The 72089-nt window shown below is 41.9% G+C and overlaps 2 protein-coding genes across 2 annotated transcripts; both read left to right on the plus strand.

The window, feature by feature from the left end:
• Positions 1-10563: 10563 nt before the first annotated feature.
• On the plus strand, positions 10564-17310 carry LOC141113772 (keratin, type I cytoskeletal 19-like). The gene is made up of 8 exons (XM_073607052.1): positions 10564-11412; positions 13037-13119; positions 13200-13356; positions 13707-13868; positions 14429-14554; positions 14706-14926; positions 15248-15282; positions 17210-17310. The coding sequence occupies exons 1-8, from the start codon at positions 10564-10566 to the stop codon at positions 17308-17310; spliced, it is 1734 nt and encodes a 577-aa protein (XP_073463153.1).
• A 21572-nt stretch (positions 17311-38882) lies between these two features.
• Positions 38883-43792, plus strand: LOC141113773 (keratin, type I cytoskeletal 19-like). The gene is made up of 7 exons (XM_073607054.1): positions 38883-39404; positions 39520-39602; positions 40496-40652; positions 41765-41926; positions 42004-42129; positions 42352-42572; positions 43612-43792. The coding sequence occupies exons 1-7, from the start codon at positions 38883-38885 to the stop codon at positions 43790-43792; spliced, it is 1452 nt and encodes a 483-aa protein (XP_073463155.1).
• The last annotated feature ends 28297 nt before the right edge of the window (positions 43793-72089 follow it).

Here is a 72089-nt window from a genome sequence, read left to right on the forward strand (position 1 = left end):
ATGTGGAAGGACTCCCATTTGTGTTAGTTGCTGATGAAGCATTTGCGCTGGGGGACCACCTGATGCGGCCATTCCCGATGAGGACCCTCACCCCAGAACAGAGGGTTTTTAATTACCGGCTGGCCAGAGCCCAAAGAGTGGTGGAGAACACATTTGGAATCCTGGCCAGCCGGTTCCGCCTATTTCTGACACCTATCCATATGGCAGAGTATAAACTGAACCATATAATACTTGCGTGCTGTGTTCTCCATAACTTTTTACAGAAACATTCGGGCCAATTATGCTGGCTCAGTTGGGCCTGAGGCCGGAATCCTACATCAAACGACACTGACGGCGCTTGAAAGTGGCCGTCCTGGCTTGCCCTCCCTCAGTGCCCGTGATGTCCGGTTACGCTACCTGGAGTTCTTTGTGGGTAGGGGGGCTATCAATATGCCAGACAATATGTGAAGCCTTTTTAAAATAAAAAAAAAAGAAAATCTTTGTGGACATTTACTGCTTGTGTTTGTTTTAGCTGACCCTGACAGAATTGTTTTGAGTGCAGAAAATGTCGTGATTGGGTAACCTTATACAAAGCACTGTTGGCTGTTATTTCCTAAATGCAAAAACACATTTCACTACAAGTGCACTTGCAACTGCACTGAAACTGCACTTGTAGTGCAAAGAGGATTTGCCCTTAGGAAATAACCCCCACTTTTGCATAAAACAGCTATTACATCACCCCAAAAGTGTTGTAGTGTTGAGACAATAATCCACACATTCTTGAGTAAGCCACTTTTTTATACCTGCACAATCACATGTGCATTTACCAAAGGTTTTTAAAACAAACCAACATGTTTGTTGTATAACAATTTTTGCAGTAGCATTATCAAAAATTGAAATGTCCATTTCAGATAAAACAGGCCTGTGTAAAACCAACAAGAAAGCCAAAAAACTTGAACTTACAAAGTTCACATTAGGTAAAATCTGAAGGCTATATCAGACATCAGTATTTAGGAACTGGGTTTGATATAGCGTTCAGATGGGGGGAAATCACCCCTGGAAAAGCCAAATTTGGAAGATGCACACCAATTTCCCAATGTCAACATGTGCTATCTGCCATCAGGGGGGATCAAGGGACGTGTTTTGGGGGAGCAAGCCCTTCCTCAACGCGACTTTATAATTGAGGAAGGGGTTGCACCCCCAAAACGCGTCCATTGATCTCCCGTGATGGCAGATAGCACATGTTAACATACTGTGTGCATCCTCCAAATTTGGCTTTTCAAAACATTGCAAAAAAATTTAAAAGATTGAACCACAATACAAAAAGTGATTTTGTGGGGTTTTAAATTCGCCCCAAAACATCAATGATGTTATTATTTTTTTTTTTTTAATAACATCATGGATTTTTTGCTGGATGTTTTGCAGTTCGGCATTACACCCCATGATCTCCCCGATCAGGATCTGGGCACTTTCTGAAGTAAAGCGTTCTCTATCCCTCACATCACGATCACCTAAAAAGAGATAATGAAAAAAAAAACAGGTCTCAAAAATCTGCCACCATCCATCTCTTTTACCTGAGCCTGTGGTCGCAGACACTCACCTGTTGTGGTGCCAATCTCCACCACATCTTCTTCATCCTCCTGCTCAGCTTGTGTTGGTGTAAGTTCCCCTTCTTCCAGAGGTGGGGGGTCTCTGGTCTCCTCGGATGAGGGGTGTCCTCTGAGTCTTTTCTCCCCTATGTAAAACAAAAATGGTATAATTAGCACACAGATATTTGATGGCAGAACTAGAAATAGGAAACATTGCTTGGAAGTGGGGTACAATTGTCTATTTTAGCCGAGTTCCAAGATGTATTTTTTTTATTGCCCTTTGTCAAGCTGCAATACTTTACCTGTTTAGTACAAGCTTCACAGATGGAGACCCCCCTATAGTATACACTGGAGCACCTGTGTGGCCCCCTAATAAAAATGGTGTTCTTGTGTCCCACACTAGTGCTCCAGTGTCCAGATGTGAAAACAGCTGCTCAGTATCCTCTCCTTACACACAATCTAGTTTGCATTTCATTCTAGTAACAAACCCATCTACACAAACAAATATTTGGCATCCAAGTAGGTCCAAAAAAAATGTGGGAAAATGCATATGGCCTAAACAATGGTGTTTAGAAAAATGTTTGATACGAACGAATAATGGGCCCATGAACATTAAAGTTGCCCTTTTAAACGTTACAATTAATAAAAGCATATGGAGCAGAACGAACGGAATAAAGACAGAAAGAATAGGAACACAGCACAACTACTTACTTTTTTGCAGCACTCTCCGGATCTTTCGGTACTGCTCTGGCTCTCTCAACTTCAGGTCCGACCACCGCTTCCTGAGCTGATCTTTAGATCTTCATACCCCGAAATTCCTGTGAAGGCTTTTGACCTCTTTCGCCATGATCTTGGCCTTTCTGATGTTGGGGTTGGGGTAAGGCCCATACTTTCCGTCATAGTCGGACTTCTTCATGATGTCGACCATCTCCAACATCTCCCCAAAGGACATATTTGTGGCCTTAAAACGTCTCCTTCTGGATCGGGACGTGTCCGGATCCGGGCTTTCCTCCTCCTCCTCCTCGTTGCTAGAATTAGCATGCACTTGTTCTAACTCCGCCATGTGCTCTTCACCCACTGCGCCAAATGAAAAGGGGCGGGGAATAGACTAGAAAGAACGTCAAGGGCGGGCGGTGTTACACGCATGCGCAGTGTGTATAAAGCGTAACACACGTGCATATTACGTACGATCTGTGAGCGGAGGAAGGAGCATTGGACGCGCCGATCGTAAGAACGAAGGTAAGAGACAAACTTGTGCCTATACTGCTTCTAGATTGAGGCCTATATTGTAACAAGATTAGGAGAGTTTTGTCTGACATTAGGCTTTGTCTTGTGTTGTGTCTTGCAGTGAACATGGATATGCTACTCAAAGATAATGACTTCATGTCAGTATTCATAGATATGTTACGGGAGCTGCCCTGTCTGTGGGAGATTAACCACCCCCATTTCAAGAACCAAACAAAGAGGAAGGCAGCACTGGTGCAATTGTGTGAAATTGTGAAGCAGGTGATCCCTACGGCAGACATCACCTATTTAAAGATATTAATTGGTTGCCTGAGGAGCACATATCTAAGGGAGCGCAAGAAAGTCCTGGATTCACAGAGATTCGGAGCAGCAGATGACATCTATGTCCCCAGGAAGTTGTACTACGACAGGCTGCATTTTCTGGCAGGCCAGACTGAACCCAGGCCATCCCTCTCCAGTCTTCCTTCCACGCTTCCTTCCCCCCCGGCTGAGGCTTCTGACGCCCAACCTGGGCCTTCCAGGCCACATGTGGAGGAGCCCAGATTGAGCCAGGTATAGCATTACTCGAAATATTTCTGCTTGTCCAATCAATGATGTTAACTAGATGTTAGTTGGGAGTACAAATTTAGGATTGGGATTGATGAAGCAAAACATTACAACCATGTCCCTTTTTCATACACAGGGATGTCTCAGCCAGGAGGTGGCCGGGCCGAGCCGGCTGGCTGATCTGCAGGTCCCTCCACCCCCCCGAAAAGAGAAAGTGGCAGTAGGAGGAGTGCCCTAGAGGAGGCTGCTATAGGATTATTTTGGAGGGCTACAGAGGTCCTGGGAGCACCCCACACCATGGAGGAGAACATTGCTGCCTTCATTGCATATAAAATGCAGAGAATGGAGGAGGGCCAACAAGTCATGTGTGAGGCCCTCATATTGGAGGCTCTTGAGAAAGGTATGAGGGGCCAAATGACACCTCAGACACACCTTTGTGATGGTCCTCCTCCTCCTCCTGCAGGTCCTCCTCCTCCCTCTCCTCCAGGTCCCCCCAGTCCTCCTCCAGGTCCTCCCAGTCCTCCTCCAGGTCCTACTCCTCCTCCTGCCACATCTCCAACTGCACAGCCACAGCCCGGAAGGAAGCGTGAAAGGAAGACCAGACAGTGATTGCCCTGGGTTCAGTCTGGTCGGCCAAAAGATGCAGCCTCTTGTGGTACCACAGCCTGGGGACACAGATGTCATCTGCTGCTATCCAGATCTCTGCGAATTCTGGACCAGACTGCCCTCCCTTACATATGGACTCCTCAGGCCACCAATTTTGATGTTGAAGAATTGATGTCTGCCGTGGGGGTCCCAGGCTTCGCTAATTTCTCCTGTTGATCCAGTGTTGCCTTCCTCTTTGTTTGGTTCTGATCCCTTAATAAAGGATTTTTGTTTTGAATTATACTCTCCTATGTGTTTTACTTCAAAAAGGACAGTTTGTTTGTGAGCATTCAGGTACATTTCAAATATACAATGTGAAATGAACAAGGGACACCAACACCAAACAATCTCCTGGAGATTAAATAATACAAAATATCAATGGTGTTGGGGTAACTTGACACACAAAATGCACCCAAAAATATTCTGGAGTAAAAATAAAAATAACATTGAACAAAGATCAGCCTTGGAAAAAATCAAAACATTAAAGAAAAAAAAAGGCTGAAAATCCAAAAAAAAAAAAAAAAATAATATAAAACTGTCAGATGTGACAACTAATAACAATATATTCAGGGAATCCCACTAAAAAAACACAAATAAAAGTTTGTGAGAAGTGTGTGTGAATATGAGCAGCAAAACTACTTAATTCTTGTCACATTATAAAGAAGAAGAGAGTGCGCTGTATTAAACCATTTTTAACATTGCAGCGTGACGAAAGTGCTGTATCCATTGCGAACGCTAAGTTTACCAGAACAAGCTGTCCCATCTCGGAATTTCTTCTGAGCATGCGTGGCACTTTGTGCGTCGGAACAGGCCACACACGGTCGGAATTGACACGATCGGATTTTGTTGTCGGAAAATTTTATCTCCTGCTGTCCAACTTTGTGTGTCGGAAAATCCGATGGAAAATGTCCGATGGAGCCCACACACGGTCGGAATTTCCGATAACACGCTCCGATCGGACATTTTCCATCGGAAAATCCGACCGTGTGTACGGGGCATAAGACTTATCCAGTGTTTTTAGGGACCTATGTATTCAACTAAGAACAAAGTGATGACAGCTGTCAGCATTGCTTTTACTTTTACTGAAGTATCAGAAGCCTAAGGCTTTAGCTCAAAAAACACAATCTCAAACCTAACTGTCATTAACCCATGCTTGGCTTTCATGCCAAGTACAGTTAGAAGAAAAAAAATGTGGCTAAAAAGGGAAATGTTAGTTAAGGTGATCAACAAAATCCTTAAAGATTTTCTGGGAATATTTCGCATACAGTATATCCAAAGCAAATCAGCCAATAATTTTTGAAAAAAGTACATTTAAGCCCCTAATTATTTCCTGAATCATTGGTCATGGTATCCTCTGACTTGCAGAGTGGAAGGTTTCTTCTTTGGGTGTCCACGTTGTTACCTGTATGATGTGAACACTTCTCATTGACTGTCCAGTGGCAGAGTCCCCTTGGGCTGTAGAAGACTGCAGTAGCATATTGCTGTCAGGGAAAGAGACAGCAACAAAACTGCTAATGGCAATCCCAAATTAATTATAAAAGTATCCAATAAACAGTTTGATTTTCATGTGGTTTTGAAATGGTCCATCCAACTAAAGTATAGATTTAGATGAACATTACAGCTGAAATTATTATTAATTAGAAGTAACTCCAAAAAAGATTTATGTTTCAGATTATAGTTCCCATATCTGGGGTAAAAAGGTCCTTTCATTCCAATATGTTTCCATTGGGATGGACCAGATTTTGAGCTTTGATGCCAAAAGGTTGGCATCGGAGGCTTTAAACATTACTGATATTTATGCTAAAGGTTTCATTGTAATTTTTATATTGTTAAGTCTCCAAGGGCAGAGTTTCTCAACCTTTTACGGTAATGTACCCCTGCAGGTCTAAAAAAATGCCCTAAGTACCCCTGTTCCTTGAAAGTAATTTCTATTGTTTGGGTGTCATGGTTCTGTGTGTGTGTAATTTCAGTATGTATTTGTGATGATAGAGGGCACTGATGAGGATGCACTGATAGGGGGCACTGATCAGGCTGCACTGATAGGAGGCACTGATGAAGCTGCACTGATAAGGGGCACTGATGAGGCTGCACTGATGAGGCTGCACTGATAGGAGGCACTGATAGGAGGCACTGATAGGGGGCACTGATGAAGCTGCACTGTTAGGCGGCACTGATAGAAGGCACTGATGGGAGGCACTGATTGGAATCAATGATAGGCATTGATAGGTGGCACCGATGAGGCTGCACTGGTAGAAGGCACTGATGAGGCTGCACTGATAGAGGGCACTGATGAGGCTGCACTGATAGGCAGCACTGATAGGAGGCACTAATGAGGCGGCACTGATAGACAGCACTGATGGGCACTGATGAGGCTGCACTGATGGGCACTGATGAGGTTGCACTGATGGACAGTTGAGCACTGATAGATGGCACTGATTGGCACTGATGAGGCTGTATAGGTGAATGGGTGATTTTGGGCAAATTACTGTAAATATATACACTGGATAAATAATGCATAAAATAAAATATATAAATAAATAAACATGTCTATAAACATCTAAATAAAGTGACAATGTTCAATATGTAATATTGCATACATAAACCATATAATGGGTGATGATGAATCATGCAGTGAAAGCTAACAGGGTGTCCTAATTAAAACCCTGTGAAAAAATGTCAATGCAAATGGCGAATGACACCGTACGTGAAAAATAGGTCAAAACTATAAAATAAAAAGTATTGGAAAATATTGAAAAATCAAAATATTAATAAATGTTCAATTCCTCTTTAAATGAGCAAATACGTAAATATAGTCCTGTTGCTATCAGGGTTGATAGATATGAGTGTCCATAAGTTGTCCTAATGTGGTTTCTTCAGTATTATAGTCTCCCAAAATTCTCACCTCAATAGTATGAATAACAAGCAGTCACCATCTGAGATCTCCACAGTCCTCCATGGGTGGGCAGATCCTTCGGTGTTCCTCCTATGGGCGCATCGATTCACTCCAAAGTAGCAATATGTAAAGGGGGTACCTCAGTGTGAGATGGGGGACAAAATACAGAAACCTCCAATAGTGCAATATGTCGGGGTAAAATAATATATTTATTGAAATAGAGCAGAGTGGACTCTTACATAGAAACATTAAAAACAACAAAAGGTACAAATTTGGTGTTGTTCCACGCCTTCTCACATCACTTCCGGTATCCCAGCCAATCCCTACGCGTTATGTTGCACCTCGCAACTTCATCTGGGAACAGATGGAACAAGGCCAAATTTGTTCCCTGTGCTGTTTTTAAATAAAGTTGTTCTAAATAAAGTCACACGACTTTATTTAGATGTTTATAGACATGTTTATTTATTTATTTATTTATTTTATGCATTATTTATCCAGTGTATATATTTACAGTAATTTGCGCAAAATCACCCATTCACCTATACTGTTTTAGTGCCATGTGATACACTAAGAGATTTTGCTGCGCTTTGATTGCACTTTGTATTCTGCATTAGTTTTGTTTACTGTTCCTTGTTAGCGCGAGAGATTTTATTGAACACTGATGAGGCTGTGCTGATGGGCACTGATGAGGCTGCACTGATAGGGGGCTCTGATAGGTGGCACTGATGAAGCTGCGCTGATAGGAGGCACTGATGAGGTTGCACTGATAGGAGGCACTGATGGGCACTGACAGGAGGCAGTGATGATGCTGCAATGATATGCTGCACTGATAAGGCTGCACTGATAGGTGGCACTGAGGAGGCTGCACTGATGGGGCAGCACTGATGAGGCTGCACTGATAGGGAGCACTGATAGGATGCACTGATGAGGCTGCACAGATAGGGGACACTGATGAGGCAGCACTGATAGGCGTCACTGATGAGGCTGCACTGATATGCGGCACTGATGAGGCTGCACTGATAGGGGGCACTGATAGGGGCACTGATGAGGCTGCACTGATAGGCGGCACTGATGAGGCTGCACTGATAGGCGGCACTGATCAGGCTGCACTGATAGGGGGCTCTGATAGGTGGCACTGATGAAGCTGCGCTGATAGGAGGCACTGATGAGGTTGCACTGATAGGAGGCACTGATGGGCACTGACAGGAGGCAGTGATGATGCTGCAATGATATGCTGCACTGATAAGGCTGCACTGATAGGTGGCACTGAGGAGGCTGCACTGATGGGGCAGCACTGATGAGGCTGCACTGATAGGGAGCACTGATAGGATGCACTGATGAGGCTGCACAGATAGGGGACACTGATGAGGCAGCACTGATAGGCGTCACTGATGAGGCTGCACTGATATGCGGCACTGATGAGGCTGCACTGATAGGGGGCACTGATAGGGGCACTGATGAGGCTGCACTGATAGGCGGCACTGATGAGGCTGCACTGATAGGCGGCACTGATCAGGCTGCACTGATAGGCGGCACTGATCAGGCATTTTATTCTGAGAGAATAGGTGCAGGAACTCCTTCTTCCAGGAAACCCCACTGTCTTTGCCCCTACCCACCTCCGAGTGCTAGCCCTTTTAGAAAATACAGAACCAAGTATAATTTTTTGGTGCTAATAATAAGTCATTTATTTGGAATGTGTTAATGATAACTAGAAAAGCATTAATCCCAATAGATCCTCTGCAGCCAGCAACAACAGATCCCCCCCCCCAGCAACAACAGATCCCCCCAGCAAACATAGATTACCCAATAACAATAAATACCTCCAGCAACTATAGATCCCTACAGCAAAATACCCCCCCCCCAGCAACAATAGATCTATCCCAGCAACAACAGACCCCCATCAGCAACAATAGATCACCCAGCAGCCAGCATCAAAAGACCCCTCCCTTAACAGTAGATCTCCCTCAGCAACAATAGACCTCCCCAGCATAAATAAACCCCCAACAATGCAATGCAACAATGGATCACCCCCAGTGACAATAGATTTCCCAGCAGCCAGCAACAATATACCCGTCAGCACACTGCAGCACTCCTTTCTATGACATACATTCAGTGCTGGAGGTGCCAGAACTGCATTCCCCTGTGTTCCCACTGAAAAAAATCCTGTGTATGGTATATCTGCCAAGTTGCATCTGTATCTTCAAACAACCTTAGCTTGCAGTACTTATTTCAAAGGACCAAAATCTGTAATTCAAGGTGCTCTTGGACAGATAGGTTTTTCATTTTTCTTTTGTAGAATAAGCCCTGAAATTCTGTGGAGAACATTGTTTCCACTGTTTGTAACCAAACCTTGCTCTCATTCTTAATAAACTTACTGTAGATTATGGCCCTGCATTGGTACAGGGGCTTTAAATGGTCAACTCTAGCTTTTCTGCTAGAAATTAAAAACTGTAGATTCTGATCTATTCTGCTTATTAACTTTTTTTTTTACAGCCTTCTAAAAAAAAGAATACTAAGCACATTTAGAAACATCTTCAACCTGCTTCTTTCACTGCTCAGCTGTTTGACAGCGGTCAGCAATTCCTTATTCTTGCTCAGCACAACCTGAAAGCAGGTCCTCTGTCCTCTACCTAATTTCTGAACAATTTGTGAGAACTTCCTCTGAGCCACAAGTTCTTGAAAATGGCCTTTTCAAACTATACCATGTCTGAGTGTTTGCTTCTGCAGATTTACTTGCTACCACCTTCTTCATTTAGCACGATTGGCCATAGTTTTTTAAAGGTGTAAAGTCTTAGATGTGAACCATTTGGAGACAATAGCGTAAAGACAACATAAAGAGGCCTGTCGGTCAATATTATAATATATATTTTAGTGTGCCTTTAGTTCTATTTACCATATTTTAAATGCTAAAGCAGGTTGATGATTTAGGGCCAATGCCGGCAACTTTACTAATGACACTGGGTAAGCTTTATCAGAGAGTTTCTCTCGGGTCTAACTGCACTCCCAATAGGAATCAATTTACGGGCTGTGCCTATCTGCCTAAACAGTGTACAAAACACAGGTCCTCAAGTAAAATAATACAGTAAGAAATATTTTGAAACCTTGACTCTTTATTGTACAGAATAGAGAAATGCTATTATAACAAAGAAACAACATTTGCCAGCTGATAAGTGCACAGGCTACCTAAATAGATATAAATGGAATATGCGATACATTGTTGGGTAGTACCTGACACTTTACCACTATAGTTATATATTTCAGACAAGCTTGATCAAATTGAAAATACATCTGATGCTTTGTGTCCAGCTTTAGACCAACTGCATACTGTGATTAAACGTTTTATTCGTTTATCATTGCAATATTGCATTTTTGAGTGTTTTATTTGAGGTGTGTTCAGCCAAGTCAGTTGGCTTTTTCTTTATTGTTATTTCTTTAGGGAGGAGTGAGCAAAAGTTTCTAATGAGCTGGACAGCAATAAATTAATTATTTTGAAGTTGTTTTACAATTGTCTAACGTTTTCCAAGCAGATTACTAAATGTTTAATGTTAAATTCTAATATCAAGCATGTAAAGCAGTGGATAGATGAGCAGTCAGATACTTGTAAACATTAATATTAGTAATTGATGTTTTGTGGCACTCCCAGTCTTCCATATATAAGGGAGCAGAATGAACGGTGAACGCATTGGGAAGGACATCCATTTAGAAACACACACTTTTAGGTCATCTGTACCACACAAATCCATCATCATGAATTACGGTGGTCACTCCTCTGCTAGATCATACCATGGAAGCTGCCATGTTGGTAGTCATCTGTCTAAGATCCCAAGCCAAACATATGGTGTTCCTCATGGAGGATCTTCAATTAGCCATCATGGAGGATCCCTCTCTTCTCACCACCATGGGGGATCTCATGCTTCTTATCATGGAGGATCCCACTCTTCTCATCACCATGGTGGTTCTTATGCTTCTCATCATCGAGGATCCCATAATTTACATCATGGAGCTTCCCATACTTCTCATCACCATGGGGGTTCTAATGCTTCTCAACATGGAGGATCCCATAATTTACATCATGGAGGTTCCCATACTTCTCATCTTGGAGGCTCCCATAGATTCCATTCTACAGATTCTCTTAGTTCTCATCATAGAGGATCCCATTCCACCCACTATGAAAGTTTCCATAAAGTCCATCATAGCAATCACTATAGAGCCTCCAGTGTACATGGAGGATCAGGAGGCAAAGGAATCTCCATATGCAACCATGTTCATGGAAGTTCTCACAGCGGGAGCCATAAAAGCATTATTAGTCATCATGTTTTGTTCAATGTCAATGGGAAGGAAACAATGCAGCATTTGAATGATCGCTTGGCTTCCTACTTGGACAAAGTCCACTCCCTAGAGCAACAGAACGCCCAGCTTGAAAGAAATATCCAGGAGTGGTATCAGAGGAATCAGCCCAGCACTTTGCCTGACTACAGCGGCTTATTCAGAATAATTCAAGAGCTTCAAGGTCAGGTAAATAAATGACCTTGTCTGCATACATGGTATAATAATTAAGAAATTATTTTGACACAAATTCTTTTTTTTTTTTTTGATGAACACTAAATCTACACAAATATTGTAGTGGTTAAATATTTATATTTTTTAAACTTCCCCTGACACAACACCTAAAAACAGGTTAGGCATATTAGGCATCTAAAGGGATATCTGATGACATATTTTATACAGAATCTCGAAATGGGTCTCAGTGCATTTCGTTCATGCTTTCGGGCACTCTGATGAAGACATGTACTAGAAAAAAATCATGATTTTAGGACTGTATGTGTCAAAGATATTGAATGTACTATGACTCTGCATTTCTAAGATGAACAAGTATTTTCTGTACTTGCTGAAACTGCTGTCAGACTGAAAATGTTAAACTAACCACACATTTAAGGGTTGATAAGCAGTAATATATTCCATTTTGTTATTAGGTTCAGATATGCTTTAATATAGCAGCCATTTTAGAGAATACGCTATAAAGAATTTGACAATAGTTTCCCTCAACAGGATTATTGGACTGTGCACGGTAAAACATGATTAAATTCATGATTAAAGTGATACTAAACATTATCCCTTCCCTTTATGTATATGGATGATGGCACTGTGCAATATGCAGCAGGCAGTAGGTTCACTCAATGGGACTTACAGCAGGAGGAATTCTAATTTCTAATTCTAATCAATGTCAATGATTCGGCGGGGCACAGCCCGTCTTTCATAAGACTTGGCAACAGCTGTTCTACACAATCTCAGATTGTAGCAAGGACACAGGATAGGAAGGAGAACAGCAGGATCAACCAGGTTTTTTTTTTTTACAGTATACAGAAATCAGATCCCATAGTGACTTAACATGACATGAACAGCATGTAATACAGCATGTACTGATAGGTTTTTTTATGATGTGGGTTTGATGACACTTTAATTAGAGGGTTAGTCCAGATAGTGCTGGTTATATTAGTGTTTGGTAAGTCCTGGAGAGTTAAACCATCTGATAATTTGTAATATCTCTCAGAGGCCCTATTTGTGAAATACCCTCACTTGATTTACTGAGTCTGCACACCTCCAGTGGCCACTGTGAAGGTTCTCTGCTCTCCCTGTTGGAACACACACAGGTGGGCAGGAAGCCCTAAAAATCTTTCGTGTGAGAACAGAAATCCCAGGATACATAGAAAATAATTGTGCCCCATTCACACCGCAACGCTGGGGTTATGTGTGTTACAGAAAAATGCAAACACGCTCCATTTTTCTGCAGCACACTAGATGGCACTGGGGGACACTGCAGTGCAGGGCTGTGCAGAGAACTGAATGGAGTGTACACTTTGTACACGGTCAATAAAGTTAAAAACAAGGTAAACAGTGCCTTGCATTGTAAAACTCATGGCACCGCTCATCACCATAGCCACATCACAGATATCAGTTGGATGCTAAAAGGGAATGTTTTAGCATGTAGCTAGTGTAAATGTACCCTTAAGTCATATTACAGTGCAAGCCATAATAGATATGCAGTAAGCTACCTTAATCGATACAGAACAAAGCTTAGCTAAATAAAATCTATGAATTTATCCTTTGCAATAAAAAAATGAACACCTATATTTTCCAGATTTCCTCAACTTCTGTGGAAAATGCCAGGATTGTGTTACAAATAGACAACGCTCGTCTAGCAGCAGATGACTTCAGAAACAAGTAAGCCTGTCTATATTTCATGTCTTTCATGATTATTATCATTATCAGCATTAATTGCTTTGTCTTCCTCTTGTCACCAGATATGAAATGGAACGCCAACTGGCAAGCATTGTTGAGGCTGATGTGAATGGACTTCGTATACTCCTAGAAGAAATTAACAGGGAAATATGTCATCTACAGCCACAAGTAGAAAACCTTCAGGAGGAACTGCAGCTAATAAAGAGGATCCATGGTGAGGTGGGATAGCTGTTATCCTTTTTCAAACTAAATCAGACGTTTATTTTAAGAAAAATGTTTTGTTACAAAACAAGTGAAAAAAAGTGTTGAAATTACTTTTGCTTTAGAGGTATGCTGCCATTCTGGGCCATCTGTGGAAAATTGACAACTTTGACTTTAATCTTTTTATCTTTTTTACTTGTCAATGAACTTAAATGGTCTCAGAAATTTCTCAAACTAGTCTCAAATGCATTTAAAAGCCCACTACATTTGCCCATTGACGTAAGCCTGAAAGCCAAGTCAGCACACATTATGAAGATCTGCAGAAATGTACCCATCACACGACTAGTTTCTAACATTTTTACTTACAGGAAGTCAACGATTTGCAAGCTCAGTTGGGTGCCAGGGTCAATGTGGAAATGGATGCTGCTCCATCAGCTGATCTGAATAGAACCTTGTTTGAGATCAGAGAGCAGTATGAGAATCTGATGGAACGGAATCTGAGAGAGGTGGAAAATATTTTTCGACAATGGGTAAGTCTTTTTGTAGACTAAAAAAGCTTGTTGAACCTGTTAGAAAAATAGTGGGATAGCAATCTATTACATTTTGATCATTAGGCCCTACTACTTCATGGTTATATTCCAATAAACAATAAATATTGATAAGAACATGATCAGCTTTAATGCTTAGTTGTACTGTACCATCCCAATCTTCCAGTTACACTGAAGATCAGGACCACTGCTCTTATACAGACAGCCCTTGCACAGTCACAACTACTCTGGCCAAGCGGCCACGCTCATGCTTCCTGATCAGACAATTGAGTGTTTAGTGGGGCACTGGTGCAACTGGGCTTTAAGGATGTTGCCTAAGTACACAAACGACAAAATGCAGTGGCATAACTTAAAATATATTAAAACTAATATAAAAGTGCAAATCAACTTAATCCTAGCTACTGTATATTAAAAATTAGTAACATGTTTCTTCACAGAAGTTCAGTAATAAACTTCCTTAGACTTTATATATAAAACTATATGGAAAGCAGCCACCATATATTAAGGGGTACATTACTCTAACAAACCTTCTATTTATATAGACTGAGGAACTGAATCGTGAAGTTGCTTCTGGTTCTGAACAACTCCAGTCTGTACAAACTGAAGTCATTGACTTGAGACATACCATCCAAACCTTGGAGATTGAACTGCAAAGCCAGCTCAGCTTGGTAAGTGTTATTGCCAGCCAATTAAAAAAAGTTTGTGTCAACAGCTGCTAGTTTAAGTCTATGAACATCTTCAGTTCATTCTGCAAAGACTAACAGTATGTACTGTAATTACTTGTGTTTTTGTATACAATTTTTTGCTATATTTTCCCAGACATCAGCTCTAGAAAACACCTTGGCAGAAATAGAAGCCACATTTGGGGCTCAACTTGCCCAATTACAATGTTTGATCAACAATGTAGAGTTCCAGCTGGTCCGGATGCGATCTGACCTGGAACGTCAGAATCAGGAATACAGGATCCTGATGGACCAAAAGACTCATCTGGAGATGGAGATCGCCACCTATAAGCGCCTTTTGGAGGGTCATGATATCCAGTATGTATTTCACATAGGACAAGTAACTGAACTAATATTCCTTAAAACATGCAGGCCTCAATTTATAGAAATACCTTTCACATTGAATCTTTTAGGAGGAAAGAAATAATTTTTATATTTAATATAATTTTTATATAATATGTTTGCTACAATATTCAATCAGCTACCAGATTAGAACAATTCAATGTTTAATTCTAAAACCAGACAGTTCATAAAATGTTTCCATTTTGTTTATCAATATATTAGTTAATCAAGCCATACAGAATAGTCAGAATACCATATATTTCTTCATTAATCTTTACCGTGTGTTTTACATTTCAGCACTTCAAGTCAAAGTTTTCTAGGAGGCAGCCATGGTATGTAAACATATATTGTCTTAAAGTGATTGCAAACCTATATTTAAAAAAGAAAAAACAAACATGTCATACTTACCTGCTATGTGCAATGGTTTTGCACAAAACAGGCCAGATCCACCTCTTCTGTCTACTCTCTTGGCCCCTACCCCACCGACTGCCCTCCATAGCAGCTTGCTATGGGGGCACTCGTGGGGACTTGCTCCCAAGCCGGCTCTGTGTGTCTATAGACACATGCAGTGTGGCTTGGCCCCACCTCTGATCCCTCCTCACTAACTGTGATTGACAGCAGCAGGAGCCAATGGCTCCTGCTGTTGTCTCGGTATCCATGAGAAGGGAGATAGCCAAGAGAGGCCACTGCTCTCGTGCACAGGGCTGGATCGAGATCAGACTCATGTAAGTATAAGTGAAGACTTGGGGCTACACAGAGAAGGGTTTTTACCTTAATGCAGAGAAAGGCAAAAAAAACAAAACCTTTAGGCTTTAGAACCACTGGTAAAAATGTGTAGAATGTAAAAAATGGGAAACATTTTACCTAGTACCTGGACATTAGTGGCGTTTAGACACCATCCCATAGGGTTTGGACCTCATTGCAGATCCTTTAAAAGACCACCCCATACCATGACCTGGGGGCTAGGCACCAGGATGGGTTAGGCCACCCGATTCCATCCTCCCTCCCTCTGTATCTCACCCCACCCAACCCCCGTTGTCCTCCTATGCCCCCCTACCTCCCTTATCTGCTTTTGTCCCCTAACAACCCCATTAACAAACTCTGACACAGAGCAAGTCTCCCCGCATCCAATTTGCATGTGAGGGGATTGTGACCGACTCTCTATGAAGCTGGTTCACACATCTCTGGAGAGGCTCCCATGCGAATAGCACAGGAGTCATGTGCATCTTCTGGTCTGCTTTAGGTCCGAATTCAGCCAAATATTTAGACTGAAATCGGACCTGACACGGTGAACAGGGACACACCAGACCCCTGCTGTGAGTCGTCAGTGTAAACCCAGACTCCTATTGGTCTATATTGACTTTTGTCAGATAATACAAATACTATTGCAATCACTTTTGTCTCATTCAACTGTAACGTTATTTTGGCCACTTGGCCTGCATTTTCTGTATAACTGTCGATCCTTGTTTTGTATTGTATTACGAAAACTTTTCAATAAAGTTCCTGTTAATTAAAAGGCCACCCCATCTATATGATCTCCATCTTAATGGCATTCATTTACTGAAACCCAATTCCAATCACTTTAATCAGCAGTCATACTCTATAAACATTTATTTTAGCCAAATATATTTCCAAAATGCTTTCTGAAATTCACATTGCATAAATCACTATGTAGCCAGATATTTCCATGCCCTTTTTGCTAATGAGTTCCATGGCAGTCACATTATCTGCTGTGAATTTTGATATGCCCAGCTTGTATATGGGACAAACAGCATTCAAAGTGGCAATATTATGAATGATTAGACAGCAACCTGCTTCCCTTCCTACCATCTGCCAATGGTGGGCTTTGGTCCAGAAATTACCCACAGTAGTTTTCAGCTGTGAAAATGTGGAATAGTCTTGCTCAGGAACTGAGTCTAGCTGTAGACAGTTTCTACAAAAGTTGTGTGCATTCATGATACTGCAAAACATAAAGGAATAACTACATTTTCAAATACACAGTTGAATGTTTGTCCAAGGCAACCTTTCTCAACTTTTTTACTAAATAAATGCATTTCAGGTTTTGGGGTACCCTTGCTAAAATCAATATATCCATAACTCATGGTACATAAGCAGGTTTCTCAACTTGACTAACTATGTAACAATAACAATGATAATTGGAATATGGTGGATTGATATGAGAAACATAGACAATTTGCATCCCATTATAATGTGACATAGATCTTTATTAATTTGAACTATTGTATCTTTTACTTTCAGGATCTCACCACACAGTGAAAGTTCACCATGTGACTAGCCCCACTCATTATAGACATCATCAAAGTCATCATCAACATCATAATCACCATAATGTTTGCTAATTTTTTTTCTGATTCTTCTGGAGAACCCTGTGGATAATAGTAGTAATAGTAGTAACCTATCTCTAGAAAGTATTTTGATATCTTCCTCTGTCTTCTTCTTATGTGGAATCTGCTTCACCTAGGCAAAACTTGGCATGAGACATGAACTAGATCCACCAAGATACACAGTAGAAACAACTGAAATTATGCAAGGTTTAGGATTAGTTAGATACAGTATGTGTTCATCTTTAGAGGTTGGTGGTAAACTATTCACATTTACCTAAATTCTAGGTTATTTCAAGATGTTGACCCACCTATTACAAACGCTATAGAGTTCAGGCCTTTGAACACTTTAAATATCCAAAATGAAAGAAGATATTTCAGTGCACCCAACATTTTTTTAGGGATTACATTGTGATAGAGCATAAGATATGACTTTTCATTCACTTTCTTCTTGGAGCACTTTAATACTTTTAGGGCCCATTCATCTTGTTACAATAAAGCATTTTAATACACAGCTGTCGTGCTATGAGTTGCAGTGCCATTTATTGTGCAACAGCATTGAATGGCACCTCACAGCATGAACACAATGCATCTATGCTATAGTATGATGCAGTACACCACATGGTATGATATGGGTTACGTTGTAGTGCGTTGGAGAAAACTATAGAGCACAAGCATTTTTACCTGCTTTGGGACCCATTCAAAACAAATACCCTGTGGTAATAAGGTACCCTAAAAGTGAGTTGTGGTGCATGTGTTACTGCAACACTTTCAAGCGTAAACAGGCACTTAAGGTACATACAGTTGCAAGGCAGTTTGCTTCGCTTAGAAGAAGTGAGCTGCACCATAATCAGTAATTTTGATTTACAATGATCATATGCAAAATGAGTTAGAATATGAACCAGTCTGATCAGTATAGGATAGAATTTGAATTTTTGCTGAATTCTACTTTGCAATGTAGTTTCCTAATAAACCAAAAAACAGCACCTTGAAATTCGCTTATAGTACAACAATGCACAAATACAGTCAGGTCCATAAATATTGGGATATCGACACAATTCTAATCTTTTTGGCTCTATACACCACCACAGTGGATTTGAAATAAAATGAACAAGATGTGCTTTAACTGCAGACTTTCAGCTTTAATCTGAGGGCATTTACATCCAAATCAGGTGAACAGTGTAGGAATTACAACAGTTTGTATATGTGCCTCCCACTTTTTAAGAGACCAAAAGTAATGGGACAGATTAACATCAAACATTCACTTTTTAATACTTGGTTGCAAATCCTTTGCAGTCAATTACAGCCTGAAGTCTGGAATGCATAGACATCACCAGATGCTGGGTTTCATCCCTGGTGATGCTCTGCCAGGCCTCTACTGCAACTATCTTCAGTTCCTGCTTGTTCTTGGGGCATTTTCCCTTCAGTTTTGTCTTCAGCAAGTGAAATGCATGCTCAATCTGATTCAGGTCAGATGATTGACTTGGCCATTGCATAACATTACACTTCTTTCCCTTAAAAAACTCTTTGGTTGTATGCTTCGGGTCATTGTCCATCTGCACTGTGAAGCGCCGTCCAATGAGTTCTGAAGCATTTTGCTGAATATGAGCAGATAATATTGCCCGAAACACTTCAGAATTCATCCTGCTGCTTTTGTCAGCAGTCACATCATCAATAAATATAAGAGAACTAGTTCCATTGGCAGCCATACATGCCCACGCCATGACACTTCCAACACCATGCTTCACTGATGAGGTGGTATGCTTTGGATCATGAGCAGTTCCTTTCCTTCTCCATACTCTTCTCTTCCCATCACCCTGGTACAAGTTGATTTTGGTCTCATCTGTCCATAGCATGTTGTTCCAGAACTGTGAAGGCTTTTTTAGATGTTGTTTGGCAAACTCTAATCTGACCTTCTTGTGTTTGAGGCTCACCAATGGTTTACATCTTGTGGTAAACCCTCTGTATTCACTCTAGTGAAGTCTTCTCTTGATTGTTGACTTTGACAAACATACACCTACCTCCTGGAGAGTGTTCCTGATCTGGTCAACTGTTGTGAAGGGTGTTTTCTTCACCAGGGAAAGAATTCTTCAGTCATCCACCACAGTTGTTTTCCGTGGTCTTCTGGGTCTTGCTGGTGTTGCTGAGCTCACTGGTGCGTTCTTTCTTTTTAAGGATGTTTCAAACAGTTGATTTGGCCACACTTAATGTTTTTGCTATCTCTCTGATGGGTTTGTTTTGTTTTTTCAGCCTAATGATGGCTTGATTCACTGATAGTGACAACTCTTTGGGACTCATATTGAGAGTTGACAGCAACAGATTCCAAATGCAAATAGCACACTTGAAATTAACTCTGGACCTTTTATCTGCTCCTTGTAAATGGGATAATGAGGGAATAACACACACCTGGCCATGGAACAGCTGAGCAGCCAATTGTCCCATTACTTTTGGTCCCTTAAAAAGTGGGAGGCACAATATACAAACTGTTGTAATTCCTACACTGTTCACCTGATTTGGATGTAAATACCCTCAAATTAAAGCTGAAAGTCTGCCGTTAAAGCACATCTTGTTCATTACCTTTTAAATCCATTGTGGTGGTGTATAGAGCCAAAAAGATTAGAATTGTGTCGATGTCCCAATATTTATGGACCTGACTGTAAATCATGTGCTTAGTTCAAGTGGAACTCTAGTTTTATGTTGTGACTTTAGGGAGTTTTATTAACATAATCCTGTGCAGGTTTTATTACAGAGTTGTAGTATTGGTTTTATAACTATATGTTATATACTGTACCTATTTGTATTGTCTACTATTGTACAGATTAATGGAATATTAGCATGCACTATGCATATTTTATTGTGGTTGACATACTAAGCCCTAGATTCTGGTTATTTAGAATGTTTTAGGATTATTGTGACTATATATATATTCTGGTGTACTACTGCAGTAATCTGGTGAATTTTGATCATCATTCTCTTGTCCTTGTAGCCTACTAAATTTTCAATAAAACAAACCCTATCTTGTTCATGCAATCAGCTGTGTTTGTGGTATTAATGATGCACATGTTTTTTCCGATCTAAAAAATTAAAAAACAAAAAAAATCCAAATAGACTTTCATATAAGTGCCCACAATGCACTGATGGACCAGTGTCTAGGACAGCAACTTTGGAGATGACAGCACTTACACTCAGAATTTACTGTCCATCTGGTCATTTGTGACTTAATTGAGCAAGAAACTGCACGGCTGTAGAGGAAAAGGGGTGCAGGGATTCAGAAAGGAGTGCAAGACTCCAGTTGAGGTAGCATATAAAGCAGACCATATGTCACCTCTACCGTGTTTCCCCGAAAATAAGACCAGGTCTTATATTAATTTTGGCTGCAAAAAACACACTAGGGCTTATTTTCAGGGGATGTCCTACTTATTTACAGTATGTACAATGACGATCTTAAAGTGGTTGTAACCCTTTGTCCTTTACCCCTCTCTATGTTCCCCTGTCTTCTATCCCCCTCTCCTCCTGTCAGCATTATGATATTCTGTAATCCCAAAAATAAACTTTGGTAAAGTCATTGTAAAATGATGTAATCCATTTAATTAAAAGATTATATAATGTGCAGTGTGTCTCTTTATTTACAACGATGCTGGGCACTCACGTGACCCCCTGGAGCTCTTCTTCCCTGCTCCGAATACTGCAGAAGGAAGGGTTGAGATCCCCGCTGACGTCAGTCCCGCTCTGAGCACTGCAGATGGAGCTAAGGATGTGAGGACTGCGGCTATGTCTGTTTTACTCGGGAAACAGAGTTGTACTAAGATACATTATACCAAAGAACTGAAAAGTGTGAAGTATTAGCGCAGGAGACATTGATTATGCATAGCGTATTGAGAAATCTCCACGTCAGTGTCAAAGCTTCTTTAGGCTCTGTCAGACCTATCCAGCATCTGTAGAGACTTACAGTATGTATTTAACTAAGAACAAAGTGATGACAGTTGTCAGCAATGCTTTTACTTTTACTGAAGTATTATAAACCTAGGGCTTTAGCTCAAAAAACATAAATTCAAACTTAACTATCATTAACCCTTGCTTGGCTTTCAGGTCAAGTACAGTTAGAAGCATAACTTTTTTTGAACAGTGAGTTAACAATGGATAAAACAGGACTAGGTTTGATCCAGATCAAACAGCTTCCCATTCATGCACAGAGCTAAATGTGTTGTGCCACTAGGCCACACAGGCCATGACCTGGGGTGGCACTGAACCTAAGGTTACTACGTGTCCTACAGGCTATCCTGAGTGTCTGTAGATGCTCTGTGCTTGATGTCTCTACAAATTCGCTCCCTAAGCTGACTTAGCTGCTCCCAACCCATTGTACTATTCCCAGCCCCCTGAAGTGCCCCCTAGCTCTTTACAGTGCCCCTTAGACAGGTCCATCTCAGCCTTATAGCTCCACAACTCCCAGCCTGCTCCCAATACCCTCAGCTCCTCCAGTAAGTGTGATGGGGAGGGGCGTGCAGAGGAAGTTGGGAACAGGTAGTTGTTCTCAGGAGGTAGAAGTATAAATCTGGCCCTGGTCATGTATCTACTGATATCTTTCTGTAAATATGTTCAGTCCAGGAGGACTACAGAGTTAGTGAACTGAATCCTCACTTACTTACTGGATCGCATGGTATTCTTTGCACTACAGGACTAAGCATAAACTGTATTTTCAATTTCTTTTTTTTTTGTTTAATTGTTATAGTATTCTGTTTTGAAACAGTATTACCTTTTTATAACAGAAAGTATTTACTTCCAGCACAAAACCAGAAACAAGGAGCTCAGTCTCTGCTTGTGGGTAAGAGTCAAGCAAATAGTTCCTTTTGGCCCCTTTTTAGCCATCAGAATGGCTGGTGTACAGCACAGATACAGTACAGTTGTGCTCCTAAGTTTACATACCCTGACAGAATTTATGATTTCTTGGCCATTTTCAGAGAATATGAATGATAACACAAAAAATTTTCTTTCACTCATGGTTAGTGTTTGGATGAAGCCATTTATTATCAATCAACTGTTGTTTGCTGTCCTAACACTACAAATTTATAAGTGTCTCCACAGTGGAACACAGGGTGCCATGACAAGGCCTTGCAGCTTTCACATGCATTTTCAAATGTGTGCTAACTAAACCCCTGCTTTTAACAGATGGTTAGACAGGTTAATTTGGTTGGTCAGCAGACTGGTTGGTGAGTTGAGCTATGGAATTGTTTTTGTCTTACATCCTCACCTGTGATCGGTTTGCTTGTAAATAGTGTGTGTGTATAAAAGGTCATAGCGTTTCTGGACCTTGGCCTCTTTCGTCCAGTGCTGCATTGACGTTTATTGATTCTGAGTCATGGGGAAAGCAAAAGAATTGTCAAAGGATCTGCGGAAAAAGGTAGTTGAACTGTAAAAAACAGGAAAGGGATATAAAAAGATATCCAAGGAATTGAGAATGCCAATCAGCAGTGTTCAAACTCTAATTACAAAGTGGAAAATGAAAGGTTCTGTTGAAACCAAACCACAGTCAGGTAGACCAACTAAAATTTCAGCCACCACTGCCAGGAAAATTCTTTGGGATGCAAAGAAAAACCCACAAATAACTTCAGGTGAAATACACGGTATTAAGAACTCGGTTATGTAAACTTTGATCAGGGCAGGGTCATTTGGGTAGTTTCTGTTGTTATTATGATTTAAAAAGAGTAAACACAGTTGATTGATAATAAATGGTTTCAGCCAAACACTAACCATGAGTGAAAGAAATGTTTTTGTGTTATCATTCATATTCTCTGAAAAATGGCCAAGAAATCATAAATTCTGCTAGGGTGTGTAAACTTTTGAGCACAACTGTATAACCATAATTTTACAGACTCAGTATTACCAATTTGCATAAAGCTGTTTCAGGCATCTTAGGTCTCATCTGTGCATGGCTCTATAGTGTAGGAGTTCTGAGTCTCAAAGTACTTTAGGTGGTCTGTTTGGCTTCCTTGTACTGGCTCACTATGACCTTAATGGTTGTACTGTCCCTCTGGACTCACAAGCTCTACACCGTAGAACTGGTAAAGTAATATTTTGAACTGATGAGAGCTAAGGAATTATTTGTATAACTTCGCCACTTATCTACAAGCAAAGACTAAACTCTCTTCTAAAGTAGCCAGAAGACTAGACATTAAAGCGGAGTTCCACCCAGAATTTTCGTGATTGGATTCCTCCCCCCTTTGGTGTCACATTTGGGGGGGAGGGGGGAGCAGATACCTATCAAATCCAGGTATTTGCTCCCACCACTTCTGGTGAAAGAGCGCCGCACATTGTGCTGCGAACTACGCTATGTCTGGCCCATTCTCCTCCCCCCTCGCTGTCTTCTGGGAGACACACAGGAGACAGCAGGGACCATTCAGTACACGCAGCGCGACTCGCACAGGCGCAGTAGGGAACCAGGAGTGAAGCTGAAAGCCTGGTTTCCTTACCAGGAATGGTTGCAGCAGCACCCATGAGTCAATCCGAAGATCGGCTTTGGGTGCCAACATCGCCGGCTCCCTGGACAGGTAAGTGTATAGTGCTTGGACAGGTAAGTGTATAGTCCATATATTGAAGGTCAGAAGATGCAGTATTTGTAGCTGCTGACTTGAATTTTTTTTTTGCCAGGTGAAACTCTGCTTTAAATATGTTTTAAACTAATAGTAAAGCAGGATTTGTCTTTGCATTAACCTCATGGCTATACTATAAAAGCTTTTTTTGGAGGTGTACTTAACTCAGTAATTTCCCTATTACTATTATATTGTCTTTGTGTAAAAAGCTATATGCCGGTCACACTAATTTAATTATTATGAGGCACCTGTACAACTGAGTGATGTTTTCCAAGTATCTCACAAAATACTTAATATTTAATCCTTATGAAATGCATATGAATATTGGTCATCAACGATGACTTTTTTTGTGGTTTAGAATTGCTTGTGAGTTATTTAACTTTAATCGATAATCATATATACCCTTGATTTATTTGTTATATATTCCTTATAGATAACTTACCTTAATCCAAGCACCATGGCAAAGGTAGATGATGGCTCTCCAAGAACATGAAGTCAGGTGTTACTTATTATCCAATATGTATCTAAATTTTTGAAGCCATTCATATCAACACATCCTAGCATTTACGAGAACTGTACCAAAAGAAATACAAAAGTGGGCATAACTGAAGAAGAGTAAGGCTGGGTTCACACATATGCAGCCGCGGTTCACAGAATGGGGTCCCGCGCGTCCCTGTTCACTGTTTCAGGTGCAATTCAGGTCTGAATTTTTGCCTGAATTCACACCTTATTCGGAGCCAAAGACGCACAGGACCCTTTTGGAATGTGGATCGCGGCTGCCCCAGATCTATGTGAACTGGCTTCATTGAGAGCTGGTCACACTCGTCAGCCATGCGAATTGGATGCAGGGAAAACCGCATCCAATTTGCATATATGTGAACCCCGACGAAGAGTTACTATAGAAGAAGAGTTATTATACCAACATTTGAATAAGGTAATGAATAAGTTATGCCCACCTATGCATTATTTTCAGTAACTTTTTTTCAGCCCTTGTATGTCTTTTAATTTTCATTCATTTAAGATAACTCAGATACCCTAATCACCAATCACCATGGAACACGTCAAGTTAGATGTTGTTTGTTCAAGAATATGATCAGAAGTGTGAAAGTTGTAAAACCACTCTTTGCTAACTAGTGAGCAGAGTTCAGCCTGGTGGGACAGCAAGCAGAGAACACGCAGAGGCCGAGGTCAATGAGAAACGTGTATTCAGAAAGTTCCAACAATGCACAATAAGACCCGGTGGGTAGGCACAGCCAACTGGAATCCCTTACGAACTATAACAGCAAGTCATTATCATGAAATTATGTTGACAGCTTCTGCAATAAGGAGCAGGAATGCAGCCTGGCTGGTCCACACCCAAATGGGAGGCTTCCTAAAACAGAGAAAGGGTGTAGTCCCTGCACTGTCCCTACTCCTCCAAAGTCTTTACCTCTGAGTACTCTCCATGACAGACAGGGAACCTGTCCCTATACTTACCACTCACAGACTGTGCGCCAAACAGGGGAGCCAGTGTCTTGCATAAACACTGTCCTGCCCCAAGATGGACACCTTGGTCACTAGGGGTACCGGTGTCCAATCAGACAGCTGTTCCCCTGGTGATCGCAGGAAATCATGGAGGAACCAAGTTCCTCAGGATTTCCTTCCCCTTTTGCAATGCCGCTTCGGTGGAGCACCACCTACAGTGGGGAGTACAGTCTGCAACTGCCTACACACTACATATCCCAAACCCTTGGTCCAGGAAGTCAAGTACTACCTATTATCCAACATGTATCTAATTTTTGAAAGTCATTAATATCATCAAATTTTAGCATTTAGCAACACAAAAATAAACATCTGACAGGTACTGAGGTGCATAGTCTGTACTCACCACTAAATAACCCATGAGCCACGATTCATAGCAAAATCATTAGGTGTTTGGTGGTAGATATATGCACAGACAGACATTAGTTTACATTCAACACTTGTGATTTCAGCAGTATGAAACCACAATAAGTGTGGGGTACATCTGTAGACACCAACATCAAAACTTTTTTGGAAATAAAATGCTATTAGTCAGATTGAGATTTTTCATGTCACATTGATACATGTGCTCATGTTCCTCTTTCATTTTAAAGGCTTCCTTTTAACAGCTATAGGACTACACCTACATCAGATATAGTAATTTATTTACTATGTTGATCCATACTATTTTTGGGTAAACGATGCTTGTTATAATATAATATTCTCCACTGGCCACAATGTAGTAGAAAAATATATCTGTACCTCTGTAAAAGCAACATCTTCATGAGGCTTTGCGACGTGTTTCGGGCAAATATGCCCTTTTCAAGCCAAAAAAGAACAATCCAGCAATATGACTTGACTTTAAAAAAAGTTTTATTTCTGGCCCTATTTTTCAATTACCAGTACCATTTTTTTGTTTACTTTTCACCATTTTATTGTTCACTTTTGTAGCATTGTATAAAAAATAAAAAAACAAAATACACATTTTTAAAGCGTTTATTTCATTGGAAACAGATCTGTTATGCATTGTTGTACCAAAAAATATTTTTAGTATCCTCTTAAATGGGACAAATCACGTGATAAAATGTGCACTATTTGTGTTTTAAAATGAACACTGAACAAAACTTAAATTATAAAAAAAATATTTTAAATATATAGAATATAAAGATTTTTTTGAAAAGCAATACTTCTAAAACAAAGCCTTGTTTGTTCCCAAAGAATTATATATAAATTTACTTTGGTATCATAAGAGGAAGTAAACTCTGGTGGGGTTTACTTCCTCTTTATTTCCCTGCAAACGTAAAGCATAATGGGCTACTATGCATTGCATAGTAGCCCATTATGTGTCACTTACCTGAAACCAAAGTCTGCAATGTCACCGCTGTCCCCACTACCAGCGAGTGCCCATCTTCACCCCTCCTCCTTCCGGGGCGGCGAACTCCCATATGCGCGCAGTCATGGCATGACACCTATTAGAAACAACACAATCTGCCCTTTCTAAAGTGCGCATGCGCTGTAGACATTGGCGCATGCGCCGTGGTCATCGTTACATGGATTTTTTGTAAATATCTCCTAAACCGTGCAGGTTTAGGAGATATTTCCAGCACCTACAAGTAAGCCTTAATATAGGCTTACCTGTAGGTAAAAGTGGTTATACAGGTTGTACAACCACTTTAAGTAATGACAAATGCTTTGCTGATCCAATAGTCCCATAGCTGAATTCATATTTAACAAATTATTCTATCTCAAAGGGGTTATATAGGTGTGAAAGCTGGTTAACAAGTTCCAGGTGATGACCACAATAACATAGGAGGATGGTAGATTGAAGGAAGGCTCAGTCATGCACCACTTACCAATAAACAATTTATCTGATTTAGCAAAAATACGAACAATCAGGGAACACTCACCATTTATTTCATGTTAAATAAATGCATACTAACTAATGTGTAAGTGTACCAGATACAGGTACTTATGGCCTTTTAGAGAGATCACAGTACTTTCATCCATTTTTTTTCCTTAGAAGAAACAAAACTGTCTTTGCTGGCTCAAAAGTTACACAGTGTAAAAGCCTAGTATCTGTATAGTTCTTGGCTGTGTTCAAAAATTTCTGATACAGAACAGCCCCTGCTTTAGACTTGGATGGCGTGAGATGGTTGTTTTATTTTTGAGACAGAGTCAGCTCTCTAGAGACCATTGGATTTGGATAGATCTTTGAATAGTCAGGAATATGTAGTGGAGAATAGAGAACATCATAGATGTAGATCAAAGTCTAGTCTCATTTTTATTGGTTACAATACATTAAGCAAGTAGTCAATGTGTTCCAGGTGCTTACCCAATGGTCCTTCATCAGGGATTTTAAAAGTAAGAGGTTGGTAAATGGACATAGAGTCATCTATTTTGAATTGGTGTTCACTGTACATGTAAGTAAAGGCTTGTTCAGGTCATTCGTCTAACAGCAAACTGATGGCATCATCTCAACCTAGATAAACCCACTGACGACTGATCAAGGACTGCTATTTATAATGTTTATGATAAAACATACATATTTTTCAAAGATCATACTGTTGGACTGTAGGACCCTAATAAAACAGCTTTGTAAGGAAAATTAAACTCCAACTTCAAAACTCTGCACCTAGACCTAATATCATTTAAAAAAAATCTATATCCAAGACACACCTTTTGTATCACTCGTATGAACAGGGCCCCTTCTAAGGCTTAATACACAGGGGCTGAATGTCAGGCTGCATTGGCCAGTTCAATAGAAACCAAGTGACACTCGGCCCGTGTGTACTGGAGCCGGACCGACAGAAGCTGGACGGCTTCTTTTGAAGGGGCATTACCAAAAAGGTCTGCTGACAAGCTCCTGAACAGCTCTCTCAGCCAATGCCTGAGAGTGCTAATCGGAGTGTTCTAGCAGGTGGGATTGTGTCAGAACACAATAGAACAGCAGGGGAGATCGTTGTACTAACGTTGGATAGTTAGTACAGTGGCTCCTCCTGAACTGTCAGTTTTTTTACCTTCAGCCCTGCTGGGTTTAACAAAAAAAACTACTACTGTGTACAGGACTTAACCCCTCTTGTCTTGAATTGTATACTAACTGTTCTGTCTTCTTTTATATTGTAAAGCTCTATGCAAACTGTTGGCACTCTAAATCCTATATAATATAATATAAATTATTAAAAAATACCAAATAATAAAAAACATTTATGAAAACCGTATTACCTTAGATAAGGTATTGGTAAGTTCTGCTGCAGCTTTTCTCATCCAGGGTTCCTACAGAGGTTGCTAGAGATTCCTTGAATGATGAGCAATTTATCCCTCTCAGATAAGAAATCACTAACAACAAAATTGTTCTTTAGCTATCTGTAGAAGATTCTTCCCAAGGACCACAAATATAAGGAGCATCTTTCTCATTGCCCATCACACTAATGTACTGTGAGCTGTAGATATATTAATTATCATGGGTTCCCCAGACAGGAAAGTTTTTTCAAGGGAAAAAACTCAAATTAAAAAAGTATTTATTAATACATACACATAATAATACAGACATAAATCGACTACAATATCAGTAAAAAAAACCCAAAATAAACAGGAGATGCCACAGACCCCTAACTACTTATCCAACAGTCTCTGGAACTCTATAGGCCTGTATTGTGTATTAGACTTGTACTGAATTTTTACATTACAGAACATATAGGCAATGGGTGACCTGTGTTAAGATCTTTTTCAAATACAAGTATAATCAATAACAGATATCCTAGGTCTCTTGCACTCAGATCACCTATTATTATCATTTGATATTTATTTGTGATGGTGACACCTATTGATTGAAAGCACTAGTTATTACACAGTGTTACATTTTTAATGATTTTGATTTGATTTCTGTTTGTTTTACTGAATACGTTGATTAACCCTTATCTAATTTATCGTAAAGGCCCATGTAATTTCTGGAAATACCGTTTACATAATTGTCATGTTTATTGCCATGAGAATGTTGTGGGTATTTATATAGTTTTAAAGTAGTAGTTTTTAAACTTTAATATGTTATAACTACATTCACATGGCCGCATAGGTGCGGAAAACTTACTGCATTTCCCTCCAGACTTAGCAACACCCTGTGCTATGGCTGCATACAAACTGGCTGATTATTTGCATGCAAAAACAAAAAAACACTGTCCCTGGACGCACATTGTCTATGCCCAGGGTCAGCCAAAGGCTCTATTCACATGTAACCACTCAGATGAGCGATTATATGCAAAGAGCGGAGGTGCTGATCATTGATTTGTACTGAGTTCTGATAGCTGCTTCTGGTTGAACACAGATGGTGCAGGCAATGTTTAGTACCACTGGCAAGAATGTACTGATTTTCGCTGATGGCCGCAGCATTGTGAATGAAGCCTAATGTTAATTTTAAAAATCATTTTCAATCTTCATAAGCCTGCACTGTTTCTCAATTGTTTTCCTGTATTGCCACCATGCTGAATGCGCCCTTTGGGGGAAACTACAACCAGCCATGCGGACAAATCTTGCGCAGTCATGATGTCCACCACTTTAACTATTAGGAAGGTGGTCCTGCAATCTTTTGAGTAGTTAGATCCATGCTAAAATTGTTTTAGTTAAACTACTTTTAGTTTACGTTGGAACTACAACTCAACATTATCACTATATATGTGGTCTTTTCTTTTGCTGCCACCATATGTACTTTTGTATACTAATTGTTAAAATTCAATAATTTTGACAAGAATAAAAAAAAAAAAAAAAAAGAAAAAGAAGGTGGTCCTGAACAACAATATACAGCGAAAGCTGGAAAAAGTGAACGCAGACAAGAAGTGGCTGAAATAGAATGCCTGAGGTCAGCAGCACTAAAAAGTTAAAAAAAAGTGAAAAAGGAATATTTTTATGAAAATAAAAAAAATGACAATTATTTAGGATACACAATGTTTTAGCTAAATCATTTTTTTTTATCCATTTAGGGTTTAGATATACTTCATGGGTTATGTATATGTTTTATTTTGTTTTCTAATAAAGAATATCTAGAATTTTTTTATTATTTTTTAAATTGGTAGGTGCCACCCCCTTTTGCTGGCGAATTCCTCAAAACCTGTCTTTAACTTTAACCTTACGCTTACCCTAATGCTAAATGAAAACCTATAAAGCCAACCTTACCTTGTCAGATGTAAAAAGCTCTACCAGTGCTCAGATCTCAGAGTCAAAAATCAGGTTGACTGAGAAGTTAGATTACATTTAGAACAATGACGTATCAACTTAATTGAATTTCAAAGAAATGTTTCTCAAACAGCCTTGCCTTCAATAACAGGTTACAAATAAATGATTATTTAATAGAAAAAAAGCAAAAAAAAAAAAAAAGAAAGACACACTAGTCAAAGCTCAAGGAGGTACATTGGTCATAAAGTGTAGAGGGTCACGCTAATTGGCTTCTGTCTCTCTGTTGGTTGCTCCACCTAAAGCAAGAGGCTGTCTAATTTTAAAAGGAAGCTTATAAAATTAGCAGAGCCAGCAGAAACACATGTGAAAGCTAATAAAAAATAATACTATTTACCAAGCATGTCATTTTCATAAAATGTATAGGTTTGTCTCCTTAACCACTTAATTGCTGCAGATTATTAAAGCCAAACTCGGGGCACAAAAACGTTCACCTAAATAAATACCTCAATATTCACAATGAATATAAATCCACTTTGTGTGCACCAAATGCCTTTTCAAACTCAGATATTACCTTGTAGCAGTAATATCCTCACCGTGCTTTATGCACACAGGACCAGACTTTTCGACCGGACTGGTCTGACGGAACGAATCTGTCGGACAATCCGACCATGTGTGGGCTTCATCGGACCTTCAGCAGACTTTTTCTGTTGAAAATCAGACAGACTTTAGATTTGGAACATGTTTCAAATCTTTCCGACGGATTCGAGTCCGGTTGAAAAATCTGTTCGTCTGTATGCTAGTCCGATGGACAAAAAAGGACACATGGGCAGCTATTGGCTACTGGCTTTGAATTTCCTTTTTCTAGTCCCTTCGTATGCCACGTTCAAACCAACAGACTTTCAAACGGACTTTAGTCTGTTCGTGTGTGGGCAAGTCCGGTCATTTGAAAGTCCGTCGTAACTCCGTCGAAAGTCCATCTGAAAGAACGTCTGAAAGACTGTCTGAAAGACCGTTGGACCTTTGATGCTGAAAAGTCCGTCCGTGTGTATGCGGCTTTACAAAGCCTGTGCAGAGAGCAGAGCTGTTGGAGAAACCTAACAGCTCCACCCACTACAGGCTGCCTATAGAAAGCTACAGGAGGGGGTGGAGACATTACCAGTCACCTTGCACAAGGAGGGAGAGCAGCAGTGAGCGGTCTTTATTACAGGAAGCTCCTGTACAAAGGCAAAGTTTCACACTGGATTACTGCACAGATCTGGTACAAATACACAAAGTACATAAAGATTAAGGGAGAGTACAAATGTATTTAGATGTTGTTTGATCACCCTGGAGTTCAGCTTTAAAGTGTATGTCCAGGCAGTTTGTCTTTTACTTTTAAGGAGGGAAGAATTATAATCTTTGTTGTTGCTTTGTTTAGTTTTTTTTGCTATCTGTGCCCCTGCTAGGTAGGTTCACACTCTCTATTTGCCTTTGTGACCATTGTCACTGAAATAGAAAGTAATGCAAAATTCAAATTTTTACGGTTTAAAAGTTTACACCTGAACAATAGGTTAGGGGATATTCAAAGGCAAAGCAACATGTTCACTTTAAAGCCAGCCAAGGCAGAAAAAATCAAAGAATGAGGCCACACTCCACAGATGTCCCACTGGTAAGTTTTATGTGCATAGCTGGCTGTTGACACAGTCCCCGCTCTTAGACTACGTCCCTCTAACATGTTTCGCCCCTCCTAGCGCTTCATCAGAGAGGTAGGGGTGGTATGGGTTGGAGAACATTTAAACCCATCAGTTCATCATCCCATTAAAGATGCCTACATCAATACAATGCATTGTACATAATCCAAAATATATTCCATAAGCCCAGGCAGCAGTTTATACTTATTGTTTCTTTGTTCCCCCACTGCTCTTTTTACCACCAGAAATAAGGAGAAGAGGCCCACGTAGGTTACAAGTCAATCTTAATTAGAACTTACAGAGGACTGAGGGCTTGTCAGGCATTGGTGCCTGAGAAGCCATTGCCCAATCACCCGAGCTGCCAGTGGGAGGAATGAATGTGAATTCCATATTTGGAATGGCCAAATCAAGAGGTAGAAAAACAAAGGAAAGGTAATAGGCTAGGTTCACACTTGCTCTTACTCTGTCTTTCAGAGCTGCAGTCAGGCATTGAGGAGGCGATCTCCAAATGCCTTTTTTTTTTCTCTTTGCTTTTTATTTTTGGCGAAAGGTCATTTTCAATGGACCAAACACTTGTGCATGTTGAGGTTGAAGCAAGGCCCCATTGACTTGTATGGGCAAGTTTGACAGGCAGTGCCGCATGTCAATTCTGCAGGAGGCGTTAAATTAAGTGTGGACAAAATGCAAAGCATCATCGCCATGGCATGTGAAAAATACTGCATGGTCATGGCATCAGGTCCAGCATGTGAAGTTCTGCAAAGCCTTGCAAAAGCAAAAATATTTTCAGGCTTAAATGCTGGAGATGGATTCTGGCAAGTCAAGTTAGATACAATCAGCAGCTATCTCATCACACTCTGGATTCCTTTTGGTAAATACAGTTGTGCTCATAAGTTTACATATCCTGGCAGAATTTATGATTTCTTGGCCATTTTTCAGAGAATATGAATGATAACACAAAAACTTTTCTTTCTCTCATGGTTAGTGTTTGGCTGAAGCCATTTATTATCAATCAACTGTGTTTACTCTTTTTTTAAATCACAATGGCAACAGAAATTTGCGGATATTTGTGGATGAGGCTCTTTATCTTCTCAAATGGTGGAGCTGCCCATTCCTCTTGGCAAAAAGCCTCCAGTTCCTGTAAATTCTTGAATGGCTCAATAATATTGAGGTCAGGAGATGGCTACTTTATTCTGCTGTAGCCAATGACAGGTCGACTTGGCCTTGTGTTTTGGATCATTGTCATGTTGGAATAATCAAGTACGTCCCATGCGCAGCTTCCTGGCTGATGAATGCAAATGTTTCTCCAGTATTTTTTGATAACATACAGAATTAATCTTGCCATCAATTTTGACCACATTTCCTGTGCCTTTGTAGCTCACACATCCCCAAAACATCAGCAAACCACCTCCGTGTTTCACAGTAGGAATGGTTTACCTTTTATCATAGGCCTTGTTGACTCCTCTCCAAATGTAGCGTTTTTGGTTGTGGCCAACAAGCTAAATTTTGGTCTCATCACTCCAAATGACTTTGTGCCAGAAGGTTTGAGGCTTGTCTCTGTGCTGTTTGGAGTATTGTAAGGATACTTTGTGGCATTTGCATAGTAATGGCTTTCTTCTGGCGACTCGACCATGCAGCCCATCTTTCTTCAAGTGCCTCCTTATTGTGCATCTTAAAACAGCCACACTACATGTTTTCAGAGAGTCCTGTATTTCATCTGAAGTTATTTGTGGGTTTTCTTTGCATCCCAAACAATTTTCCTAGCAGTTGTGGCTGAAATTTTAGTTGGTCTACCTGACCGTGGTTTGGCTTCTACAGAACTCCTCAATTTCCACTTCTTAGAGTTTGAACACTGCTGATTGGCATTCTTAATTCCTTGGATATATTTTCATATCCCTTTCCTGTTTTATACAGTTCAACTACCTTTTCCCACATATTCTTTGACAATTCTTTTGCTTTCCCCATGACTCAAGATCCAGAAACATCAGTGCAGCACTGGATGAAAGATGCAAGGGTCTGTCAGGACTCCAGAAACTCATTGACCTTTTATACACACACACACATGGGTAAGGTAAACCAGCAATGATGAGTTCCTTGAAAAAAATAAGAAAACTAGTGACTGTGTCCATTCCTCAGATGTCACTGAAGATATAACAGTTCAATGTGTTACATGTAAAATAGGACTTTATTGCAAAACAGTTAGCCAGTTGTCTTTGTATTACGCACGTTGTCACCAACAGAGCAGAGATATGCCCACATTGAAAAGGAATGCCTTAACATTGTATATCAAGAGAATATAAATTTGACCAGTATATTTTCTCTTATGTGAGTATATGTGGGGATACTCTATTACTGTCCCTTACATATTACTTTATTGACTTCCCCTGTCTTTATATTATACTGGCTTACTTATATTTCTCTATCCATTTAGATGCACCAGCCCCTGAGGAAGTGGTTTTAGCCACAAAACATGTCGGGCATATCTGGATGCATCATGTGTTTTATATAGATGGTTTATTAGATTTTAGCCCAGTCGGATTTATTATCATACCATTCTGTTTGAAAGTCACAATATCATGAGGGATGACATGTTATGCCACACTGTGTAGTGTACTTTTATGCTATGATCTATTTCTAGGACAATGGTCTTTAATTTATATTTTTTGTATGTTTATTAATTGTTGTATTCAATATGAGACTGTTTTTTACTGTCTAGATCAGGGATATGCAATTACTGGACCTCCAGCTGTTGCAAAACTACAAGTCCCATCATGCCTCTGCCTCTAGGTGTCATGCTTGTGGATGTCAGAGTCTTGCTATGCCTCATGGGACTTGTAGTTCTGCAACAGCTGGAGGTCCGCTAATTGCATATCCTTGGTCTAGATGATAAATACATATATATTTTTATTACTGACTCGTTTTCTTGGCCATACCATACATGCTTCATTTAAAGTCCCAACTTTCTGCATTTTTATATTTGACCAGCATATACATGAAAAAAAAATCATCGAGTCTGATCATAAACCACTGGAAAGTATTTGCAAAAAACGTCTTCAAAACATTTACAGCACAAATGCTACAATATTAATAATCCGAGCTAAATGTAACATACAAAAATGTTTACTGTAGACTTCTTTTCAAGAGCAGCACTATCTAAAAGACAAGTCAAAGGAGACACCTCAGATTATTAAATATTTTCAATTCAAACTGAGGAACATTTTAAAAAGAGATTGAGCAGATTAACTTTAATGAGTATTTAAGGGCGCCTGACACCAGACTGCAACAAATGCAACACCATACTGAGTAAGATGAAATTATGCAGTCATTCAAATCAACTATTCTATTTGGATGGGCTTACTAAAAGGGAGATACACCAACTTGTGCTATAGTCTACTAGGGTTTTAGAGATGATTACTATACAGAATTGTTCATTAAACACAAAAGTGCACCCAGAAATGTTTGCCAAAATCCATTCAAGTTACTGCATCTAGGCTCAGATGCATGAAGGGCCAAGGATGTGGTATTCTGACCACAAATGGGTCCAGATACAGTATTGCCCCGTACACACGGTCGGACTTTGTTCGGACATTCCGACAATGAAATCCTGGGATTTTTTCCGACGGATGTTGGCTCAAACTTGTCTTGCATACACACGGTCACACAAAGTTGTTGGAAAATCCGATCGTTCTGAACGCGGTGACGTAAAACACATACGTCGGGACTATAAACGGGGCAGTGGCCAATAGCTTTCATCTCTTTATTTATTCTGAGCATGCGTGGCACTTTGTCCGTCAGATTTGTGTACACACAATCGGAATTTCCGACAACGGATTTTGTTGTCGGAAAATTTTATATCTGCTCTCAAACTTTGTGTTTCAGAAAATCCGATGGAAAATGTGTGATGGAGCCTACACACGGTCAGAATTTCCGACAACAAGGTCCTATCACACATTTTCCATCGGAAAATCCGACCGTGTGTACAGGGCATAAGACTGCAACAATAAATCTGTAATATCTACAGTGAATATCTAAAACACAGTTTACCAACTCTACCCTGGAGTAAGCTGGGCATGAACCAGGAGGACAGGACTACTTAATACTAGTTGATTATTATTCAGACTTCTGGGAGATAGATGCATTGAGTGATATCACTCAACTAACTGAATGCGTCAATGTACATTTAAGCTACCATGGAATACCTAACTTTGTCATCGCAGATAATGGGCCACAATTTGTTGGCCCAGAGTGTGAACCATTTCTCAGAGAGTGGGAATTTGAATACGTTACATCACCTCAGTATCACAGCCAGGCTATTGGCAAGACTAAAGCTGCTGTAAAAATAGACACTTTTTAAGAAAGCCAATGAGTAAAGATGGTAAAGAAGATCTCTGTAAAGTGGTACTGGATTAGAAAAATATACCAACAGAGGGTATTAAAAGTAGCCTAGTACAAAGACCTATGTCAAGAAGAACACAAACCCTCTTTACCGCAGCTCAAAATCTGTATGGATCGTTCACAAAAATAACTTCTTCACAGTAAGAGCTGTGAAAATGAGGAATAGTCTCCCTCAAGAACTGGTTCTGGTCAGCTCAGTAGATTGTTTTAACCACTTGCCGCCTGCCATTTAGCAGAATGATGGCGGCAAAGTGGTTGTGATATCCTGACCGGACGTCATATGACGTGCCCAGGATAACACAGCCGGCGCGTGCTGGAGGGAGTGCTTAGCGCGGCGATTGGAGGTGCTGTGTGTTAGTCTGACACACTGCAACTCCGATCATGGTATGAAGCCTCTGATGGAGGCTTCTTGCCATGTGGTCAGCTGTGACCAATCACAGCTGATCATCACGTGAACCAGGAAGTTCCGGCTAAACGGCTTTCTCTGGTTCACGTTGACAGGGAGAGCTGATCGGCAGCTCTCCCTGTCAGGGGGGGTCTGTGCTGATAATCAGCATGTTGATTATCAGCACAGCTCCCATCAAAAGGTGCCCATCAGCTGCCAATCAGTACCCAACACCTGCCAGCCTGTCCCCATAATATACGTTTGTCAGTGCCCATAACAGTGCTAATCAGTGCCCACAACAGTGCCAATCAGTGCCCCATCAGTAATGCCTGTCAGTGCCCCATTGAAGTGCCAATCAGTCCCACTCAGTAATGCCTGTCAGTAGCTCCTCATCAGTGTTGCCTATCCAGTGCCACCTATCAGTGCCCATCAGTGCCGCCTATCAGTGCCCATTAGTGCCGCCTATCAGTGGCCATCAGTTTTTAATTTTTTAAGTTGTCAGCATTTTTTCATTTATAGCACAAAAATTAAAAACCGCAGAGGTAATCAAATACCACCAAAAGAAAGCTCTATTTGTGGGAAGAAAATGATAAAAATTTAGTATGGGTAAAGTATTGCATGACCGCGCAATTGTGATTCAAAGTTCGACATCGCTGAAAGCTAAAAATTATCTTGGGCAGGAAGGGGAGAAAGTGCCTGGTATGGAAGTGGATTAAAAAGAGCTGAGTACATTCCTAAATGAACAAATTACTGTATAACTGGATATTAACATTTGTAGGTGATAACACCAAGGTTCATTGATCTGAAAAATAACCAATTGCTTTCTGGGGGACCAGGAAGAAATTTATATTTCCCCTGCTGGAGCAAATTGGATCATGCTTTCTTGTTTTTTTTTTCCCTTTCCTCTACATTAACTGTTGGTTTAAGATTGTGTATATGGAGGTTTTCTTTTTATTTTTTTCCTATTGATTTAACTGGATGGACTTGTGTCTTTTTTAACCTGACTACCGTAACTGTATACTATAAGTGTTGATGGGGCAAGCAGTATTTTGTGCAATAGCACACACCCCATATGGGACATTTTTCAAGCCTGTGCAGCGCCAAGCAGGGCCACACAGTTAGGACCTCCAGAGCAGGACTAACCAACCTATATACTGTATATAGAATACATTGTGATGGGCAAGAGACGCCTTGGAGGACAATGCCAGTACAAGTAAAGTTGTCCTTAGTATAAATTATGTTCTGAATAGGGATGTTCCTATGGATAATGGAAGATCAAATCTTATGTTTCCATTGCTTATTTTGTAAATATCTTGTGAATTCAGAGTCTTATCTAAAAATATATATCTAAAAAGTACTGCATTAACTAACCAAATAGCTAAACTAAGTATTAACAGCTTACTACTATGTTAGAAGTTATTTCAACATTTTAGCATATCTGTTGCTCACTAAAGTCAAATTTCTATGCATGTTTAACAAGAAGTAAAGAGACACACCATATGTTAGACTCAGCAGACAAATAATTAAAGGGTACCTTTGCAATGTAATTTTATTACACCTTGAGTATCTGGTTGAAATGTAGCTTGTGTGCAGTTTCTACAGCTATAATTTATTATAAAATGTTACTTCTTGGTTAGGTGTGGCATGCAACTGTTTTATAGGAGAAATAAAATTGTATATTTAGAAATTGAACCAGGAACCCAAAATGCTCAATTTTTATGGGCACATATATTTTGTATTTATTGTACAAACATGATAGGGCGCTTTCTCATGGGAAACTAGACCCTTAGTGGGAAACACCCTACTGAGTGATATAAAATAGAGCTCATTTGGGCCAGTGTGTTGCCAGAAGCATTTGTTCCTCCACTTCACTAGTTGACTAAAGTCATCATGAGCATCAAGCTAAGTCACAGATCTTCATCTGGATCCCTTAGAGGACTAGGAAGTGGAAGCTGTAATGTCAATCGCATTTCCTCAGTACGCTCAAGTGGATCTTTCCGGGCTCCCAGTGTTCACGGTGGCTTTGGTAGCAGAGTGATGGGCTCCGCCTATGGAGCTGGTGGTGCTGGATGTACATCTGCTGGAAGCATTAGCTTAGGTCTAGGGGGAGCTGGAGGCTATGGCTCTGGCTTTGGATTTGGAAGTGGAGGTGCTGGAGGCTATGGATCTGGATTTGGCTTTGGTGGAGGGTCCTTTGCTTCTGGTGCTGATAACATTCTTAACATCAATGAGAAGGAAACCATGCAAATTCTGAATGACAGACTAGCTAGTTACCTGGACAAAGTTCGCTCCCTAGAGGAAGAAAATGCCCAGTTGGAAAGGAAAATCCGAGAGTGGTATGACAAGCAAACTCCATACACATCTCCTGATTTCATTCCCTATTTCAAGACCATTGAGGATATCCAAAACAAGGTATGTTTATAGTAACATTCTGAATAACTGTTTTTAAATTATACATGTGCCAATACACCTTGTATGACTTTCTTGAATATCTGGCCATATCACCAATTTCTCTATCATCTTTCAGATCATGCAAGGAAATGCTACAAATGCCTCTATCTTACTTCAGATTGATAATGCTCGTCTGACAGCTGATGACTTCAGAAACAAGTATGTTTTATCAATACCTTTATTTTCTTATAAATACTGTCATGCTCTAAAACCTTGTTTGTATTTATAGTTTGTAAATATAAATGAGCATGGATGCAGCCATTTTTTTTTCTGCTTTCTGATTTTCAGTGCTACACAGTTGTACTTTACTGCTCCTCACAAAAATGGAAGTCTATTAGTCAGCTGACCTATTAAAAATAACATGTTTTTTATGTGTCTGGTTTCTTATTAAACAGCCATAATACATCTATATAATAAATAAATCTATAATCTACTCTAATATAATACAATATAATTTAGCAAACATATTAATATAATAAAATGACCAAAGAACAAGCATGCAAAGAAAGGCATATCTCAGTGATATAAATGACACAAAATGAGATTCAGGTAAATAGTGCAATAATAAAAATGGAAAACCTGTTCCTAATATGACCATATCTAACTTCATATACCACCATGAATTACCTATTTTTTATAGAGTGCACAGTGTATTATTAATGCATAACCATATGTTTTAAAAGCACTATCAATTGGGACGGGTGATATAATTTTTCTGACTATTGTCGATCTATATACACACCCTATGCGTGTTTTATTTGTAGATTCTATATGAAAAGTACATGTATTTACATAGGTGATGAAACAAAATTCAGAATATTTGAAAATAAGTAACTGCATACCAAATAAATAGGATAGTAGGTATTTTACTAAAGTAGCTTACATTACTTCAGGTTTTTAGTTCATGACAGTACCACAATTTTTTTTCAAACAGAGAATGCTTTTCCTAGGACTTCTCCATACAAACAGGGCCTGGGTGTAGCTAGACACCATTGATTATCCTACTGCTAGTATTTCTTTTACTTTAACAAGATTATACAACCTCTTTTCAGGTATGAAAATGAGGCTGCTCTCCGCATGGGAGTAGAAGCTGACATCAATGGCCTCCGCCGTGTGCAGGATGAACTTGCACTGAACAAGAAAGACCTGGAGATGCAATACCAGAACCTAAATGAGGAGTTGAGTTACCTAAAGAAAAACCACCAAGAGGTAATTGCTTTCTTTATAAGGTTTTTTAATGTATCAGCAGACTACAGATACAAAATACTACTGTGAAGAGAACAGTTTTAACAGTTTCTAAAGACTTCTCTTTACCTCTAGTGAAGCTCGGTAATCCCCTCTCCATAGAGTTATGTGACGGGAGTCAATTTTGGGCACAGGGTGACTGAGAAAATATATCTTGGATTACGTAAAATGGGACAGTAATATTTTTCCACAATATCTCCCAGGATATATGTAAAGACTATTATTGGTTTGTTTGATTCTGAACCCAACATGTTAGTTGAGAGAGCTGATCACATTGGCCTCTAGAACTGGGTAGGAGCCGGACAGTCTACTCATACTATAGTTTGTTGCCTACTAGGCTGAGGAGGGGGGGAGATCACTGTTTGTACTGTTAATTGTAATTAGCTCCTGCTATTGTGAGAAGATGTCCTGTGTTTATACTAATGTGTGAAGCTCGGTGACAACAAGTCTGACCTGTAGTGAAATCCTGATTAATCATACAATGCCCAGGAGGGCACGGAGTCACATCGGCTGCTTTAAGGGATTAGTTAATTAGTTCATGTTAATTCTGCTTCTGGTTACAGTTGTGTTGTTAGAGTAATATGAGCAGGAGGGGGGACCTCCTCTTCTACTGTATATAAGACTGTATTATGGTTCTAATAAAAAAAATTTGATTCCTGTTTGATCCTCTGTACAGAGCCTTGTCTCGTACTTGGGGGGAAGAATTATTCATATAGGTTTCTTGTTTGGCTGATTGGAGTGTTCGGTAGCTGCCTTTGTGTTCGGAAATGGAATGTCCTAAATGGCTTTAACCCCTTTCATACTCAGGGTGTCGTTACAAGTTACATCTAACTTCAGAGCAGATAATAAATAACACCAGGAAATGCAGTTATGTAATCATTAAAAGAATCATAAAATATATTGTTATCTTTAACTAGTATAAATGCTTGATCACAATCTGGTATCAGCCCCTTTTAAAAAAAAGCAGCAGATTGATTTTTTTTTTATGTAAGGTGTTCAAGGAAGACTTGTGCCAATCAGCTGGAGAAGTTAGCACATGAGCCTAAAAATATGAATTCACATTTCTGCCTTTTCAGGAGGTGAGCAGCTTGCGTTCTCAGTTGGGTCAGAAGGTCAACGTTGAAGTGGATGCTGCACCATCTGTGGACCTAAACAAAGTGTTAAATGAACTGAGATCTCAGTATGAAAATATAATGGAACAAAATGCAAAGGAAGCAGAGAAGTGGTTCGTTGACAAGGTTAGAAGAGATAACACTTGTGACACCGATGGTAGATATTGAAGTATGATTGTGACAATATTGTGTGTTCTCTTTAGAGTGGCGAACTGAGCCAGCAGATGACAAGCAGTGCCCAACAGCTACAGACCCACAGTACAGAAGTCCTTCAACTCAAGCATACATTCCAAAATCTTGAGATAGACCTTCAGACCCAAAACAGTATGGTAATAGCTTTTTTTGTTATCCCTTTTCATCATTTGACTTGCTTTTTTATGCCTGGGTAATATTATTTCAAATACATTTTACTAGGTATGCATGTATGTAGCGATCTTCATTAACATCTATTTTATAATAATACTGACTGTAATATAACAACACAAAAAGTGTTGAACAAAGATATATTTTTGGTGCTTATCATGTTTCCTCAAAATTTCCTGTCAATACAGAAAGCTGCATTGGAGAACAGTTTGCATGAGACAGAAAGTCGTTACGGTGCCCAACTCGCTCAACTGCAGGAAATGATCAATGATGTAGAGGTGAAATTAGCAGAGCTCAGATGTGATTTGGAGAGACAAAACTTTGAGTACAAAACTCTCCTGGATGTGAAGACCTATCTAGAAAGGGAGATAGCCACATATAGGCAACTGATGGATGGAGAGGACTCTCAGTAAGTATTACCAACCAATACAATTTTGTAGTACAAAAGGCACATGAGGTATGTATGTGTACAGGAAGAAAGGCTATCCTGTATTGGCGCGTTTCCCTGTCCCATACTGACAAGGGAATCTCCAGTCACCCCCTGTCCTCTATTGCCCAGTAAAGCATGGGCTATATTCTGTTGCTTATTGCCTATTGGAGCACTTTACTTGGATATGTGGGGGCGGACTGGTGGTTAGAATTACTGTTTTGGAAGCTGGGGTGGGATCAGATGTAAGCAAGAACACTTTTCAACAGTCTCACTGAGCCCATGCTGGCCCTCCAGGCTCTGTCCCCCTTTTTAGGTGGGATAGTGGGTCTATTCCCACCTTCAGAAATGTCTTTCTAATCTTATTTCACTGTTGTCCACTCCCCATCTTTTTATTTCTTTCCCCACCTATATCCCTTTCCCATCTTCCCTCCTCTTTTCTCGCCCCTCTAGTTCTACCCCTCCCCCCCCACACCATTTTTTTTCTTCTTCTCTGTGTTTCCTCTACCTGTCTACCTTCCCCACCTGGCCCTTCCTCACCACCTTCTAACAATATATTTCTGCAATTCGTCCAAGGGCACACCATGCCACAAAACACAAAGCCTACCCATCCCTTTTTCTTTGAAATGTGTTTCACTTAACATCAAGGGCTTTAACCTCCTGGAGAAAATATCACAACTCCTATCAGCACTTAAAAACACAAAGCTCAAAAATATTTCTTCAGGAAACATTTTAGGTCTAATTCCATTCTGAAAACAACCAACAAAATATTCCCCTCAGTATACCACACCACAAATGCCCAAAATAAAACCCATGGTGTATCTATCCTATAGTCAAAGCACTCCTCATTGCAACTGTCTGACATAATGGCACACCAGGACGGTTGCTACTTATTTCTTGAAGGCTCACTGGGAACAAAAATAATGTTAAATTAAGCTTCCATGCAAAAGCTTTGGTAAATATATATCCTAATATCTTGTGTTAGACAGTGTTTAATCATGGTTATGTGGCTTTGTTACAGACGAGGAGTTGGATGGAGTTCAAGGGGCACGAGTAGCTATGGAGGTTCTGGCAACGTGGGCAACGTGGGCAGCATGAGCGGCTCTGGAGGTTCCAGTGGCATGAGCCATTCCAGCGGTGGAAAACCAAGAACCATCGTGGAAGATGTCAGAGATGGATACTCTCAAGCTAAAAGAGAATAAAACCTGTTATTGAATCCTGGCCATATACATTTAAAGGCTTTTATATTTTTCATCCCCCTTTCTCTGCCATGGATGCTGTATATTGAAAAGAATAGACTTTAGATGAAAGAATATAATATACTGTCATGTATACCAATTGTAATAAAGTAAAGTGGAGGACTTACCTTCAGCAACCAATCAAATTTCACCTGCCATTCTTCTAGTTCAAATGAGCATATTAAAGCTGAAATCTGTTTGGTTAATGAAGACAACACCTTTTTCCATACATCCATTTTTATACATGAAGCTTCTTTTTTATGGAAAAAGCACCCTTATGCTTATTATATCCCAGATAGCAAGGATAAGTTGCCACACATTTGAGGCAGTGTTGAATTGTAAGTCTTGTTAACTTGCTGCACATTTTCTCTGGCAAGTTGTAACCTTGCAGAGCACTTGAAGCACAAGTTCTAGTTGACACTTTTCCAAATTCAGCCACAGTGACCCCTGTGGTGGGATTACTATTGCGCAACATAACTGAACAGAAGCTGCAGCAGACTTGCAGAATGTTTGCAAAGAAAATTGATCTGGAGTCATGCAGTGTGGATTTGCTGCAATTTTGCAACAAACTTGTGAAGCCTGGCAAGTCCAGCAATAGCTTAGCAAGTCATTTTCAAACCTGCAGCTCAATTGCTTGCTATCTGAGATGTCACTGGCTAATGGTGGTGCTTTTTAATGTTATCAGTAACAACTAAACTACTATCAATTTTATCAAGATATTTATTCTATCTGATTAACTGGACAACAATTTTACATTCCAGCACCTTTTCATCTAATGTCCAGACTTAGTCTATTCTATAGTTTATTATAAGGCTGGCTCAGTGTGTCATTTTTGGAAACTGAACAGCTGTCAAGCTATCCTCATTGCATTTGAGTTTACCATAAATACATATTCCTGCTTTTAGGTGTTGTTTTAAGGCCTGGGTTGGTAGTCACTGTTAAGAATGTTACTTTCTGTTTCTTTTAATAAAAGTGCTATCTTATGCAGTTTGTTGTTTTCCTTTTTTGTAAAATACTCAGTAACAGAGCTAGCTTCATACTATGATGTTAATGTCTCCTCTTACCCTGGCATCCTGATTAAGGATGAGCCGAACAACCCCCGATTCAGTTCGCACCAGAACATCCGAACAGGCAAAAAATTCGGACAAACACCGTTAAAGTCTTTGGGACACATACATGAAAAATCAAAAGTGCTCATTTTAAAGGCTCATATGCAAGTTATTGCCATAAAAATGCAAAAAAAAGTTTTAAAAACAGCAGTTTTTTTGGGAGCAGTGATTTTAATAATGCTTAAAGTGAAATAATAATAAATGAAATATTCCTTTTATCATCGTGCCTGGGGGGTGTCTATGGTATGCCTGTAAAGTGGCACAGTTTTCCCATGTTTAGAACAGCAACGCAGCAAAATGACATTTCTAAAGGAAAAAATAATTCAAAAACTCTATTCTAAATACTGAATTCTAAATGAATTGTTGGATCTTGGCAATATAGATAAAACTCATTGAAAAAAACGGCATGGGTTCCCCCCAGTCCATTACCAGGCCCTTTGGGTCTGGTATGAATATTAAGGGGAACCCCGAACCAAAAATTAAAAAAAAAATTGCGTGGGGGTCCCCCCAAAATCAATGCCAGGCCCTTCAGGTCTGGTATGGAAATTAGAGGAACCCTGAGCCAAATTTAAAAGAAAATGGCGTAGGGGCCCCCCAAAATCCATACCAGACCCTTCAGATCTGGTATGGGTTTAACCACTTCCTGACCAGAGCACTTTTTACAATTTGGCACTGCGTCGCTTTAACTGCTAATTGCGCGGTCATGCAATGCTGTACCCAAACGAAATTTGCGTCCTTTTCTTCCCACAAATAGAGCTTTCTTTTGATGGTATTTGATCACCTCTGCCGTTTTTATTTTTTGCGCTATACACGGAAAAAGACCGAAAATTTTGAAAAAAATTGATATTTTCTACTTTTTGTTCTAAAAAAAATCCAATAAACTCAATTTTAGTCATACATTTAGGCCAAAATGTATTCGGCCACATGTCTTTGGTAAAAAAAATGTCAATAAGTGTATATTTATTGGTTTGCGCAAAAGTTATAGCGCCTACAAACTAGGGTACATTTTCTGGAATTTACACAGCCTTTAATTTATGACTGCCTATGTCGTTTCTTGAGGTGCTAAAATGGCAGGGCAGTACAAAACCCCCACAAATGACCCCATTTTTGGAAAGTAGACACCCCAAGGAAATTGCTGAGAGGCATGTTGAGCCCATTGAATATTAATTTTTTTGTCCCAAGTGATTGAATAATGACAAAAAAAAAAAAAGTTGTCACTAAATGATATATTGCTCACACAGGCCATGGGCATATGTGGAATTGCACCCCAAAATACATTTAGCTGCTTCTCCTGAGTATGGGGATACCACATGTGTGGGACTTTTTGGGAGCCTAGCCGCGTACGGGGCCCCGAAAACCAATCACTGCCTTTAGGATTTCTAAGGGCGTACATTTTTGATTTTACTCCTCACTACCTATCACAGTTTTGAATGCCATAAAATGCCCAGATGGCATAAACCCCCCCCAAATGACCCCATTTTGGAAAGTAGACACCCCAAGCTATTTGCTTTGAGGCATGTTGAGTCCATGGAATGTTTTATATTTTGACACAAGTTGCGGGAAAGTGACAAATTTTTTTTTTTTTTTTGCACAAAGTTGTCACTAAATGATATATTGCTCACACAGGCCATGGGCATATGTGGAATTGCACCCCAAAATACATTTAGCTGCTTCTCCTGAGTATGGGGATACCACATGTGTGGGACTTTTTAGGAGCCTAGCCGCGTACGGGGCCCCGAAAACCAATCACCGCCTTCAGGATTTCTAAGGGCGTGAATTTTTGATTTCACTCTTCACTGCCTATCACAGTTTCGGAGGCCATGGAATGCCCAGGTGGCACAACCCCCCCCCCAAATGACCCCATTTTGGAAAGTAGACACCCCAAGCTATTTGCTGAGAGGCATGGTGAGTATTTTGCAGCTCTCATTTGTTTTTGAAAATAAAGAAAGACAAGAAAAAAAAATTTTTTTTTTCTTTTTTCAATTTTCAAAACTTTGTGACAAAAAGTGAGGTCTGCAAAATACTCACTATACCTCTCAGCAAATAGCTTGGGATGTCTACTTTCCAAAATGGGGTCATTTGGGGGGGGGGGGTTGCCACCTGGGCATTCCATGGCCTCCGAAACTGTGATAGGCAGTGAAGAGTGAAATCAAAAATTTACGCCCTTAGAAAGCCTGAAGGCGGTGCTTGGTTTTCGGGGTCCCGTACGCGGCTAGGCTCCCAAAAAGTCCCACACATGTGGTATCCCCGTACTCAGGAGAAGCAGCAGAATGTATTTTGGGGTGTAATTTCACATATTCCCATGGCATATTTGAGCAATATATCATTTAGTGACAACTTTGTGCAAAAAAAAAAAAAAAAATTGTCTCTTTCCCGCAACTTGTGTCACAATATAAAATATTCCATGGACTCGACATGCCTCTCAGCAAATAGCTTGGGGTGTCTACTTTCCAAAATGGGGTCATTTGGGGGGGTTTTGAACTGTCCTGGCATTTTATGCACAACATTTAGAAGCTTATGTCACACATAACCCACTCTTCTAACCACTTGAATACAAAGCCCTTTCTGACACTTTTTGATTACATGAAAAAATTATTTTTTTTTGCAAGAAAATTACTTTGAACCCCCACGCATTATATATTTTTTTAAAGCAAATGCCCTACAAATTAAAATGGTGGGTGTTTCATTTTTTTTTTTTTCACACAGTATTTGCGCAGCGATTTTTCAAACGCATTTTTTGGGGAAAAAACACACTTTTTAAAATTTTTATACACTAAAACACACTATATTGCCCAAATGTTTGATGAAATAAAAAAGATGATCTTAGGCCGAGTACATGGATACCAAACATGACATGCTTTAAAATTGCGCACAAACGTGCAGTGGCGACAAACTAAATACATTTTTAAAAGCCTTTAAAAGCCTTTACAGGTTACCACTTTAGATTTACAGAGGAGGTCTACTGCTAAAATTACTGCCCTCGATCTGACCTTCACGATGATACCTCACATGCATGGTGCAATTGCTGTTTACATTTGACGCCAGACCGACGCTTGCGTTCGCCTTAGCGCGAGAGCAGGGGGGACAGGGGTGCTTTTTTTTTTTTCTTTATTATTTTTTTGCTTTTTTATCTTATTTTTAAACTGTTCCTTTCATATTTTTTTTTAAATCATTTTTATTGTTATCTCAGGGAATGTAAATATCCCCTATCATAGCAATAGGTGGTGACAGGTACTCTTTTTTGAAAAAATTGGGGTCTATTAGACCCTAGATTTCTCCTCTGCCCTCAAAGCATCTGACCACACCAAGATCGGTGTGATAAAATGCTTTCCCAATTTCCCAATGGCGCTGTTTACATCCGGCAAAATCTAAGTCATAAAATGCTCATAGCTTCTGGTTTCTTAGGCCATAGAGATGTTTGGAGCCACTCTGGTCTCTGATCAGCTCTATGGTCAGCTGGCTGAATCACCGGCTGCATTCTCAGGTTCCCTGTTGAGACAGGAGAGCCAGAGAAAAACACGGAAGACGGGGGGGGGGCATTCCCTCCCACTGCTTGTAAAAGCAGTCTAGAGGCTAATTAGCCGCTAGAATTGCTTTTACATGAAAGCCGACCGCTGGCTGAAAAGAATGATACCAAGATGATACCTAAACCTGCAGGCATCATTCTGGTATAACCACTCAAAGTCGTGAATGGCGTACCTGAAGACAAAAAAATGGTTAACAATAAAGCACAGTAAACGGTAAAGTATAAAAAATTGCAGACCTGAAAAACAAACATGATAAAACATAATAACAATAAAACATTGCAGAATAGAATACAGTAAAAAAGAGCAGAACAATAGAGAGAGAATAGAGAGAGAGAGAGAACAATAAAACAACAACTATTTTTTTTTATTTTATATTTTTGTATGTGTTTTTTTTTTTTTTTTGTTTTTTTTTGTTTTTTTTTTTACACTTTTTTTTGTAACTAACTTTTATAACTGTAACCGGTTCCAGGTTCGGGTCTCTCAAAATGTGATGGCATCTTGGGAGACCCTGTGAAAGTGTGTCTAGTCTGTGCAGTGCTGTACCCTACGCTAATACTCAACTAGTGAATGGTAGCGTTCAAAACATTCACCAATGCAAAGACCAGGATTGTCAGGACAGGAGGGACAAAAATAGCAGGTGTCACGCCTATATCCGCGCTTGCTGCAGACACAACATCTTTTTTGGGGGGGTTCGTTGGGTAGGGGTACTCGGGAGGACATAAAGAAAATGCCTCTCATGCAGCCGACTGCATTTGGTTGGGGATGTGAATGGGGGAAGTACGGGCGCTGCAGAAGTGGTGGGTTCCCAATTAGGATTGGCGAATGCAGCAGGAAGGGCATTATGGGCACGACGGCCTGTGTTTGTCTTTTTGGTGGCAGCGGGACACTACTTGTGCTTGCCACCTCACCAGCTTGAACTGCACTTATGGGACTCGCCACGTCACCAAGTGTTACCGCAGTGCTGGTTTGACTATGACCGGGGTGTACTAGGCCGCTGGTGCTTGCCAGTTCACCAAAACGCTACCAAAAAAACTGTTAGCGATCGCAGGGATCAGGCCTGACTCTGCGAACGCTGCAGTTATGCGTTTAGTGTTTTGTAAGTGACAGTGATCGATCGATACTGCACTTGGGTGGGCTGGGCCGGGCTGGGCGGAGGGGCAAAACGCAGGTGCTAGCAGGTATCTGGGCTGATCCCACTAACACTGCGTTTTTGGGAACCCTAAACTGCTGGGGACGCTAGTATAGATCTGATCGGATCAGGTATTGATCTGATCAGAAACTATACCACTAAGGGAGGTGTACGGTGCGTGCGTGGGTGTTAGCGCGACTGGCGCTAACCTGACGCTGCCTGGGGCTGGTGCTTGCCAGTTTACCAAAACGCTACCAAAAAAACTGTTAGCGATCGCAGGGATCAGGCCTGACTCTGCGAACGCTGCAGTTATGTGTTTAGTGTTTTGTAAGTGACAGTGATCGATCGATACTGCACTTGGGTGGGCTGGGCTGGGCGGAGGGGCAAAACGCAGGTGCTAGCAGGTATCTGGGCTGATCCCACTAACACTGTGTTTTTGGGAACCCTAAACTGCTGGGGACGCTAGTATAGATCTGATCGGATCAGATATTGATGCGTTCAGATAGTATACCACTAAGGGAGGCGTATGCTGCGTGCGTGGGTGTTAGCGGTACTGGCGCTAATCTGACGCTGCCTGGGGCGACTCATATCACCGCCGGGCGATCAGGGGGCTAAACCTTTATTCGGTAATAAACGGCGGGTGCCCTGACACTATGAAAAATAAACGAACTAACCAGCGTCACCCGTAACGGTTATACGGTGATCAGTGGTGAAAGGGTTAACTAGGGGGCAATCAAGGGGTTAAAACATTTATTAGATAGTATATGTGGGTCCCTGTCGCTATAAAATGCTGACGGCGAACCTAAATATTTACGTTCCTAACTAGCGTCACCAGTGACACTAATACAGCGATCAGAAAAATGATCGCTTAGCGAGACTGGTGGCAGGGGGTGATCAAGGGGTTAAAACTTTATTAGGGGGGGTTAGGGGGGTACCTTAGACCTAAAGGGGGGTAACACTCACTGTCCTACCACAGTAACTGTCACTAACTGACACCCTGCAGTAATCAGAAAAAAAAAAAATACTGCTTGGTGTCAGTGTTACAGGGAGGGGGGAGGTTTGATTGGGGGGGTCTCGGGGGGCGATCGGGGGGGATCGGGGGTGTTTTGTGTGCCTAGCATGTTCTACTGTGTGTGTGTGTGTTGGTGCACTTACATGTCTTCTCTCCTCGACGCTAGAACGGAAACTGCCGAGCCGAGGAGAGATGACATCACATCCTCTGCCTGTGTGTACTATACACAGGCAGGGGATGTTCCTCATTGGCTGGGAGCTATCGCGAGGGGGGGGCCACGATCGGATGGTCTCCCCCTCGTCTCTCATCGCTCCTAGCCAAATGCCGACCGCTGCTGGCACCGGGGGGGGGGGTCCGATTGGACCCCCCGCCCGCGGGAAGGCAATCACGTATGGGTACGTGATTTTGCCTGCCCGTGCCATTCTGCTCACGTATATATGCGGCAAGTGGTTAAAGGGGAACCCTGCGCCAAATTTAAAAGAAAATGGCGTAGGGGTCCCCCCAAAATCCAGACCCTTATCTGAGCATGCAACCTGGCAGGCCGCAAGAAAAGAGGGGGGAAGAGAGAGTGCCCCCCTCCTGAACCGTACCAGGCCACATGCCTCAACATGGGGAGGGTGCTTTGGAGTAGCCCCCCAAAGCACCTAGGGCCTCATCCCCACAACCCTTGTCTGTTAGTTGTGGGGGTATGCGGCCGGGGGCTTATCAGAATCTGGAAGCCCCCTTTAACAAAGGGACCCTCAGATTCCGGCCTCCTCGGCATGTGAATTGATAAGGGGTACATTGTACTGCTATCATTTCACAAAAAAAGTGTCAAAAATAGTAAAAAAAGACAGGAGATACTTAGGGACAAGTCCTTTAATAAAAAAAAAAAAAAAAAAAAAAGCAACAGCTGGGAGGCTCCCGCCAAGTGATGCTTTTTCTTGGTGACAGCTGTTATATAGCTGAGCGCTGGGCCACTCAGCGACGTAAACGGATGACCCTGCCTTCCTCTGACTTCACAAGGCATCAGAGGGGGGCAGGGTCACCTGTTTACATCACCGGGTGGCCCCACACTCAGCTATATAAGAGCTGTCACCAAGAAGAAGCGTCACTCGGCAGAAGTCTCCCACGGAGGCGGAGCTGTTGCATTTTTTTTTTTATATTTTTCGTTTAGTCGGGCAGCGTGATAGAAGATGGATGGACATCGCGGGACATTTTTTTTTTTTTAATCTTTTAATAAAGGCCTTGTCCCTAATGCCCCGTACACACGAGCGGAATTTCCGTCAGAAAAATCTTGGATGGTTTTTCCGACGGAATTCTGCTCAAGCTTGGCTTGCATACCCACGGTCACACAAAAGAAAGTTATCTGAACTTTCGACCATCAAGAACGCGGTGACGTACAACACTACAATGAGCCGAGAAAATTAAGTTAAATGCTTCTGAGCATGCGTCGAATTGTTTCCAAGCATGCCTAGTAATTTTTCGTGTCGGAATTGGTACAGACGATCGGAATTTCCAATCGGAGATTTTTCCAACCGAAAAATAGAGAACCTGCCCAGCAAAAGTCCGATGGAGCATACACACGGTCAGAATTTCTGACCAAAAGCTCACATCAGACTTTTGCTGGCGGAATTTCCGCTCGTGTGTACAGGGAATTAGTGTCTCCTGTCTTTTTTACTATTTTTTACACTTTTTTTGTGAAATGGTCTTACCAATTCACATAGGGGGTAGGCCGGGATCTGGGGGTCCCCTTGTTAAAGGGGGCTTCCAGATTCCGATAAGCCCCCCACCTGCATACCACCCCAACCACCGGGCAAGGGGAGTGGGGATGAGGCCCTTGTCCCCATCAACATGGGTACAAGGTGCTTTGGGGGGCTACTCCAAAGCACCCTCCCCATGTTTAGGGCATGTGGCCTGGTACGGTTCAGGGGGGGCGCTCTCTCGCCCGCCCTCTTTTCCTGCGGCCTGCCAGGTTGCATGCTCGGATAAGGATCCGGTATTGATTTTGGGGGGCCCTACACCATTTTTCTTTTAATTTTGGCGCAGGGTTCGCCTTAAAATCCATACCAGACCTGAAGCGCCTGGTATGGATTTTAGGGGGGGCCCCCACGCCATTTTTTTTTACATTTTGGCAAATGGTTCCCCTTAATATCCACACCAGACCCAAAGGGCCTGGTAATGGACTGAGGGGGGGAACCCATGCCATTTTTTTCAAAGATTTTTATCTATATTGCCGGGATCCGGCAATACATTACAGCCACAAACCATTTTAAATGACATTTTTTCCTTTACAAATGTCATTTTGCTGCTTTCATTCATAAAACTATGTAGGGCCGCTATGTAAGCAGCCTAACATGGCCAATCATGGCTCTCACAGCACGGTGTAATTGACCAAAGCAGCAGGTCAGGTGCATGCTTTGGCCAATCAGCACCTGTCAATGCACTGCGATCTCGAACGGGCGAACACCTACTCCCAACCTGCGTTTGTCTCGAATATCGGACTCATCCCTACTCCCAAACCACGTGAGAGTAATGCCACATACACACGATCGGACTTTCCAACAACAAAACTGTGGATTTTTGTTCGAAGGTTCTTGGCTGCAACTTGTCTTGCATACACACGGTCACACAAATGTTGGCCAACAATTACGAACGTGGGAATGTGGTGACGTACAACACGTACTACGAGCCGATAAAAAGGAAGTTCAATAGCCAGTGCGCCACCCTTTGGGCTCCTTCTGCCAATCTCATTTTTATCTCGTGTTAATAGAAGTTTGGTGAGAGACGATTCGCGCTTTTCAGCCTCATGCTTTTCAGTTCGTTTCTGCTTTTCAGGTTGTGCTTGTCGGTTTGTATCTGTTCTTCAGTGCATGTTGTCAGTTCGTTCTTGTCTTTCATTGCGTTCTATTTATAGTTCGCTTCTGATTTTCAGTGTGTTTGTAACGCTATCAGTAATCAGTCCTGGCACATTTGGCTCCACTGATGCCCAATAGGTACATGTTAATGTCCCAGACCCACTTACTTGGTGATAAATGTCCCAGGCACATTCCTTCTCAGGGTGAAAGTCCTTTTTCCGGGTGGTGGTGGATTAATTAAGGGCACCAGTCACTTTGAATACATTTTAGATGTTTTAATAATGAACATGCATGAAGAGTGGGAAGAAGGGTGGAGGGAACACAGGATACATGAGGGTTCCATTAACAATACACAGTCTCTAGCCCCATACATGGTCTTCTCACTAATATCAATCCTTCTGTAACAGAAGTCTGCTGGATGGAATACATCTCATAAATGTGGCTCCTTGTCAACTGAGGTTCCTGTGTATTCTCAGTCTTATGACACAAGGCAGGACAGTAGTAGGAAGGTTCATGTGGTGCTTCCCAGCTCGGCCGGTCACTCACCATCCCTGTGGTAGGACAACCGCAGCTCTGCTTCCCCAAACGGCCAGTAGCACTTCATCGCAGCTAGCAGCTTAGGGACACCTCCCATGACAGGAGATCCCTCAACACTCCATACCTCTAGGCCCTAAGGCCTGAGACCTAGATTAGTGGATCACACAGACATCCTCTCAAGGGAAATCCCTGGAGGGAAAGAGAGAGAGCAGGAAGTGACTCAGATATTTAATAGCTCTCCCAGCATGCACAGCAAGCACCACAGGCCTGCTGATTGGCCAGGTATTAAATATCTATAATGTGCAGTAATATCTCTTGTACACCCTGCTGGAGAACACTCACACAGCATGTGACTGAGAATAATCACTGGACACTTAAGAGTGCACAGCCAGCACACAACTAAGCTGACTAATACTACAATCACAATACACAGCAAAAATAATTTAGGAAATAACTACATCCCTACATTTTCTTGTCCGCTTGTTTCTGATTTTCAACTCATTCTTGTCAGGTCCTTTCTGATTTTCAGTGCGTTCTGTCAGTACGTTCTGAGCAGCCGTTCGTTTTCAAGCCATGTTGCAGTTACGTACTCATCTTAGAGTTCGTGCTGTTGTTGGGCTTGGTTTTGGAGTTATTGCTTTGACCCAAGTCCAGTCCATGAACAGGGGGAGGAGGAGTTCTTGGAGCAAGAATTGGTTGCTTAATCGTAACCAGTTCTCTCACATGCCTTTGTTGCGGGAGCTCAAGGAGAATAATTCTGATGATTTCAGGAATTATCTCTGGATGACGGACCCCATCTTTCACCATATGTTGGCTTTGCTGACCCCTTATATTACGAAGCAGGACACCTGCATGCGGTAAGCCATCACTCCCAAATAAAGGCTTGTCGCCACCTTGCGGTACTTGGTGACGGGGAGAAGTCTCCTGGACATCAAGTTCATGACTGGGATCTCCCCCAAGGCTCTGGGAATCATTATTCCAGAGACCTGTTCTGCTATAATTCAGGTCCTGCAGAAGGACTATATTAAGGTAAGTTTTATCCTTTAACATCACATTCTATGTATTTAATATTTGCTAATGTATTGTATTTATTTCATCATTCCATAATTACCATGATTGTAATATGCTGTGAATGTCCTCTTTGTCCTCATGCATGCTGTAAGCTTTTAATGCTCTTTTTTTGTCGTTCATGCATATTTGCCTTCACTAACCTCCCCAGCATGCTATCCTGGGCCCATACACACCTAGCCTAGTCACTTAACAATGTATTGTGTCAGCTTCATTGTAGTGCTTACCCTAAACACCCCCTAAAATGTGTCCAAATGTTATTGTTGTCCTTAAATTCAAGCAGGGTGCAAGAGGCTTTTTTTGGGGGACCAAAACTCATTTGGAAACCCTCCCTCCCCCCAACCGCTAAGTCAACCGATACCAATACACTATCTGCTGACTTTGCCAAACCCATACACACTATACCTACCTCTTTTGTGGTTAGATTTATGGATGAATTCACAAAAGCATGTAGTGCAAGTGCCTGCATGAATACTTTCAAATGATACTGTTTAAAGTTTTGTTCTCCTATTATCTTGATCGGTAATTGCAGAATGTAAAAATGTGCTTCAATTTGTACAGTGTGTATTCATATTTTTGGATTATGACACTTCTTACCTGTCCAGTGGGCTGCCAATAGTGTAAGGAGGGGCTGGCCAAAGCAACACACATTATTTAGGCATTCAGCTCTCAATGAAGAGGAGAGGGTTACCTGTCCAAAACATCTCCCCCCACCCTCAAATTTTTACAATGGCCCATCAGAGGGGGTAAGGAATCTGATAAGTGGACCTTATACTTTTGTCTTTAAATACTCACTTCAATAAATGTTATACTTATGTTGGCCAAGAATGTTTGTGTCTAATCTGCCTTGCAATGTGATGTGCAAAAGTACTATTTTTTTTTTATTGTTTGACTCCATAGTTTCCTTCCAACCCACAGGAATGGCAGACTGTGGCTGTCATATACCAGATAAGACCAGAACTGTGTGGACTGCAACAGAGTGAACCAGACATAAAATAGGTGAAAGTAAGTTTATTAAGGTAAATGCATATACATGTGAACACACCACCAATACAGAGTGAACAAACCAAACAACCAAACAGTGATAATACACAACCAGCATATGTAGCAAAAGGGAGTACCAGAATCGTAGTCAAGCCAGGCCAGGGTCATAAACAGGAAATCAGTAGCTGGGAAGGGAAACAAACAGGACAAGAGAGGATGGATGGATCACAGGAGGGACAAGTCAGGTACAAGGCTCAGGGTCCAGGGTTCAGATAACAGACAAGAAACAGGATCAACAGGTTCCAGGAATCAGGCTTCAGGTTCAGGTTCAGGTTCAGGAATCAGGTTTCAGGATCAGAGGAGCAGGCTGCAGATCAGGGCTCAAGGACAATACCAGGGCAACGTGAGTGTGGTAATGTGATTCTGGTGCACTTGCCGGGTATTTATACTGCAGCTCTGCTAATTAAGGTCAGGTGACACCTTTCCGCAGAGGGGAATACCTGCTCCATACTGCCAGGATTCCTCCGCTGGTGGATGCCAGTACTGCGGCCCAAAGGTGACAGAATACCAGCAGGAAAAGCTCTTCTGACAGCTCCAAACTGCCAGGAGACACCTGCTGGTGGACCTCAGTACTGCACGCCAAATGATCGATATTACCAGCGGAGGAGACCTTTCCTGACAGTACCCCCCCTCGAAGGAGCGACCTCCAGACGCTCCAACTAGCCGTTGCTGGGGAAAGCCCATGGTGTCGAGCCAGGCAGCGGGCACCTCAAGCTTGGCAGCAAGTAGTGGCACATCAGGCTGGGTAGCGGACAGGAACACAATCAGGCTGGGCAGCGGGCAGGAATACACCAGGCTGGGCAGCGGGCAGGAACACACCAGGCTGGGCAGCGGACAGGAACACACCAAGCTGGGCAGCGGACAGGAACACTTCAAGCTGGGCAGTGGATAGGAACACTTCAAGCTGGGCAGCGGATAGGAACACTTCAAGCTGGGCAGCGGACAGGAACACTTCAAGCTGGGCAGCGGACAGGAACACTTCAAGCTGGGCAGCGGACAGGAACACTTCAAGCTGGGCAGCAGGCACGGGCACTTCATGCTGGGCAGCAGGCACGGACACTTCAAAATAAAACAAATAATTCTGCGCTGCCCCAAAGAATAAGCAGCTAACACGGCCAGTAGGATATGTGCAAAAATCAGAGAACAAAATAAGCGCTAATATGAGAATAAATAAGATGGCCTAAGAAGACCATTACATCATCAAGACAAACTCAAAAAAAGGCAACAGAAAAATGCATCCAACAAAATGAAAGTCCTTGGTGGATGTGTGACTCCTATAAATTAGTGACAGTCCTCAATACAAATGTGACTTCATAGGTATATCAGTGTGCACGTGACATCTGGAACACCACCACCGACAGTAGGGAGGCTTACCGGAACGTTTGAACCCAAAAGGACATATGTTCAATTGGGTCAAACAGGCTTGAATAATGAACGGCTGATGGAATTCCGTAAAGGTTGTAGAAAGATCCTGGGATGGTCTGTGAACTGATATGTTCCTCAGGGGTGATGCCCACAATGGAAGAAGATTATAGCAAATGGGAAAAAAACAAAGGAAAGCCACATAGTGTAACTCCGTATAAAATGTGTACCGATTTATTTAAAAAGAGGAAATACATTCACATGAAAAATGGATAAAACAGCGCTGTATGAGTAAAATGGCGGCAGTGGGGTCCTACCCGATGCATTTCGTCTCCTTGGACATCGTCTGGGGGGTCCCCCCACTGCAGCCAGCGAGGTTTATATAGATAGTGTGATCCCCTAATGGAGGGTCAACTCATAATGTAAACAGCATGTAAACAATGCCACTTCCAGTATTGACGCAAGATGGCCGCTCGGCGTGCGCTCCACGCCTTGTTTTGGGGCCCTTATGGTCAAATACCGGAAATGTATCAAATGGAATGCACATTGTAGCCACATATATCCCCACATTGGTGTTCAAAGTGTGCAAAATAAAATGGGTATTATGCATACATACGGTGTACCTACCCAATATTGAAATAAAATAAATAAATAAATAGGGGGAAGTGATGTGACGGCTCCGGCTTTAGCTTGCATGTCAGGCAGCCGTGATGCGCCGGTGTATTCGTCCTGGAGGAGTGACGTGATCACCTCCGACCCAGTGGGAGGCATTTCAGAAGGCTATACTGTGCCGATGCAAGATGGCGCCGTGCATCTAATCACAAAAGGCCATACTGCGCCAATGCAAAATGGCGTCATGCATCTAATCGGCAGACAGCATCTTTAGAATCTGAGTGCCATACTGGTGTGTGTATGGGGCACATTAACTCGTGAAGTCAAAAATAGAAAAAAATTAATGTAAAAACAAAAAATATAAGTGCAGTGAGCCTGAAGTAGACAGCACAATGGGGGGAACATGTATAGTAAATATGTGGTTAAAAAACCACTGTGTGGATAGTAGGGATGAGCTTCGTGTTCGAGTCAAACCCATGTTCGACTCGAACATTGTCTGTTCGCCTGTTCGCCGAATTGCGAACGATATGGGCCGTTCGCGCCAAATTTGTGTGGCGTGTCATGGCCCATAATTCACTGCGGCATCACAGTGCATTGCTGGCTGATGATTGGCCAAGCATGCACTATGACCCGCATGCTTGACCAATGACCAGGGTGGCTTTGGCCAATTATGGCTCGGGGGGTTTAGTACACGCCCCACACTATATAAGGCCACCTACACGGCGGCCCTGTGTAGTGTGTTCCGGCGTTGAGAGACAGAGACAGAGAGACAGTGTCATTTGATTTAAGTTAGATAGATTAGGCAGGACAGTCAGTCAGTTAGCTGCACTTACAGTGTATTGTGTATATATATGCATCCCAGGTGTTGTGTGTATATATATATTATGTTATTATCTTCCTACTGACAGGCAGGCTTGTATTGTTACAGTATTTACAGCTACCTGAAGAAAATTGCTGGTGTTCTTCTGATCCTTTTAGTACCACAGTCAGGCAGCTAGACTATTTACAGTTAGTGTAGTGCATCCTCCTCACAGTGTTCAGCTAAAGCTACAAGTTAGTTTAGTGTGACCTCTGCACAGTGTTCAGCTAAAGCTACAAGTTAGTGTAGTGCGACCTCTGCACAGTGTTCAGCTAAAGCTACAAGTTAGTGTATTGCATCCTCTGAACAGTGTTCAGCTAAAGCTACCAGTTAGTGTAGTGCACAGTGTTCAGCTAAAGCTACAAGTTAGTGTAGTGCGACCTCTGCACAGTGTTCAGCTAAAGCTACAAGTTAGTGTAGTGCGTCCTCTGAACAGTGTTCAGCTAAAGCTACAAGTTAGTGTAGTGCACAGTGTTCAGCTAAAGCTACAAGTTAGTGTAGTGCGACCTCTGCACAGTGTTCAGCTAAAGCTACAAGTTAGTGTAGTGCGTCCTCTGAACAGTGTTCCGCTAAAGCTACAAGTTAGTGTAGTGCACAGTGTTCAGCTAAAGCTACAAGTTATTGTAGTGTGTTCTCCTCACAGTGTTCAGCTAAAGCTACAAGATAGTGTAGTGCACAGTGTTCAGCTAAAGTTACAAGTTAGTGTAGTGCGTCCTCCTCACAGTGTACAGCTAAAGCTACAAGTTAGTGTAGTGCATCCTCTGAACAGTGTTCAGCTAAAGCTACAAGTTAGTGTAGTGCGACCTCTGCACAGTGTTCAGCTAAAGCTACCTGTAGAAGGTTGGTGGTGTTTTTCTGATCCTATCACTACCGCAGGCAGCTACATTAATTACATGTTAGTGTAGTGCGTCCTCTGCACAGTGTTTAGCTAAAGCTACCTCTAGAAGGTTGGTGGTGTTTTCCTGATTCTATCACTACCGCAGGCAACTACATTATTTTAACGTTAGTGTAGTGCGTCCTCTTCACAGTGTTCAGCTAAAGCTACCTGTAGAAGGTTGGTGGTGTTTTCCTGATCCTATCACTACCACAGGCAGCTACATTATTTTAACGTTAGTGTAGTGCGTCCTCTGCACAGTGTTCAGCTAAAGCTATCTGTAGAAGGTTGGTGGTGTTTTCCTGATCCTATCACTACCGCAGGCAGCTACATTTACACGTTAGTGTAGTGCGACCTCTGCACAGTGTTCAGCTAAAGCCACCTGTAGAAGGTTGGTGGTGTTTTCCTGATCCTATCACTACCGCAGGCAGATACATTATTTTAACGTTAGTGTAGTGTGTCCTCTTCACAGTGTTCAGCTAAAGCTACCTCTAGAAGGTTGGTGGTGTTTTCCTGATCCTATCACTACCGCAGGCAGCTACATTATTTTAACGTTGGTGTAGTGCGTCCTCTGCACAGTGTTCAGCTAAAGCTACAAGTTAGTGTAGTGCGACCTCTGCACAGTGTTCATCTAAAGCTACCTGTAGAAGATTGGTGGTGTTCTCATACTACAGGCAGGCAGTTGCTTTTGCTAGCTGCAGTATCAGTATATATATATATATATATATATATATATATATATATATATATATATATATATATATATATATATATATATCCCAGCTTAGTGCAGCTACATCTCACTGCAGGCCATTAGTATATCTGGAAGGCCAACAATGAGAGGCAGACAGTCAAAAGCCAATAAAAGAGGGCAAGCAGGCTCTGTGTCGAGAGGCAACAGTGCTGGTCGTGGAGACGATGCATCCTCATCAGCACGTGGCCGTGGGACACGCTTGGCCTTTTTTTCGGCAGCTGGCCGTGTTGAGCCGCAACATGCGGAAGACTTGGGCGAGTGGATGAACAAGCCCTCCTCATCCTCCTCGTCCTCTCTCACCCATGCTCAGGGTACTTTGTCTGGCAAAGCAGCTGCCAACGCGGCCTCTTCCCTTGGCTCAATGGCATCAGTGACTCCTTCCCTAGCCCCATCATGTCCTCCTGAGGAGTCCCTCTGTTTGACCACAGTGTTGGGGACATGCTCCAGGAGGATGCCCAGCGTTTAGAAGGCTCTGATGATGATACTGAGCTAGATGAAGGCAGTAACGTGAGCACGGACAGAGAGGGTGCCCAAGAAGGACAGCAATCTGGCAGACATGCTCCCCCTGCTACAGCATACTGCCAGGTTTGTTCCAGTGATGAGGAGGGAGGGGATGATGAGGTCACTGACTCAAAGTGGGTGCCTGATAGGAGAGAGGAGGAGGCACATCACCAATGAGGCAGGATGCCCTCCAGGGGCCAGCCTAAGGGCAGCACACTGACTGCATCACACCGCAAAGCTCCGTATGTGCAGGGCGCTGCTGTCTCTGCGCGTTATTCCAAAAGTTCTTTGGTGTGGGCCTTTTTTGAGATGAGTGCAACATATGTCTCAAGCGTATCTCGCATGGCCAAAACATCTCCCGCTTGGGCACCACATGCTTGACCAGACTTATGTTGACCTGCAATGCAGTTCGTTGGCAAGCGTATCTAAAAGACCCACACCAAAGAACAAAGAGGACCTCTCCTTGCTCCTCATCAGCTGAGATCTTCAACCCCACTATACATTTAGTCCTCTCTGAGACCTGCACTGAGAGGAATGAAGGTGTAGAATTAGGTGTGTCACAGCCAAGTACTTGTGGGAAATCTGCTTTCGTTACACCGACGTCAGATTGTACCAGGCAAATTTCCCTGCACCAGCTGCTGCACCGCCGAAAGAAGTTCACTCCCAGCCATCCACATGCCCAGCGGTTGAATGCTAGCTTGGCAAAATTTCTAGCACTTCAACTGCTACCTTTTCAGTTGGTAGACTCTGCCCCCTTCCATGAGTTTGTGGAATGTGCGGTTCCTCAGTGGAAGGTACCCAAACGCCACTTTTTCTCATGGAAGGCGATTCCAGCTCTCTACCGGCATGTGGAAGGCAATGTCCATGCCTCGCTAGACAGGGCGGTCAGCGGTAAGGTGCATATTACCGCTGACTCATGGTCCAGCAGGCATGGACAGGGACGTTACCTAAATTTCACTGCGCATTGGGTGACTCTGCTGGCAGCTGGAAAGGATGCAGGGCAAGGTGCAGTAGTGTTGGAGGTTGTTCCGCCACCATGCCTCCAAAATGCCACTACTAATGATTCTGACACACCTCTCTCCTCCACCCCCTCCTCTTCTTCTTCCTCCATGGCCTCTTCCTGTGCTTTGTCCTTGGAACCAGCGGTGCTCCGTAGGCGTTCAAGGGGCTACTCAAGTATGCAGGCCAAAAGATGCCATGCGGTGCTTGAGCTGGTGTGCTTGGGGGACAGGAGCCACACTGGGGCAGAGGTTCTGTCAGCTCTGCAGGGGCAGGTTCAGAGGTGGTTGATGCCACGCCAACTTAAGGCAGGAATGGTGATTTGCGACAATGGCACCAACCTCCTCTCCGCCCTCTGACAGGGACAAATGACCCATGTGCCCTGTTTGGCTCACGTCCTTAACTTGGTGGTGCAGCGGTTCTTTGGCAGGTACCCGGGCTTACAGGATGTCCTGAGGCAGGCCAGGAAAGTCTGTGTGCATTTCCGCCGGTCATATAATGCCAGTGCTGGGCTGGCAGACCTCCAAAAGGAATTTAACCTGCCCAAGAACTGCCTAATCTGTGACATGCCCACCAGGTGGAACTCAACGTTGGCCATGCTGCAGCAGCTGCACACACAGCAGAGGGCCATCAATGAGTACCTGTGCGACTATGGCTCCAGGACAGGGTCAGGGGAGCTTGTTTTTTTTCCCCACGCCAGTGGGCCATGATCAGGGATGCATGCACTGTCCTGTCACCATTTGAGGAGGCCACGAGGATGGTGAGCAGTGACAGTGCATGCATCAGTGACACTGTCCCGCTTGTCCACCTGTTGGAGCACACGCTGCGTGGAATAATGGACAAGGCACTTGAGGCAGAACAGAGGCAGGAAGAGGAGGACTTCCTTAGCTTTCAAGGCCCCCTTTATCCAGACAGTGTTCCTGCGTGCCCGCCGATCACACAGGAAGAGGAGGAGGAGGAGGAGGAATGTGTCAGTATGGAGGTGGAGCCTGGCACTCAGCATCAGCAGCAGTCTTTAAGAGATCATTTACAGTCTCAAGAAACACATGGACTTGTACGTGGCTGGGAGGAAGTGGCTGCAGATCATGTCGTCCTTAGTGACCCAGAGGACTCCGGACTGAATGCCTCAGCAAACCTACGCTGCATGGCCTGCCTGATCCTGCAAAGCCTGCGGAAGGATCCTCGTATTCGTGGTATCTAGGAGAAGGAACAATACTGGCTGGCAACCCTCCTTGATCCATGTTACAAGGGTAAGGTTGCGGACCTTATCTTGCCGTCGCAGAAGGAGCAGAGGATGAAACATCTTCGGGAGGCCTTGCGGAAAGGTCTGTGCAAAGCGTTCCCAGAGACAGGGAGGTTACAAACTCCTGTTTCTGGACAACGTGTTACTGAGGCTTCGGTCAGTCAAAGAAGGAGCGGTGGAGAAGGTGGCCATCTGACCGATGCGTTCAGACAATTTTTTAGTCCGCAGCCCCAATGTATGATTGGTTCCAGCAACCATCGCCAGCGTCTGTATTATATGGTGCCGGAATACCTAGGGGCAAGATTTGACTTGGACACCTTTCCCACTGAAAATCCTCTGGGTTACTGGGTCTTGAGGATGGATCACTGGCCAGAGCTTGCACAGTATGCAATTGAGCTACTGGCCTGTCCTGCATACAGCGTTCTTTCGGAACGCACATTCAGTGCTGCTGGAGGCTTTGTAACCGATCACAGGGTGCGTCTGTCCACCGACTCGGTCGATCGACTGACCTTCATAAAAATGAATCAGTCTTGGATCACCACCAGCTACCAAGCATCTGATGCTGATGTAACCGAATACATTTTTGTAAAATATTTGTAAAATGTGGTACAGCGCTGCGCTAAAAGCAAACTAAAGAAGCAGCCAACACACCCGTAGACTCAGGGACAAAAATAACGACAGAAAATTCAAAGTGTGGCGCTATTGTTAAGTATAAGCAATATAAAAAACTAAGCATTAAATGACATCACAAAATTACAATGTGAACCAAAAGAATGCCACGTGAGCACATGTGACAGTGACTGATAAGCAAAATGATAATACATATGTGTGTTCAATTCAAATACACATCAAAAACAAATTTAAAATAAAAAGTCCAAAACACCAAAGAAAAAAATCTGTGATATCAGTGCGTAAACAATGATGAGCAGGTGTTTTCTTGTACGTGCAGAAAAAGCTTTAAACCCGGTAGTCTGGTAGATAAATGGACCGTAAAAGACCAGAGGTGCACGGAAGTTTGAAGACAGTGCCAGGACCATCACCAGAAAGTGTGGAGGCTTACCGGAAGTAGTGGCCTGAAATAGCATATGCCATACAGGTCAAAGAGGCTTAATGACCAACAGGTCTAGATGTATTATCCGGTCAGATGTCTTCATCACACAAACCGTGGGGGGGGGAAATTGGTCAGCACGACTTCCACATTAATAGATATACCACCATAGGCCATGCGAAAGATTCGTATTGCATGTGAGGAATGAAAACACTCACATAGTATAATAACGTTTGAACTTGGATTTATTTAAAAAGTAACAATAAAAACAGACTCACATTTTTTGCAGATAAAATTAGCGTATCAATCGTGTAGCGGTAGTCATGAGGGGTCCACCCATAAGTCGTCTTCTGGGGTGTGGAACCCTCTCACCCCACCGCTCTATTTATAAACAGGTAAATAATGACCCCCTATGGTAGTGTCCGAAACCGGAAGTGATTCGAATTACCTTATTTCCGGTTAGAGGGGCATAAGTTATAGGTTTGATATTTTGAAGCCATTTATTTTATAAGGACTAGACAGTTGGGACTTTTATTATAAAGTGAGACCTAAATAATGAAATTATAAGGCACGAATGAGTTAGCCTCGGATGGTTAATCCGTAACCAAGCCTCACTGTCAATGTCTCCGTCCAATGAGTGAGAGCGCAACGGCACCGCTGCGCTCCGCACTCTGTAACGAGCCTCGTTTGAGCGCGATGACGTCACGCGTACGGCTGGGTAACGGCGGCGATGCGTTCCAAGTCATTACCCAAGCCTCACTATCGAATAACGCGGTGACGTCACGCGCATATCTGGATAATGACGGCGGTGCGCTCAGAGGCGTCAACCAAGCCTCGTTATCAGTCAGTAGTCCATCACAACACAGGAAGTGAAGCCCAGCCTTATGAAAAGGGGCGGAGAAGACATCTCAGTGTCAGCAAGGATGGAAACCATAATATTAAAATATGCGAAAACTTAAATGTGCTGCAAGTGCCTATAAAAATCCAAAAAGCATGGTAGTGTAATACACAAGAATCTGGATATATTATAAGTACCCACAAAAATCTAAAAAATTGAGGGGTGGAGGGGTGGACCCCTCATGACTACTGCTACACGATTGATACGCTAATTTTATCTGCAAAAAATGTGAGTCTGTTTTTATTGTTACTTTTTAAATAAATCCAAGTTCAAACGTTATTATACTATGTGAGTGTTTTCATTCCTCACATGCAATACGAATCTTTCGCATGGCCTATGGTGGTATATCTATTAATGTGGAAGTCGTGCTGACCAATTTTTCCCCCCCACGGTTTGTGTGATGAAGACATCTGACCGGATAATACATCTAGACCTGTTGGTCATTAAGCCTCTTTGACCTGTATGGCATATGCTATTTCAGGCCACTACTTCCGGTAAGCCTCCACACTTTCTGGTGATGGTCCTGGCACTGTCTTCAAACTTCCGTGCACCTCTGGTCTTTTACGGTCCATTTATCTACCAGGCTACCGGGTTTAAAGCTTTTTCTGCACGTACAAGAAAACACCTGCTCATCATTGTTTACGCACTAATATCACAGATTTTTTTCTTTGGTGTTTTGGACTTTTTATTTTAAATTTGTTTTTGATGTGTATTTGAATTGAACACACATATGTATTATCATTTTGCTTATCAGTCACTGTCACATGTGCTCACGTGGCATTCTTTTGGTTCACATTGTAATTTTGTGATGTCATTTAATGCTTAGTTTTTTATATTGCTTATACTTAACAATAGCGCCACACTTTACATTTTTGTAAAATGTCAGATCCCTTCAAAGACTGCCTATGCTGATGCTGAGTGACTATCCTGTTATACTGAGTGATTATCCTCTTCCTCCTCAATTATCATGATGATAGCTTGTAAGAACATTTTTTGGTTCTGGGCGCCGCCAATCCCGCCATCGGTGCCTAAGGCCCAATTTTTCAGCCCCTGTTTAACAGAGGCATGTAATTACAATTTTTCATACAATTCTTTGCAGCAGGGCTAGTTCCTGCGATCCAACTAGAGTATCTGTGAGGGGTTGCAGTGTTGTGGCACCAGCACCAGTGCCTAAGGCCCAATTTTTCAGCCCCTGTTTAACAGGGGCGTGTAATTACAATTTTTGATGCAATTCTTTGCAGCAGGGCCCGGTTCTGCGCCCACCAAGAGCATCTGTGAGGACTTACAGTGTTGTGGCACCAGCACCACCACCAAAGGCCCAATTTTTCAGCCCCTGTTCAATAGGGGCATGTAATTACAATTCTTGATCTAATATTTCACAGCAAGGCCCTGTGAGGGCTTACAGTGTTGTGGCCACAACAACACCTAAGGCCCAAATTTCTGCTGCGTATATAGGGCAGGCCCCTACTTTCAAACATCCAACTTACAAACGACTCCTACTTGCAAACGGAAGGAGACAACAGGAAGTGAGATGAAATCTACCCCTAGGAAGGGAAATTCTCTCCAGTAAGAGTTAATATGGGAAAAACTTTTCTCCTTTCCACTGATGCTTTATCACCAATCCTTGTTTCACAAAAAAAACAAATTTTCAAAAAACATTTGTCTTTGGGACAAAAAGTGACGTGAAATCTTCTGAAGAGGAGCATAGACAGCAAAACAAATGTCACAGGGGTGATAACCATTCCCTAGGTTTTCCAGAAAGCTTAAAATAGATTTTTTGGCTGGAGCTAAACACGTTAAAAATGTACCAGTTCAAAATTACAAACAGATTCTACAGTCCCTGTCTTGTTTGAACCGCCTGTATACTGCTGTTCAGAGTATATAGGGCCTGGGGGCCCCACACCTTTCCTTTTTTAATTTGGGTGCGGGGTTCCCCTTAATATCCATACAAGACCCAAAGGGCCTGGTAATGGACTGGGGGGTACCCATGCCGTTTGTCTCACTGATTTTCATCCATATTGCCAGGACCCAACATTACATTAAAGCCGCAAGCAGTTTTAAATGACTTTTTTTCCTTTAAAAATGACATTTTGTGCAGGGACTGTTCTAAGCACGGGAAACACGTGCCACTTTACAGGCATACTATAGACACTCCCTGGTACGATATTTAAAGGAATATTTCACTTTTTTTTTTCTTACTTTAAGCATCATTAAAATCACTGATCCCGAAAAAAAAGCTGTTTTTAAAAGTTTTTTTTGCATTGATACATTTCCCCTGGGGCAGGACCCGGGTCCCCAAACCCTTTTTAGGACAAAACCATGCAAATTAGCCTTTAAAATGAGCACTTTTGATTTAGAATGTTCGAGTCCCATAGACGTCAATGGGGTTCTAATGTTCGTGCAAATTTTCGGTCCGTTCGCAGGTTCTGGTGCGAACCGAACCGGGGGGTGTTCGGCTCATCCCTACTCTTGATAATCCTTCTCTTGTTTATTGTTATGCACATGCGCAGGAGTACCATGAGCGTGTTCTGTTTCTTCAGAGAACGCGCTCTGTCACTCCTGTGTGCACTTTTCTCTCCACAGGCGGGAGGCTCATCCTCGCAACGCTGGCTGGCCAGGGGAGTGTAGAGGTGGGCGGAGGAGTCCTCTGATGTCACGACTCCGCCCACTGAGCGCCGGAAAACACACATGCCCACAAATTCGGCAATATTGCGGGGCTCAGGACAGCTGAGGGGGTGAATAAAAAAAGATAAGGATACATGCAGGATAGTATGTGGATAGTATGAATTAAATGTGTCCTCATGTTAGTGAGAAAAATGGCATAACCAACTGTACCTGCAAAAACGTGTCTGCAAAAAGGGGGAATAAAAAATGGTCATAAAAAATATTTAAAAATATTTAAAAATGATCACATATGAAATGAACTCCCCCGAAATGACAATATACAGACAACTCATAAATAAGAAAAAATCCACCATATAGTGATTATATATGGCTGAACTAATGTGTGACATAAATAAAAAATGGAATCCTGTCAAAGCAATGAATTGGAAACCTGTGCGTTCACCTATGAAAGTATTGATGTATAATAATCATATTTACATGTAGAAAGACTTGAACAGAAGTGAAAAAATACATCTTTATGTGAGGAAAAAATGGGTAAGTATAAAAATAAAAAATGAAAAATAAGAAAGGATGAAGATGCATTAGATCTAGACATCAAGCCCTATTGATAAAGGAATTGATGTCTAGGTCAACATTCATACCAAACGGAAAAAGTGTTTGGAGCTCATAGATCCAGAAGGTCTCTAAATGAGAGACCCCTCTGGTCCTGGCACCACCTTTCCAAGGAGGAACATATCTATCGATCACCACAAACCGTGTCCCCTCAATTACACTGTTGTGGTGCAGTTTATAATGCCTGGGAACAGTGTGTTTGGTATCTCCGCTCTTAATAAGGGCAATGTGTTCAGCCACTCTAACTGAGAAAGAGCGGATGGTACGACCCACGTATTGTTTCCCATAGTGACAAGTGATCAAGTACACAACGTGGCTAGTAGTGCATGTACAAAACTGTTTGATCAGATATTGTTTGTGGGTAACCGAGGACGTAAAAGAAACAGTTTTTTGTCCTATCCCAGAGTTGTGCTGGCAAACGGTGCACTTTCTACATGCGTAGAAACCCTCCATCTCGTGAAAGAGAGGCTGGCGTATGGGGGGGGCTGATGATATTTGGAGCTATTTTACTCTGCAGGGTAGGAGCTCCTCTAAAAATAACTTTCGCTTGGTCTTGCAGGGCAGTGTTCAAAATTCGATCATTTTTGAGAATGCCCCAATGTTTAGAGAGAATAGCTCTAACCTGCTTGTGCTGAATAGAAAATGCGGTCACCATAGACCACTTGAAAGTATCCCCCTATTCAACTCTGGATTTCTCTTCTAATAGAGATTCTCTGTTTGTGTCCAAAGCATGTTGGAATTCTTGATCAACCAAGAAGGGATCATAATCTTTGTCTATAAACCTGGTTCTCAATATATCAGACTGTACTTTAAAAGTGGCAATGTCGGAGCAATTTCGACGCAGCCTGAGAAATTGACTCCGCGGAACAGAGTCCAGCCAAGATCGGTGATGGCAGCTATCCATTGGAATGAAGCCATTGCGATCTGTTGGTTTAAAGTGCATCTGAAACTGGAAATGTCCATTGGTCATTTTAATCTCCAAGTCAAGGAAATTCATCTTATCCTTACTGGCAACATATGACAGAGATATACCTCTGTCGTTGCTATTCAGATCTTGGAAGAATGCTTCCAATGACTCAGCATTACCTTTCCATAGGAGGAGGATGTTGTCAATATATATCTTGTCCACAGGACGAGGGAAGAGGTCCTGCGGGCATAGACGACATCCTCCTCCCATGTGGCCATGAAAAGGTTGGCGAGGCTAGGGGCAAATTTAGCGCCCATAGCCACACCACGTAACTGTAGAAAATATTGTTGATTTAACCAAAAATAACTATGCTTGGTAGCAAATTGTAACAGTTCGATAATAAAAGAATGTTGGAAGGGGGCAATGGTGGGTTCCTTCTCAAGGAAATGTTGAACGGCTTCAATGCCTTTATCTTGCGGTATGCAAGTGTAGAGGGAAGCAACGTCCGCCGTGGCAATAATATAGTCATCATGTGGAACCAAACCCTCCAATAGGCGGATGGTGGCTCCCGTGTCCTTCAGATAGGATGGCATTTGCCTGACTAGGGGCTGAAGAAAAAAATCTATATACCGGCCTATTCGTGAGGTGACCGAATCGATCCTGCTCACGATAGGCTGGCCCGGGGGTTGCGTTGGGTTTTTGTGGAACTTTGGCAAATAGTAAATGGATTGTTAGGTAGTTACTTGTATGTATTAGGTTCATTGAGGATTCTGTACATCTCTACCTCATAATCCTTCTTATCCAATATTACAATCCCACCTCCCTTGTCAGCCGGGGGGATCGCCAAGTCCTTCTCTTTACATAAGGACTTGAAGCCCACGCTGGACAGGGGTCGGTGGCGTATGCGCTTCTCTGGGAGTTCAGCAAGGTCTTTGAGAACGAGGTCCTTAAAGATACTTATCGCTGGTGCTACTGGGACAGGTGGACTAAATAATGAGGGGTTGGACAATCCAGAATGGATAGTCCCAGATGTTGCAGCGCTACCCCCATTTCTAAAGGGGTTGGAAATAAGGTAGCGCTGGATGTTTAATTTGCGTATGTATTTATGGACATCAATAAAAGTACCAAATCCGTCTAATTTTTTAGGGGGGGCAAATTTGAGGCCCTTAACCAAGACAGAAAGTTCCTCCTTGGTGAAAGTCTTGGTACTTAAATTGAAAACACCTTGGCCTTTCAAGTTCTCCTTTTTTTCCCTCCTCTGTATTCTCCTCCCTCCTCTTGTACCTCTCTTAGGTCTGGACCCCTTTTGCGTAGTCTCGGGTCCTCGTGAAAAACCTGACCATTATGTTCATTAACATTGGATTGATTATACCTATGAGGCAATCGTTCATACAAAACTCTGGGATCAGGTCTATATTCAGTTCTATAATCGTCATTGCGTATGTTCCTAAGGGGAGAGAACCTGTTGTACGTAATTGGAGGAGGTTGACTGTAGTAATGAGAGTTGGCACAATATGTATCAACATATTCCCTATGACGGGAGGGGGAAGCATCACTGTAGTGATAATGGGAATCCGAATGTTGTGTACCCTTACCACATTGGCCTCTCCCACCTTGTTTACCTCTATTATATCCTCTACCTCTATTAGTAGTATAGGGGGTGTGTGGACTGTAATGGCGTACAAGGGTTTGTGAAGATGACTCATACCCCCTGGCATCTCTGTTCCTCCCCCTAGCTGGAGTGCTAGTGGGTGGGGCATCGATCTTAGTCGCTCCCGAAGTGGAAGCGATTGGAGGACCAACTAGAGCCGGAGGGGCAGTGTTGGTCACTGGATTGGAGGAAAAAAGTTTTTGCCAACCAAACACGGTACCATTTTTTTAATCGCCCACATCTCTAGAGTACTTTTTTGATTTTTGTTTTTTGATCTTTATCTTCCTTCTCCAGAAAATTCTGATGATTGGAAGAAAGGGCATTATATTCAGGAGAGTTTTTGTAAGATAAGAGTTTATCCTTAATGTTTTTGATCTCCCTGTTTAATGTGCATAATTTATTTTGTTTCTTGGTAATAAGGATGCTAAGGAGGCTGATTCCTGCGTCGTTAAAATAAGCAAACCAAGAATCTATCTCAGGGTCACCCTGTGGTGGGTAAACATCCCACCTAAGGCTTCTGGGGACCATGCGGCCAGTTATGTACTGTTCAAGAAACGCCACGTCCCATTGTAAATGGAGCTCAGAGGACATGACGTTCTTGAGCCTCATAAATAGACCTCCTAATTCAGTGTCACCACCTGTGGCAATAAAAACTCTGTCGGTGTTAACAATGCGAGAGGCTCTGTCATTGAAAATATCCATATTGCTATGGGATCAGTAGGGCTGCAACAAATTGTGGTCACAAAGATAACAAGCAAAATAAAACAAATAATTCTGCACTGCCCCAAAGAATAAGCAGCTAACATGGCCAGTAGGATATGTGCATAAATCAGAAAACAAAATAAGTGTAGCGCTAATATGAGAATAAATAAGATGGCCTAAGAAGACCATTACATCATCAAGACAAACTCAAAAAAAGGCAACAGAAAAATGCATCCAACAAAATGAAAGTCCTCGGTGGATGTGTGACTCCTATAAATTAGTGACAGTCCTCAATACAAATGTGACTTCATAGGTATATCAGTGTGCATGTGACATCTGTAATGGAAGGAA

The sequence above is a fragment of the Aquarana catesbeiana genome, linkage group LG12, assembly GCF_042186555.1.
Source record: "Aquarana catesbeiana isolate 2022-GZ linkage group LG12, ASM4218655v1, whole genome shotgun sequence".
NCBI classification, from domain to species: domain Eukaryota; kingdom Metazoa; phylum Chordata; class Amphibia; order Anura; family Ranidae; genus Aquarana; species Aquarana catesbeiana.

Bases quoted from the DNA above. Each gene is read 5' to 3' on its own strand.
- LOC141113772 (XM_073607052.1), top strand. From the start codon at position 10,564: ATGAACGGTGAACGCATTGGGAAGGACATCCATTTAGAAACACACACT. The intron at 13,869-14,428 runs GTAAGTCTTTTT...CTATTTATATAG, and splicing joins AAAATATTTTTCGACAATGG to ACTGAGGAACTGAATCGTGA. The intron at 14,927-15,247 runs GTATGTATTTCA...TTTACATTTCAG, and splicing joins TTGGAGGGTCATGATATCCA to CACTTCAAGTCAAAGTTTTC.
- LOC141113773 (XM_073607054.1), top strand. From the start codon at position 38,883: ATGAGCATCAAGCTAAGTCACAGATCTTCATCTGGATCCCTTAGAGGA. The intron at 39,405-39,519 runs GTATGTTTATAG...ATCATCTTTCAG, and splicing joins TTGAGGATATCCAAAACAAG to ATCATGCAAGGAAATGCTAC. The intron at 39,603-40,495 runs GTATGTTTTATC...ACCTCTTTTCAG, and splicing joins GCTGATGACTTCAGAAACAA to GTATGAAAATGAGGCTGCTC.